The sequence below is a fragment of the Pan troglodytes genome, chromosome 13 (assembly GCF_028858775.2).
Source record: "Pan troglodytes isolate AG18354 chromosome 13, NHGRI_mPanTro3-v2.0_pri, whole genome shotgun sequence".
Lineage (NCBI taxonomy): Eukaryota > Metazoa > Chordata > Mammalia > Primates > Hominidae > Pan > Pan troglodytes.
The window spans coordinates 105,920,509-105,992,597 of NC_072411.2; the positions used below are offsets into that span (position 1 = coordinate 105,920,509).

Here is a 72,089-nt window from a genome sequence, read left to right on the forward strand (position 1 = left end):
AGGCCCTCTCTTCGCCATGCTGATCTGGCCAGTTTTCGTTATCCTCCAACTCAGCACCTCTGGCCAGAGAAGCCTCTTCAGGCAAATTAGGGCCTTCTTACTGCCTTAGTCTCTCCTGGCATCATGGTGTACAGCAACACCTGCTGTGTCATAGTCACCGAACACAGGTTTTTAGGTAAGCAAGTGCAGTTTCAAGGCCATTAAAGGCCTTCCTACTCTCATTTTTTTCTGCCTAGAGGCCAGTTACACAATTCCAATTTTCCAGAAGAGTTCTATAACAATCTGACATAGCAAAGCTGGGTGAATTTCATACAATGAACAACAGTGCGAGAGGTCAACCTAGATTAGATTCGTGAAAGGGATGAGATTTCCTTGTGCTTCCACTATTGACTCTGGCCCCTCAATGAAGATAATGATGAGCCAAGTACCAGTCATTCCAAATCTGAGCCATCTGTAATATAATGGAAGCTAAATTCTGTAAGAACAAGTTTAGCCTGGAATTTTCCTCAAGACAATGTATACATGACATCATATGCACTGCGGTGTTAATGGGTGTTTCTGGATGGATTCTTAGACAAATATTAGATTTGTTTGGACCTTGTCTTGGGCTGTAGCCTCTTTACTTTTGCTCTTTACCTTACTATTGGATATCTTGCAACATCTCAGATTCAGGTATTTTTTTCTCCCCAAGTTCCTTTATTTTTCCTCCAATATTTCTAGGAGAAAGCACACAGTCTTCAGTTTTATCGCCTGTACCTATGAGAGGTTAATAAAGGCTTTGTGTGTATGTATATATTAAGATGTGGAAGTATAGTCACTTAGGGAGAAAGAAAATTACTGCTTTTTCTAAAACTTAAAGGAAAAATTAAGGCTTAGAAACTTGGGATGCTTTTAGCTTTGTGCTATATCTAGCATCTAACAAATGCTTGATAAAGTTTGGCCATAATTGTTATTATAATTATTAATATTATTAATAGTAATGATAGGATTTGGTACATGAAAACAGGTTGTATTTATGCCAATGCCAAAAAGCAAGTGTGGGGAGTATACTCTGCTGGCCCTAAGTTCCCCATAGGAAGTAGAGATTGCATATATTAGCTGGAACTCGCCCAAGCTACTTTTGGGACAAACAGGATAATGTGTTCGGAACAGAGGTCAACAGCTGTTACTCTTCTGTGACATTCCAGAGATGTGGACAGATGTATTCAGATTGACCTTCCTTATTTAGTGAGTGTGGGAACTGGTGGGAAGGGGTAGGGGGAAGGGAGATACAGTGAGGGGGAGGATGAGAAGGTTCCCATGGGGGCCTGGTAACATGAGAGACCACTGAGAGCAATGTTGAAGTTAACAGTTCTATTTCCTGGAGGTGCTGTACTAAACAACATGTTAGGGGAGGAAGGCCCTTAAAATTGTTCCGAAAGGAGGAAACCCAAGCATGACAGTTTTCTCAAGGCTAGGACAAGATTGCAGTTCCTGAAGGGGTCAGAGGTTGCTTCCTTACCATTCCACTGATTGCACAGTAGGGAATCAGAGAGGGTCAAATCAGGTTCAATACAAGATGTGGAGTGAAATACATTCCTTACCTTGCCCTCTCAACCCTGGTCATATTTAATGAACATTCCTGTTTCCAGAAAATATCCAAGTGTCCTAGTGGCTTCAAAAAAATAAAAAAAAATCAGCCAAACACAGAACTGTTGATACCTTTGTGGAATGTCAGCAACAAGGCAGGTAGCTGGTCTTCAGTGAACCCAAAAAAAGCATGGCTCAGTGAGACCATTAGATCTTCAGAATCACAGGATTTTTGGGAAGTGTAGATTTCCCTAATACCAATCTCTTTGGGTCCTGAGACTTATAAGTTTAACCTGTCATGATAATTTAGATGGAATATGATTGGTGATAGTTTCCCCCTGCCTTTAATGATGGCAATTGACTTTTTTTTTTTTTTTTTTTTTTTGAGACGGAGTCTCGCTCTGTCGCCCAGGCTGGAATGCAGTGGCGCGATCTTGGCTCACTGCAAGCTCTGCCTCCCGGGTTCACACCATTCTCCTGCCTCAGCCTCCGAAGTAGCTGGGACTACAGGCGCCCGCCACCATGCCTGGCTAATTTTATGTATTTTTTAGTAGAGACGGCGTTTCACCACGTTAGCCAGGATGTTCTCGATCTCTTGACCTCGTGATCCTCCCGCCTCGGTCTCCCAAAGTGCTGGGATTACAGGAGTGAGCCGCTGCGCTGGCCGCAGTTGACTTTTTTTATATCTGTCATTCCCTCTCTGCTTTTTTTCAGATGATCAAGTGAGTGGGCCTTTTGTCATGGAGCTGTCCTGAAGCTCAGACAGCAGTGCCTGGGTTCATGATGTATCTCTCTTGCTGACAGTACACAAATTCATGGTCTGGTCAGGATTAATTTCTCCAGATGATGTCACAACTACACAAGTTTTGCATCTTCTATTGTCTGGATCTACGTGAATATAAAGTCAGCAGGGAAGTAATAAGAACCGCATCATATCCTGGAGTAAAGGAAGACTTTGCAAGTCACACATAGACTTCTAGCTGAATCTTTATAAAGTTGGTGGCTGAAGGTCGGATTTGTTTATTCAGAAGGTACATTTCTCTGTAAAAACCTTGCTCTTAACCTCTATACTATCTATCAATCACTTGATCAAGCTGCTAGTTCGTCAGGACCGTGTCTATCTTTCACATGATGCTCAAATCTAGAGTTCCATTTTTTGAGTCAAAGTTGAGTTCAAATCTCTTCTTTTCTACTTGCTGTATCATTGTGGACAAATTACTTAAGTTTTATAGGATTAGATTTGCTTATCTGTAAAATGGAGATAATAGTAGTAACAACTCCCTAGGTTGTTATCAGGATTAAATGAGATAATGCATGCATAATGCTTAGCACAGTACTTGGGGGCAGGATGCCTCTAATAAATGATAGCTGTTGCTTTTATAACTTGTAGTAATAGGCCTGTCTGTCTAAGTGATCAAAAGGTTTTTAAGTAATTGTTTTAAGCTACTTTTAACCACATTTTTCATGTAACACCTTATTTTTCATGTAATCCTTGATAAAGCCTCATGGATTTTTCCTGCAAATATGTCTTTTTGCAATATTTGTTTATTCAGTGGGATTAGTCAATCAATATGGCCATTATTTCTGATTTTTCTTTCTCTTAGGCTTAGCATAGTGTTTTTTTTTTTTTTTTCAGGCTTCGGTCCTGCTGATTTGTGATAATATGCATGACTTTCTTAACTTCATCTTTGTCTATTTTTTTTTGACAAAGTTTTTCATAGCAACAGCTGGAATAATACCACACAGCTCAAACAGAAAGTCTCAGGCTTCATTATTTCCCCACAATCACCACGTGACAATTCGAATCTCTGTAAGGCAGAGCTTTGGGGGAAGATTAGAAACTGAAATGAAAGGCAAATTTCTAGCTGGAATTTAGATCAAAGAAGATATTATCCTGGTAGGCTTGCTGTGTACAAGAGAGAGCCATGGGGCTTCTCATTGACCAGCTTGACCACAATAATTCTTAAAGACTCTTCAATGATACTTTGCAGTTTATACTGGTATATGTTATTAAAGGATTGTACATCAGGGAGGAATACTATGCTAATTTAAAAATCGGGTTCTGGTGGCATTCATGCTGTAGAGTAAAATCAATCCACATAAATATATTGAACCTATATTCAAGGATCCATTCTGGCTGTTCCAACAAAGATTTATTGAGCCCCTACAGTAAGTGTGAAATGGAGATTCATCAAACTTTCTTTGTGTCTTAAAACCAAGGGGAGATTTACACTTTGTGTGAGATATGGACAATATATTGAGTGAGGTATTGTCATCCCTATTTTACACATGAGGAATTGAGGTTGTGACTTTATGAGATTATTATATAACTAGAAAGTGGTCCAACTACATTTGATCCCTAAATCTGTGGGACTTCAAATCTGTGTGTTAGCTACTGGAATTCCCAAGTCAGATACCTTTCCTGTTCTGCATTCTAGATGGTAAACTGAGTATGGGTATGCATTCTGTGCAGGAAGCTCCTCATCTCTCAAGGTCCAGATGGGAACCACAGGGGCCCCAGGGGAAAGAGGAGGGAGATGCTGAGTGGCTAGGCATGACTCTGGCCTTGGCTGTAGGAGAAATGAGTTGTGAAGGTGTTAGGTCTTTGAGTCTTCTGTATCATTGAGCACAGCTCAGACAGGAATATAGGGTAGAGAACAGACAGGAATATATATGTCCTAGCTAGTGGCAAAATGCTATTTTCAGCAACACTATATCTAGTATTATATCCTTGGGAAACCAGGGATGGGAAGATTACCATGGCCAGAGTACCAGAGAGAAAAAGGTTCACAATTGCAGGCATATTGATTGGAGGTCAGAGAGCAATGGTGGAGTGTTTCATTCCTTCAGTAAATGCCTTATTGAGCCCTTACTATGAGCTAGACACAGGGGATACAGCTGGAAATGAGAGAGACATGGATTCACCCTCATCATGTTTATAGTCTACTGGAGGACATAGACATTAAACATTTAATGGCACGAACACATCTGTAGTTACTTTTTCTTCTTGGCATTCCCAGTGCGCTGTATAAAGAGTGCAATGGAGATTATAGCAGGGAGACCTGGTTTAGATGGGTCAGAAGTGGGGAGTGTGTGTGTGTGTGTGTAGCCAATGGTGGCTGGAGACAGTATCTTTGAAGAGGTTCTGTTTACTTTGATCCTGGAAGAATGAGGGCAATTTACTCGGATTGGAGATAAAAATCCTGACCAGAGAGCAATAAGTGGTGAAGGCCCTGAGATTCATTCCTCACTCAACTCCCTCACAGCATCTTATTTTCAGCCTTAGTTCCTGTTACGTTTCAAACAGCCTATAGAATTTGGTCACCTGTATTATATTTTTCTCTAACAAGCAATGTGGTCGGGACTTCAATCTGCTCATTGATTGATTAAAGTTGTTTGTTTCATCGTGATGCATATGTCCTTGAATATCAAGGGCTTGTGTGGATTTAACAAATCTGGAATTTCTCCAGAAAAATACAGGTGCACTTTTATGAAGCACAGTTAATTATGACTTCCCAGAGCCGTTTGGGCCACTCCACGGTTTCCTAAGTGACTCCATTTAAGCTCTAAAGAGATACACCATGTTAGATGTCTTGCAACTGAAAGGTAATGAATACCCTTATGTTTTTGTCCTGATAACTCTTAAAATTAAAAAAAATATATACTTAGGAGGAACAAATACAGGTTTCTTTTTTTTTCTGAGACGGAGTTTCACTCTTGTTGCCCAGGCTGGAATGCAATGGCGCAATCTCGGCTCACCGCAACCTCCGCCTCCCAGGTTCAAGTGATTCTCCTGCCTCAGCCTCCCTAGTAGCTGGGATTACAGGCATGTGCCACCACGCCTGGCTAATTTTGTATTTTTAGTAGAGATGGTGTTTCTCCATGTTGGTCAGGCTGGTCTAGAACTCCCGACCTCAGGTGATCCGCCTGCCTCAGCCTCCCAAAGTGCTGGGATTACAGGCATGAGCCACTGTGCCCGGCCACATGCAGGTTTCTTACATGCATATATTGCATGGTGGTGAAGTCTGGGCTTTTAGTGTACCCACCACCCAAATAGTGAGCATTGTACCCCATAGGTAACTTTTCAACCCTCACCTGCCTCCCACCTCCCACCTTTTGGTGTCTCTAATGTCTGTTATTTCACTCTGTATGTCCACGTGTACATTGTTTAGCTTCCTCTTTTAAGTGAGAACATGTGTGTTTGACTTTCTGTTTATGAGTTATTTCACTGAGGATAATGACCTCCAGTTCCATCCATGTTGCTGCAAATGATTTCATTATTTTTTTTGGCTCTGTATTATTCCATGGTATGTGTGTATGCGTTGCTGCAAATGATTTCATTATTTTTTTGGCTCTGTATTATTCCATGGTATGTGTGTATGCGTATGTGTATGTGTGTGTGTGTATACATTATACACCTTTTGTACGTGTGTGTGTGTGTATATATATATATATATACCTCCAATGTATAGCTATAGCCCATATTCTTTATTCAATCCTCTGTTGATGGACTCTTGTGTTGATTCCATATCTTTGCCACTGTGAATAGTGCTGTGCTAAACATACGAGGGCAGGTATCTTTTTGACGTAATGATTTCTTTCCCTTTGGGTATATACCCAGTTGTGGGAGTGCTGGATTGAATGCTAGTTCTATTTTTAGTTCTTTGAGAAATCTCCATACTGTTTTCCATAAAGGCTGTACTAATTTACATTCCCACCAGTGGTATACAGGCATTCTCTTTTTTCCTCATGATTATTGGCTGTTTTTAGACTGTTTATTAATAGCCATTCTGACTGGTGTAAGATGGTATCTCACTGTGGTTTTAATTTGCATTTCTCTGATGATCAGCAATATTGAGCATTTTTTCATATGTTTGTTAGCCACTTGTATGTCTTGTTTTGAAAAATGCCTGTTTAACAAGCAAATGCTGAGGGATTTTGTCACTACCAGGCCTGCCTTACAAGAGCTCCTGAAAGAAGCACTAAATATGGAAAGGAAAAACTGGTACCAGCCACTGCAAAAACACACCAAAATATAAAGTCACCATGAAGAAACTGCATTAACTAATATGCAAAATAACCAGCTAGCATCATGATGACAGGATCAAATTCACACATAACAGTATTAACCTTAAACGTAAATGGGCTAATGCCCCACTTAAAAGACACAGACTGGAAAACTGGATAAAGAGTCAAGATCCATCGGTGTGCTGTATTCAGGAGACCCATCTCACATGCAAAGACACATAGGCTCAAAATAAAGGGATGGAGGAGTATTTACCAAGCAAATGGAAAGCAAAAAAAAAGCAGGAATTGCAATCCTAGTCTGTGATAAAACAGACTTTAAACCAACAAAATCAAAAAAGACAAATAAGGGCATTACATAATGGTAAAGTGATTGATGCAACAAGAAGAGCTAACTATCCTAAATATATGTGCCCTGAAAACAGGAGCACCCAGATTCATAAAACAAGCTCTTAGAGACCTACAAAGAGACTTATATTCCCACACAGTAATAGTGGGAGTCTTTAACACCCCACTGTCAATATTAGACAGATCAACAAGACAGAAAATTAACAAGGATATTCAGGAGTTGAACTCAGCTCTGAACCAAGTGGACCTAATAGACATCTACAGAACTCTCCATCCCAAATCGATAGAATATACATTCTTTTTAGCACCGCATAGCACTTATTCTAAAATCGACCACATAATTGGAAGTAAAACACTCCTTGGCAAATGAAAAAGGACGGAAATCATAACAAACAGTCTCTCAGACCACAGTGCAATCAAATTAGAACTCAGGATTAAGAAACGCTCAAAACTGTGCAACTGCGTGGAAACTGAACAACCTCCTCCTGAATGACTACTGGGTGATAACGAAATTAAGGCAGAAATAAAGAAGTTCTTTGAAATCAATGAGAACAAAGACACAACGTACCAGAATCTCCAGGACACAGTTAAGCAGAGTTAAGAGGGAAGTTTATAGCACTAAATACCCATATCAGAAAGCAGGAAAGATCCGAAATTGACACCCTAACATCAAAAGTAAAGTAACTAGAGAAGCAAGAGCAAACAAATTCAAAAGCTAGCAGAAGACAATAAATAACTAAGATCAGAGCAGAACTGAAGGAGATAGAGACATGAAAAGCCCTTCAGAAATTCAGTGAATCCAGGAGCTGGTGTTTTGAAAAGATTAACAAAATATATAGACCACTAGCCAGACTAATAAAGAAGAAAAGAGAGAAGAATCAAATAGACACAATAAAAAATGATGAAGGGGCTATCACCACTGATCCCACAGAAATACAAACTACCATCAGAAAATACTATAAACACCTCTATGCGGCCGGGTGCAGTGGCTCACGCCTGTAATCTCAGCACTTTAGGAGGCCAAGGCAGGCGGATCATGAGGTCAGGAGATTGAGACCATCCTGGCTAACATGGTGAAACTCCATCTCTATTAAAAACACAAAAAATTAGCCGGGCATGGTGGCAGGCGCCTGTAGTCCCAGCTGCTCGGGAGGCTGAGGCAGGAGAATGGTGTGAACCCGGGAGGCGGAGTTTGCAGTGAGCCGAGATTGCGCCACTGCACTCCAGCCTGGGCGACAGAGCGAGACTCTGTCTAAAAAAGAAAAAAAAAAAACAAAACACCTCTATGCAAATAAACTAGAAAATCTAGAAGTAATGGATAAATTCCTGGACACATACACCCTCCCAAGACTAAACCATGGAGAAGTCAAATCCCTGAATAGACCAATAACAAGTTCTGAAATGGAGGCAGTAATTAATAGCCTATCAACCAAAAAAAGCCCAGGACCAGACAGAGTCACAGCTGAATTCTACCAGAGGTACAAAGAGGAGCTGGTACCATTTCTTCTGAAATATTCCAAAAATTAGAAAAAGAGGGATTCCTCCCTAACTCATTTTATGAGGCCAGCATCATCCTGATACCAAAATCTGGCAGAGACACAACAAAAAAAGGAAATTTCAGGCGAATATCCTTGATGAACATTGATGCCAAAATCCTCAATAAAATACTGGCAAACCGAATCCAGCAGCACATCAAAAAGCTTATCCACCATGATCAAGTCGACTTCATCCTTGGGATGCAAGGCTGGTTCAACATACACAAATCAATAAATGTAATCCATCACATAAACAGAACCAATGACAAAAACCACATGATTATCTCAAAAGATGCAGAAAAAGCCTTTGATAAAATTCAACACCCCTTCATGCTAAAAACTCTCAGTAAACTAGGTGTTGATGAAACATATCTCAAAATAATAAGAGCTATTTATGACAAACCCATAGCCAATATCATACTGAATGGGCAAAAGCTGGAAGCATTCCCTTTAAAAACCAGCACAAGACAAGGATGCCCTCTTTCACACTCCTATTCAACATAGTACTGGAACTTCTGGCCAGGGCAATCAGGCAAGAGAAAGAAAGAAAGCGTATTCAAATAGGAAGAGAGGAAGTCAAATTGTCTTTGTTTGCAGTTGACATGACTGTATATTTAGAAAACCTATCTGTATTTTTAGAAAACTGTGTATTTAGACTGTATATTTAGAAAACCATCTCACGCCAGTTAGAATGGCGATTATTGAAAAGTCAGGAAACAACAGATGCTGGCAAGGCTGTGGAGAAATAGGAACTCTTTTACACCGTTGGTGGGAATGTAAATTAGTTCAACCATTGTAGAAGACAGTGTGTCAATTCCTCAAGGATCTAGAACCAGAAATACCATTTGACCCAGCAATCCCATTACTGGGTATATACCCAAACGATTATAAATCATTCTACTATAAAGACATGCACACGTATGTTTATTGCAGCACTATTTACAACAGCAAAGAATTGGAACCAACCCAAATGCCCATCAATGATAGACTGGATAAAAAAAATATGGCACATATATGGGCTGGGTGTAGTGGCTTACACCTGTAATCCCAGCACTTTGGGAGGCCAAGGCAGGTGGATCACCTGATGTCGGGAGTTCGAGACCAGCCAGACCAACATGGAGAAACCCCATCTCTACTAAAAATACAAAAATTAGCTGGGCATGGTGGTGCATGCCTGTAATCCCAGCTACCTGGGAGGCTGAGGCAGGAGAATTGCTTGAACCCGGGAGGCAGAAGTTGCAGTGAGCCAAGATCGTGCCATTGTACTCTAGCCTGGGCAACAAGAGCTAAACTCTGTCTCAAAAAATAAAAATAAAAAAAAATAAATAAAAGAAAAGAAAATATGGCACATATATACTATGGAATACTATGCAGCCATAAAAAGAATGAGTTCATATCCATTGTCTCAGCCCAAAAACTCCTTCTGATAAGCAACTTCAGCAAAGTCTCAGGATACAAAATCAATAGGCAAAAATCACAAGCATTCCTATACACCAATAATAGACAAGTAGAGAGCCAAATCATGAGTGAACTCCCATTCACAATTGCTACAAAGAAAATAAGATACTTAGGAATACAGCTTACAAAGGACGTGAAGGACCTCTTCAAGGAGAACTACAAACCACTGCTCAAGGAAATAAGAGAGGACACAAACAAATGGAAAAACATTCCATGCTCATGAATAGGAAGAATCAGTACCATGAGATTGGCCATATGGCCCAAAGTAACTTATAGATTCAATACTATTACCATCAAGCTACCATTGACTTTCTTTGCAGAATTAGAAAAAACTACTTTAAATTTCATATGGAACCAAAAAAGAGCCTATATAGCCAAGAGAATCCTAAGCAAAAACAACAAAGCTGGAGGCATCCTGCTACCTGACTTCAAACTGTACTATAAGGCTACAGTAACCAAAACAGCATGGTACTGGTACCAAAACAGATATATAGACCAATGGAATGAAACAGAGACCTCAGAAATAACACCACACGTCTACAATCATCTGATCTTTGACAAACCTGACAAAAACAAGCAATGGGGAAGGGATTCCCTATTTAATAAATGGTGCTGGGAAAACTGGCTAGCCATATGCAGAAAACTTAAACTGGTCCCCTTCCTTATAGCTTATACAAAAATTAACTTAAGATGGATTAAAGATTTAAATGTAAAACCTAAAACCATAAAAACCCTAGAAGCAAACCAAGGCAATACCATTCAGGACATAGGCATGGGCAAAGACTTCATGACTAAAACACCAAAAGCAATCACAACAAAAGCCAAAATTGACAAATGAGATCTAATTAAAACTAAAGAGCTTCTGCACAGCAAAAGAAACTACCATGAGTGAACAAGCAAACTACAGAATGGGAGAAATTTTTGCAATCTATCCATCTGACAAACGTCTAATATCCAGAATCTGCAAGGAACTTAAACAAATTTACAAGAAAAAAACAACCCCATAAAAAGTGGGCAAAGGATATGAACAGACACTTCTCAAAAGAAGACATTTCTGCAGCCAACAAACATATGAAAAAAAGCTCATCATCACTGATCATTAGAGAAATGCAAATCAAAACCACAATGAGATACCGTCTCACGCTGGTTAGAATGGCAATTATTAAAAAGTCAGGAAACAACGGATGCTGGCGAGGCTGTGGAGAAATAGGAACTCTTTTATGCTGTTGGTGGGAGTGTAAATTAGTTCAACCATTGTGGAAGACAGTGTGTCGATTCCTCAAGGATCTAGAACCAGAAATACCATTTGACCCAGCAATCCCATTACTGGGTATATACCCAAAGGATTATAAATCATTCTACTGTAAAGACATGCACACGTATGCTTATTGCAGCATTATTTACAACAGCAAAGACTTGGAACCAACCCAAATGCCCATCAATGATAGACTAGATAAAGAAAATATGGCACGTATATACTATGGAACACTATGCAGCCATAAAAAAGTATGAGTTCATGTCCTTTGCAGGGACATGGATGAAGCTGGAAGCCATCATTCTCAGCAAACTAACACAGGAGCAGAAAACCAAACACCACATGTTCTCACTCATAAGTGGGAGTTGAACAATGAGAACACATGGACACAGGGAGGGTAACATCACACACTGTGACCTGTCAGGGGGTGGGGATCAAGGGGAGGGAGAGCATTAGGACAAATACCTAATACATATGGGGCTTAAAACCTAGATGATGGGTTAATAGATGCAGCAAACCACCATGGCACACGTGTACCTTTGTAACAAACCTGCATGTTCTGCACATGTATCCCAGAACTTGAAGTAAATTTAAAAAAACAAAAAGAAAGAAAAATGTCTGTTCATGTCCTCTGCCTACTTTTTAATGGGATTGTTTTTTTCTTGTTGAGTTGTTTCAGTTCCATGTAGATTCTGGTTATTAGCCTTTTGTCAGATGTATAGTTTGCAAATATTTTTCCCATTCTATAGATTATCTACTTACTCTGTTGATTGTTTCTTTTGCTGTGCAGAAGCTTTTTAGTTTATTTAAGTCCCATGTGTCTATTTTGTTGCCTTTGCTTCTGAGGACTTGTTCATAAATTCTTTGCCTCGGCAGATGTAAAAAAGAGTTTTTTCTTGGTTTTCTTCTGGGATTTTTATAGTTTCAGGTCTTACATTTAGGGCTTTAATGCATATTATGTTAATTTTTGTATACGGTGAGAGGTATGGGCCCCGTTTCATTCCTCTGCATATAGCTAGCCAATTTTCCCAGCACCATTTATTGAATAGGGAGTCCTCTCCCCAGCATATATTTTTGTTAACTTTGTTGAAGATCAGTTGGTTGTAGATATGTGGCTTTATCTCTGGGTTCTCTATTCTGTTCCATTGTTCTATGTATCTATTTTTATACTAGTACCATGCTGTTTTGGTTACTATAGTTTTACCATGTAATTTGAAGTTAGGTAATGTGATACTTCAAAGCTTTGTTCTTTTTGCTTAGGATTGCTTTGACTATTCAGCTCTTTTTGGATTCCACACGATTTTTAGGATTGCTTTTTCAAATTCTGTGAAAAATGACATTCTTTTGTTCTGACAATTCTTATCCCCACTTCAGACCAGTTTTCTCATCTGTAAAATGGAGATAATAATAATCTTCCTCACAGGTTGTGTATTAAATGAGATCTGGAATGTAAAGTTCTTAGTATGGAAATGCTATTATTTTTACTGAAAATGTTGTAGGGTCTCAGTATCCTGTGTATTGCCGGATTTAAGGTCCTTATTTTATTTCTGTCATTTCTACCTCTTGGTATATGTGAATGCTATTGGATTTCAAAAGCAAATGTGAAAGGATTCTAATGAAATGGTTTGCTTCTTTAGTGTCATACATGTTAAAACATAGGAAGGCAAATGTCAAAGTTTGTGTTTCTTTTTATTCTATGGAATGAAAATTAAATATGGCTGGTCAAATAATAAGGCCAATAATATTTAATTATTGTTTTGTGAATTCGTATAAGTCAGCTGACCTCTCTGGGCTGCAGCTTCCTTCTCTGCAAGATAAGGGAATTAGACCAGATGAGTGAACTGTTTCTTTTTCAGCTAAGTTTGACCCGATTACTACTATTTACATAGTATTAACTAGATGCTACGTAGTCATCTTTAATATGCTTGAAGACAGTTATTAACTCACTCCTTAGCCTTTTGTTGTTGATCATGGAAAACTACTGGGTATCTTTGTTTCTACTGTGTATATTCTCAGTATGTATAATGAGTCTCAGAGCCTCTTGTTTTAAGATCTGGGTAGTCTGGTGGCTCTAGAATATGGATGACCTTTTAGGAAAGGTCACCTTGCCATCTGTAAATTTTCCCCCAGATAGACTTCAGGCCCTGGGGAAGGCATGGGTTCCCCTAACTGGATAGAGGATCAGAGCCAGGAAGGCTGAGTCAAATTCTAGAAGTGAATCTTCTCCAGGACTCAGGGCATAGCTTTGTCACTTACCTATAGTTCAGAAGTGTGAGTGAATCATTTCCAAGGACAAATTTCTCCAAAGGACCAAAAGATGTGTTAGTAAGAGGGGTTCACAAAGACTGTGTTTGTGGGAAAATTGAAGTGTGAACAAAGAAGGTCTACCAGGAGAGGAAATACTTTTGATCTGTCATTTATCAGATCAGGAGGGAGGGACATGAAGCCTGCCTCCTCTTACAGCTAGGTCATCAAAGAGTTTGACTATAGCATTTTAAAATAGCGAAGAAAAAAAGGTAACAACACTAGGGGTTTGTTAAACAATTTATGATATAATTAGAGAATGGAATATTATGCATCAATTACAAATAATGTTTATAAAGATACTTAAATGACATGGGAAAATGTTCAAGATATAACAAATAATAGTACATATCTGATGAAAACTATAAGTAAAACATGATATTAAACATGTAAAAATCTTAACAGACCAACAGGTGGAAGGCAGTGGACCAGAATATTAGCAGTGTTTATATTAGGGTGGTAAGAATATGGATGAATCTTGTTTTAATGCTTATAATTTTTCTAAACATTCTCAATGAAATATGCCTTACTCTTATAGTCAGAATAAAAAGCAATACAAGTTATCTTTTAAAACAACCCACATACACAAAACCCCCAACTAGAGTAATTGCACAAAGCTTAGATTATCAAAAAGAAGAAAAAAATTACTGGAAAAGTTTTGAAGAAGTCATTGAGTACAAGATACTGACGTAGGTGCCGGAAGAAGAGAGCAGTTGGCCGTGCTGGTGGAATAACCCTCTCTGCAAAGGGCCTGGGAGTTGAAGAAGGGTGCAGTCGGGTGGTGGTTATGAATCTCAGAAATCCTGCCACGGAGCCTCCTTTTGTGCCCTATTACTTAACCTTGAGGGACATAGAGAGCATGAGACACCAAGGGGCTTTTGGTTGCCTTACTGTCCCACTAAGAACATAGAATGTTGTTTTGACTTTCCCTTTGCTTAGGGAACCTCCCCCAGATACTCAGCTGGCTGGCTGCTTGCACGTAGAATGGGTTTTGCAAAGTTCCTAGAAGTGAGTTGGAGGAGGCTTGACATAAATCAAGCACTGTGTGCTAAATGCTCCAGAGGGCTACCTTATGTCCTACACAAATGTTACATTTCTAATATTTGTAACTCCTTTAAACATTTCTGCAGATGTTTCCCAATTCCTCAGTAGAATTCTTACCATTATCTTTTTGACACAACCTGTCCCCATCCTATGAAAATCTCTCCTCTGCTAGAGACTTTATTCTTTCTCTCTCTCCTTCCTTCCTTCCCTCCCTCCCTCTTTCTCTCTTTCTTTCTTTCTTTCTCTTTCTTTCTTTTCTTTCTCTTTCTCTCTCTTTCTCTCTCTCTCTTTCTTTCTTTTTTCTCTCTCCCCTTCCTTCCTTCTTTCCTTCTTTTCTTTTCTTTTCTTTTCTTTCTCTCTTTCTTTCTGTCTTTCTTTTCTTATTCTGTTGCCCTGGCTGGAGTGCAGTGGCATGATCTCAGCTCATAGCAGCCTCCACCTCCTGGGTTCAAGCGATTCTCCTGCCTTAGCCTCCCTAGTAGCTGGGATTACAGGTACCCACCATGATGCCTGGCTAATTTTTTGTATTTTCAATGGAGACGGGGTTTCACCATGTTGGCCAGGCTCGTCTTGACCTCCTGGCCTCAAGTGATCCACCCACTTTGGCCTCCCAAATTGCTGGGATTACAGGCGTGAGCCACCGCACCCGGCCTGTTCCTTCTTAAGAACACTTTGTCTCCCCTTTAATCTCTGCTGGATTTCAAGCACCCCTTTTACACAACTCTTGATATCCATCAATAAAGAATAATTCCCATAAGCCCATCATGTAGTGACCGACTATTTTTCAGTGACAAAAAAAAGTCTTTAAAAATAGAAGTAAAAGTCTAAAGTCATCAAAACAACGTTATATCCTGTGTGAAATGCTGCAGTCAGGATGCCTTGTGGTTTGAGTGCCTTGATCATGTGCCCTAAGGGGATGGTGGCGGTGGTGGTGGCCGTGGATGACGGAGACTCTCAGGCCTTGGCAGGTGCGTCTTTCAGTTCCCCTCACACTTCGGGTTCCTCGGGGAGGAGGGGCTGGAACCCTAGCCCATCGTCAGGACAAAGATGCTCAGGCTGCTCTTGGCTCTCAACTTATTCCCTTCAATTCAAGTAACAGGTAAACAATGTTAATGTCTTTATTTCTGTAAATATTTTTTGAGGTCTTCCAATTGGCTTAGTTTATTTTAAATTTCTAACAATGTGTGAAATTTGAACATTTGAAGTGTAGTTTTGCTGTAATAGGGCAATGTGTTATTTTGAAAATCATTGATTCTCAGACTACAATATAGTATCTTAACAAAAGTCCCTTGGAAATAAATTTTCTAAGCTATTAGTTTCTCTAGCTATTAGTTGATAGTGTCCCAAGAATTTATTATTATTATTATTATTTTAAATTGAGATGGGGTTTCACTATGTTGCCCAGGCTGGTCTCAAACTTCTGAGCTCAAGCAATCCACCTGCCTCTGCCTCCCAAAGTGCTAGGGTTACAGGCATGAGCTACCATGCCCGGTCAAGAATTTTTAATTTATGTATCGTTTCTTTCTTCTTTTTTTTTTTTAATTTAAGAAAGCTGCTGTAAGTAGATTGGTTCTGGAAGCTCTGAATTTAGGTTGCCTATGTTCCTAACACAGGTCCAATTCTCACTAGCTAAGCTTAGGCTTAGCTATTATTTAAACTCTCCAAACCTCAGTTTCCTTATCTGTAAAGTGGGAATAATAACAAACCTCACCTCAAGGTCATTGTGAGGTAAAATGAAATAATCCATGTGAAGGGCTTAGCTCAGTCAGTGCTTGGCTTGCAAGATAAATGTGAACTGTAATTACTCTATCTACCTGAATTGAATGAGTTCCAACATGAATTCTGGAGTCACCACAGAAGCTGCTACAACACCAATATTAATAAATTAGTTTTCTTTTACAATCGGCCAAAATGTATTTTCTTAGATTAAAATTCTTTAAGTTCCCAATGACGATGATGAGGAGGATAATACATCTAGCACTTTGAGCAGCACACAGTTCTCATAACTAGAAGGTAGGTATTACAGTTAACTTCATTTCAGATGAAGAGACTGAGGGGTAGGCACATTAAGGGATTTGCCCAAGGATGTACAGGTGGCAGCTATAGGAGGCAGGGTCTGAACCACCTTAGTCTGACTCCAGAGCCGGTGTTGTTGATTATTATGCTATTCGATCTAACATGGTGTGATTTGTAATTTCATGGACTCAGGTAAATCCAGGGTTAAATTAGCTTCGGAAAATCACAAGCACAATTTCTAACAGAAAGAATTTGTTACTTGGGTGGGCTGGAGTAAGATGCTCATTCAACTTGTTCTCAGAGTTAGAAAAAGGCCCCCGCTTGGTTCAAAAACTGGACTGATAGGGGTCAACAGTCATGCTTAAATAAGGACAGTTATTTTTCCCTGAAAGATACATTGAAAAGCCAGTATCCTCAATTTTCTTTCTTATTTTGGCAGTACAGAGACTGCATTATTTGTTGTTATTCTTAAACATTAAGTGTACATAGCCCAAAGAGTATAATTTCCCAATCTGCAGAGGTACAGTAGTTGCATATATACCCGTTTATTTTATGGTCTGACGTACCAGTGAGCACAAATTGTGTGTATTTATGAAACGTGTTGATATAATGAAAGACATGAGTTGGCAATGAGATCTGGTACCAAGCGTTTACAGCTACCAAATACATTCTACAAGAATCTTTAACATTTATTTTAAAAAGGTCTAAACCTTATTTTTAAGAGATCTCTCGAACTTAAAGAATATTTAAAATTACTTAATTTGTTAGACAGTCAAGGGAAGCCTACCCTGACTGAAAACTATTTAAAATTGATAATTGTACACTAAATACTTTTCTGATGTGCTTTGTGGACACCTATCTGTCATCAACTTATTCACTCTCTTTTGAAGAGTTTTTGGTAAGACTCAAAACTTTGTACGTTTTCTTTAGAACATTTATTAAAAGGGGACTAGCTAGATAAGTGGTTGGAGAGTTCACACACCTAGGGCCTTTGTTTTCTACTTTGAGATATATTTACTTTTCAAATGCCAATTCACTTTTCTAATAACTTTTAGCATTTGATACTGAGTGGCTATCTAATGAAGAAGGAAAGAGATGGGAGTGAAGGGGACACTTTTACAGTCTTTTCCAGTAAGAAAACTTACGAGCAAGAAAAGAATGACCACATAAAAAATGTATGATTTGGCCTGGTGTGGTGGCTCACGCCTGTAATCGTGGGACGCTGAGGCGGGTGGATCACTTGAGGTCAGGAGTTGGAGACCAGTCGGGCTAACATGGTGAAATCCCATCTCTACTAAAAATACAAAAAAATTAGCAGGGTGTGGTGGCATGCGCCTGTAATCCCAGCTACTTGTGAGGCTTAGGCAGGAGAATTGCTTAAACCCGGGACGCGGAGGTTGCTGTGAGCTGAGATTGCACCCCTGCACTCCAGCCTGGGCAACAGTCTCAAAAAAAAAAAAAAAAAAAAAAAATTATGCTGCATTCTAATCAAATAGTGCAAAGCTTCTTGTGTGCTTTGCCTTTCTCTGTACACACCTTCCATTAAGAAATTATAGATAGGGAAATTCTCTGGTCAAAGTGTAATTGTCCTTCCTAGGTCTGAGAAACCACTGTTATGCCTGTGTTGAGATGTGTATCTGTGTGCGTGCATGTGTGCGTATGTATGTATATGAAGAATAGTTCTTTTTTCCATTAATTTAATAATGTGTGTGTATGTATGTATATGAAGAATAGTTCTTTTTTTCCATTAATTTAATAATGTAACTTATTTGTTTACAGCATAGCTTAAAACATTTATTCTATAAAGGTTAAGTCTAACCTGATTCCTTATGAGTTGGATGACAGTGTAGAGAGATATTTATGGCTAAGTTAAAGAAGTGTGATTTGGGAAGAGTGAGGAAACCTTAACTTAGATAAGCCCTTTGCATGTTTTCTACTAGACTTGGATAATTGTGCAACTGAGATCCACAGAGAGTATTTTGCTGGACTTTGGGATAGGAGTCCAGCCCAGAACTACAGAGCCTTAAGAGGGAAATGCTCTGGGATTGATGATAGAAGGATGGTATGCACAAAATACTTGACATTGGTCACATGTTTCAGGCCATATTTGCTATTTTTTAGCAAGCCTAATCATCCAGTATGAAGAGAAAAATCAGCATATTACCACTTATTTTTCCATGAGATCATTCCTTTTCACTTCTCCAAAACTTGGGCAAAAAACTGTCAAAATGGCCAGTTTGGACAAAGCTAATTTCTCCAGCGCCTTCCCTTAGCACTTATTTTTCTGAGAGAGGCATGGAAGGCAGGAAAATAACTGACATTTAATAAAAAGTCATCAGCAAAGCAATTAAAAATTTTATTTGTACTCTAGTCTTCAGCCAATGACTCCCCTGAGCTGGTTGTATACGGAAAGAAGTAATTTGTTTCTCACAGTTAAGTGTTGCTCTGAGACTGGGCTTGGGAAAGTAAGGTGAAAAGATGAATGTCAAAAAATCAACAGATTGCCGTATTTACATGACTTCCAATATGCTGTGGCCAGTTTTTCTGTTAAAAGAAATTGACTGGATGTTTTTGTCATTTCAAGTAAATTTGATGGATATTTCAAAAGTATAGGCATTGCTTAAGGATTTGTTTTACTCTACTACCATGCCCTAGTTAACACATTGTGTTTTTTAAGGCAACCATTCAGCAAGGACGTTTACAGCAAGGGCTGCAAAATTAATATCAATATATCAATACCAGGAAATGGAATGAGTCATTGCCACAGATAGATTAGAAATAGAAATGAATCTGTGATTGTAACTCCAAAGCTCTCACATTCAAACTTTTACTATGGGTGGGGAGAGGATCTCGCTGCCTCCCCTTCTTTAAGACATAGACCCTCCTCCTTTTTAACGTCTTATGCCTTTTTTCAAGGGTGGAGAAATGCCATATGATTACCATTTGGCTTTTATCTTGTGTGGATATCTTCCTCCAAGTATTTCCTGCAAGCAGTGTGCTGACATTTACAAAAGGAAAATTTTTATGCCACCAACATCCCAGAAGAAAATTTGTTGTGGTTTATCATCTCTAACACAAAAGCCCTTTATTAACCAGTGTAGGCATTGATGAGGATACGCAATTCATGTCAGACTTGGTTGTCTAAAAATCAGAGGACGGACACTCCTTCAAAGCACAATTGTTTCCCAGCAGGTCATGGCAAGGGATAGAATCTTCTTCTCTTTCTCATGTTGGTTAAATTTTTGTTTGCCTTTTTCTTCAAGAAATTTATTATTTATGGAACTTCACAGAGGCTGGAACTTTTCTTCTCAGTACATAGTTGAGCTGAGCATCTGGAAAAATTACATCTGGGTGGTTTTGTGGCTGACTGAATGGCTCTCTGGTTAAGCTGTGTGAAGATATCTGTGTCTCTTTTACGGTGATTTATTTGGCCGTTTTTGGCCAATGACAGGGTGTTAGCACCAAAAACCCAAAACCAAAAAAACCAAGACAATTCACTCAGAGCTTTGAGCCTGATAATTATAGCATGAGAATTGGTGCCTGAAGCTGGGGGGAAGGTAACCCAGGCCCCACAGAGAGGTGGTTGCATGCAAGTGTCTAACTTTTTCCTTGTTAATCTCATTTTGAGGACTCCAAACACTAGAAGAGAAGTGCACTGGATAGGATCAAGAACTACTCAGTCATTTGGTAGAGGCTTGGAAAAAAGAGTTTAGACTTCTCACTATTTCAATGTTAATTTCAAAGGCATGTTTATTTAGTCTCGTGTCACCATGCAGGTTATATGTGCTTCTGTTTTCATTGCTGGAAGAGAACCTGCAAGGTGGTGGAGAAGTTCTTACTTAACTTTGAGCTGCTCCCTTATCTCTGCATCACCATTACTGTCATCTTTTTCTTTGTCATCATCTTCATTATCTTGGGTATTGTGGCTGACAATATAACCAGGTTAATGGTTCCTGATGGTATCATTCAGAATTACTCACTCATAGTTCACTTTGGCCTCTGATCTAATTGTAAGCCCCTTTCTGCAATATCTGAATCACCTCATTGGCTCACAATCCACCATGTAATCTACTTGTCTTTCATGTTAGACTTTTCATGAAAGATCCACCTCCTCGAAGAAGCTTCTGGATACTTCAGCCTTTATTGTGGTCTTGGAAGAGGAGTTCTGATGGAAGTGTATCTCAACTTAACAAATATTTATTAAACCTCTTATATTTTAATCTCCATCAGAGTTTCAGAGAATATAAAAAGAAATATAGGCCGGATATGGTGCCTCCCACCTGTAATCCCAGCACTTTGGGAGACCAAGGCAGGCAGATCACCTGAGGTCAGAAGTTTGAGACCAGTCTGGCCAATATGGTGAAACCCCATCTCTACTAAAAATACAAAAATTAGCCAGGCGTGGTGATACACACCTTAGTCCCAGCTACTGGGGAGGCTGAGGTAGGAGAATTGCTTGAACCTAGGAGGCAGAGGTTGCAGTGAGCAGAGATTGTGTCAACGCACTCCAGCCTGGGTGACAGAGCGAGATTCCGTCTCAACAACAACAACAACAACAACAACAAAAAAAAAGAAATATAAAATCAGTACACAAGTATTGTGTAGTACAAGTAATTAGGTAGTTAACTGAGTTCTCTCTGCTTTTACAGCCCCTATGATTTAGTTGAGTAGGTTATATATAACAGGAGGATGTAACATCTGGAAACAGATAAATAACACTTGGCAGTCACTACCTCACCATGCTATTTGATGACTAAAGGACTTTGGTTTGCATACATTATTTTTATAATCTGAAATATCCTCTACACCTCTCACCTGAAGAAGCCTTCTCTGAGACCCCAAATGGCAAAGAGAGGGACTTCCTTCCCTCTCAAGTTTCTCCAAATTATTATTGTGTATTGACACATTTATTTTCTTTTCCACTAGACTATGAACTCCTTGAGGGCAGAATCATGTCTTATTCATCCTTCTAACCTCTGTATTAGGCACAATGCTGTAAGCATATAGTTACTCAATAAATATTTGTTGAAGAAAGAAATGAATGAATTAGTAACAAAATGAGGAAGCATAAAATAAATACTCTGGTAAGATTAATGTAGAAAGGTAAGCCTTTATGGAGAGTTGAGAATTAGACTGGATTTGAATGAACGTTATTATTAATAATAATTGCTAGCTAACATTTATTTTGCACTTATAATGTGCCAGGTAGTGTTCTGCCTGGCTTTCCCTGTATTAAGTCATCTAATCTTCCCCCAAGTCCTATGAGGTAGTTACTATGATTGCTATGATTATACTATTTCATAGATGGGGAAACTGAAGCACAGAGTGGGTAGAGCATCTTGCTTATGGTCACAAAGCTACTAAGTATGTAAATCCAGATGGTCTTGCTCTGGGGTTCATGTTCTTACCAATGCTGTGTTGTCTCAGGCAGGAAAAGGTGGATTAATAAAGAAATTAAACCAGGAATACTGTTACATGTTCTCAGAACAGATGGCAACTCTGAATGTGTGAGGTTATGGAGAAGCAGCGGAGAATCCAGTTAAGCAAAGGATAGAATACTGATAACAGAAATTCAAACTTTATTTTCAAGTCATTTTGAAGTAATGGCCTGGGTAAGAAGAAAATATTTCAGAATCCTTATCTTTGGAATGAAGCTGGAGTTATGGGAATGGATGGCTAGTCGAAAGGAGAGGGCATAACTGTAGAAAAACAGAGAGTGGAGCTGAATCTGGAAACTGGCTCTGATGGGAGTCAGCTGAAAAGGTTGGTTAGCTAGTGAAGGAGACAGAGAAAGTGGTGAGAGAGGCAGGGGGACACAGTGAGGCTAGTGGAATGCCACTAAGCCAATGAGGGAAAGAGTTTCAAAAAGATAGTGGTTAATAGCATTAAACATAAGAGGGAAAGGAGTGAATAATGGCTTGGGATTTGGCTGAAACACCAGCTGGGACTTTTGAGTTTAGGCAGAGACATGGAGAAGGAAGATAAGACTTCACAGGATTAAGAAAAAGTGGAGGGGGACGAAACAGAGACAGTGAAAAGGAGAGGAAATAGATAAGGTAAAGACAATTAGGAACTTATATCACCTAAAATGTCTACCATGGTATTTTGTGCATGTAGTAATAAATGTTTGCAAATGGCTGAGTGACTTAAGTATGTTTGATATGTGGAAGGAGCCAAGTGCTGGACCTGAGAGACAGAGAGAGAGAGAGGGAGAGAGAGAGAGAGAGAGAGAGTGTGTGTGTGTGTGTGTGTGTAGCATTGCAGGGCTTGAGGATAGAGAAGGCTATTATTAGGAAAGAAAGGAGGAGGAGGGAGAGGAAAAAAAGAGGGTGGGGGTAGTTTTCTCAAGGAGATAGGGAGGGAGATTTGTTGCATAGGAGATGAGTGTATTAGAGAGAGGAGGACAAATCTCTAAGAAGATGGGGAGGAAGAGAAGAGACTTATAGGGGTAGAGATAAGTTAGAATGAAGCTATGGCAGATGAGTGATTCTATACTGGTGAACCTGAGGTTAAAAACAAACAAATCTCTCAGAGTAGGTCATGATGTTAAACCTATATCAACAAGGGCTACTGGGTAATACACGCCTTCTCTCTGAAGACTTTGCCCATGTGTACTTTAAATTCTTGCTTGAGTCCTCAACAATGCACACTATGGCTAGGCTTGACCTCAGCTCACGGCTGAGATCACAGGGTCACAGGGTTCAAACCAACCCTGCCCAACATTATGGGCGGGGCTCCAGTTTCCAGTCAGGGATGTTAATCTTAGCATTTCCCTGTGTGTTTTGGAACAAAGATATGGTTGCTTGACCTTGGCTTGGGGAGGCCAGTCCGCTATTCTTTTGCCCTCTCTTTTTTCAAACTCAAAAGCTAATCCCAAGGATTTCTCAAGGTGGGGGATGTGATTAGGAGTATTAGTCTCTCATACTGTGACAGAACTTTTCTAGGCCTCGGTTTCTTCATCTGATACATGAAGAGTTTGGGCTGGAGGATATCTCAGGTCTACTTTCTGGCTTAAAAGTGCTTCTGAAGTGAAATTTTTTAAAAAGCTAACTTTTGTCGGGTCTAACAAGGCAGCTCAACTACCCCATCCCCTTGTGGATGCTCTTATGACCTGATAGAGCAAATACAAGAAATTACAAACCAGCCATCTCTGAAATCCCTTGCAGGGATTGCTAACCAGGATCCTAGATGCTGCGAATGTGCTTAGAAATGACTGCTGGACTTCGAGGGGGCAATGCTGCCTTTGCTGTCTCCTGTTTTACTATGCAATGTTAAGGTCCAACACAGTAATTATTTAAACTTCTGGGCCATGACATTTACCTGGAGGTTCTGTATATGACAAGGTGATCCTGAGCAGATTCTTCAGAGGTATGTGATTTAGGCAGAATGGAACAGACAGGAAAAATGTACTGTTGTCTTCATTACAGAGTTGTTTTGAGTGAGGGATCAGGATAATTGTGGCTCAGGAGGAAAATATGGCTCTCAAATTTGGTTACTAGATTAAAACATATATTTAGAAAATAAATAATAAATTAATAGAGGAGGTCTCTTTATACCTGTGGGTTTTCTTTTGATCCGTTAACTGAATTACTATAATAATATATATGTACAGAAAGCTATAATTCCCTGGTTACCTCCTATTTAGACTACAGGCAACCTTTTAGAATAGTAAGATTTGATTTTGGGGAGTTGTTTGGTGGCTCTTGGTATGGGTTCCACTTTCATGTAAGTTAAGGTGCTCTTGCTATGTTGTCCCCTTAGATTGTCTTTCTAACATTAGAAGATCAGAGGAAAATTGCAGACCTGACCTGTGAACGGTAGGGATTGGGTCACACTGCATCTGAGTTTATGTTGCTTTGGGTTTAGGAAGTTTTGGTCCCAGAGCACTCACATCCTGCATTGCTGGGTGGCGTCTCTGAGTGGTAGGGATGGGTTACAGCACAGGTGATGGTTTTTAGCAATTTTAATATTAACTGTCATCCTAATACATATGAACTTCCTAATGTACATTTCTATCCCCAACTGGCTTCCTCGAACTCTAGTCCTATACTTCTAACTCCTTCTGGATCTTTCCTCCAGGATGAACAAATTTCCTCTTAACTTACCTCATTTTGTCAATGGTGCCTCCACTCATACCCTTACCCAGTGCGTGAACTCTGGGTCGGTTTCCATTCCTGTTCACCATCAGTCTGTAAAACTGAGCACCAATGCCTTGTTTGACCCTTTCATACCAGCTGCCACCTCCGCAGCTCAGGCCTTATGAACTCACATCAGTGCTATTGCATCAGCCTCCTGATTGGTCTCTGCCTCAGCTCTTCTCTTGCTCCAAGCCAAGGGCAGTCAAGATTGCTTGCTGCACTCCTCAAGGCTGTGCTAACCTTCCCAAAGCAGCATGTACCACAACGTTCTCAACTCAGACATCTTCAGCATCTCCCGTGGCCTTTCTGGTAAAATCTATGTGCCTTTTCTTGGCTCCCCATGACTGGTATCGGCCATCTTCATCTGTTTCCATCCTACATAAATGGAATACTCTGCCACTTCCCAATAAACTCTCACACTAAGGTCATTTCCATGATCTTAGCCTGTCTAAATTTGCCCCAGACCTTATGGTCCAGCTAAATGTGAACTCTCTACAAAAGCCTCCAGAATCATCCTGTCTGGAAACAAGGCCTCTTTCGCGTGCCTGTCAATGACCCTTTAAAGGGTTCATGTACCACGGATGGCTTCGGAGAGTAGCTGATTGTGTACCTGCCTTCGGATTTCTCCTAGAATGAAACAGCTCTGTCTTTTACATCTTCCCATCTCCTAAGAATCAAGTACATTAGGTCCCTTATTTATTTGATGAATAAATGAATGACGCTGTCACAGCAGAAGTCAGAATACCAAAGGACGATTCTGTGACACATCAAAATTTCTTCTCAGAAAGTACTCATTGATTGTTTTTGATAACTTTTCCGTCTCAAAAATGAATGCCTTAGGTCTTGGTGCTCATATGGGACTTTTTGCTACTGAACTATCTGATCTTTGACTTACTTTCTGACAGTTAAATGTAGCACAATAATTTTTTTAAGAGGACAAGAACAAGTGTCCTCTACATTATAGTGTCTGCCTGTGTAGGAACAAAAATAAAGGTTAAAGGTGGGGCTTAGATTAGTGCTGACCAAAAGCAACTTCTTTAGTAAATTATTTATTTATTTGAGATGGGGGTCTCACTTTGTTGCTCAGGCTGGAGTGCAGTGGTACAATCACCACTCACTGCAGCCTTGACCTCCTGGGCTCAAGTGATCCTCCCACCTCAGCCTCCCAAGGAGCTGGGACTACAGGCACATGCCACCATAGCCAGGTACCCCCACACCCAGCTAATTTTTGTATTTTTTGTAGAAATGGGGTCTCGCCATGTTGCCCAGCTGGTTTCCATCTCCTGGGTTCAAGCGATCCACCTGTGTCAGCCTCCCAAAGTGCTAGGATTACAGGTGTAATCCACTGTGCCAGGCCTTTAGTAAATTTATTAATCAGGATTCTATTTCTATTTATATTGTTACCTATAATCATTTGTCCTTGTTCAAACTAAAACCTCTTTAGATTTTGTTTTAAAACCATACTTTCTGTCAAGAACAGTTAATGTGCTTGGTATAACTGATAGTTGTGATATACACAATCTTGGCCAAAGCTGGTTGCTTGGTCTGCTTCTCTTGATGGAAGTCATTGCTTCTGTCATGGTGGCCTCCACTACACAACTCTCTTGCCTTCTGGTTCTGGTAACTTCGCTGTCCCCTGGTCTCTTTCGACCTAAGGGTGGTCATAATTCTGCTGCTGCAAGTCACAGGCTCTGGCACTACCCCTCGTGGTTCTGCTATTGCCACACCTTTGCCAACAGTCCTTTCATAAATAACCTTCCTACTCTTGCCCAATTTTGTGTGTGCCATCTGTTTTCATTTGGGATCTGGAATGAGACAACATATAGTTGGCCCACTGTATCCATGGGTTATGCATCTGTGGATTCAATCAACCATGGATCAAAAACAGTATTTGTGGGATGCAGAATCTATGGATACAGAGGACCAACAATTGCATGACTTGAGCTTCCATGTATTTTGGTATCTGCGGGGGTCCTGGAACCAACACCCCATGGATCCAGAGGACCACTGTATATGCATGTTTATCAAGCTTATTCAAAGCCCCCTTTTTTTGTGTGAAGAGATTTTCCTTAAATCTTCATTTCTTGTGAAAATGGGAAGACTTTCAAGATAACAGTCAACAGAAAACTAGATGAAATGACCACAGAATTATTTTTAAACCATAACCTGCATTATTATCATTATTATTACCATTTTTTCATTTTAACATGAATTTCTGGGAGAGAAAGGCTGGGTCCATTCGAAGCATGGTAGATCATGAATAGCTTTGTTTTTATCTTCATTGCAGCTCAGAGAGGATGGTAAAAGGTGCTACAGTCTGGTGAATGTTTTGTACTTCTCTTTTTCTTATCAGAAGGAAGCCAGGCCACCAGCTAAGGTTATCAGAGCCATAGACTGTTGAGTCCCCCTTTCTTCTCAGGGAGCACAGTTTGTCTCACAGTTTCCTGAGCAACCACCGGGTTGTCTTGTGGGGGAGCCTACCCCTTACAGAGCCTGAAAAGGAGCCAGTGGTCAGATGGTCACGTGTTGAAGGGCATCCTGGGCCTGAACAGGAAATATACTCAGAGGAAAGTTACAGTAACTTAACCAGCTCTGTGGTCAGGAGGGAGGTGCTCTTCTATGCCAGGGAAATCAGCATCACCTTCACAGTATGCTCACAAATATCACAGGGCAAGATGGCTGAAAGTAGAAGCTTTCATTGTTGTTGGTTCCTACCTAACATGTGAAATTCTGTTCAGTCCGAATTTTTAAAAGGAAACAAGATAATTAGAATCTTACAACCTGATTTTTCAACGGCAAAAGAAAGTCAGACTATGATGTGCATAAATGGAACCTGATAAAGTTCTTAAAGATTCTGGAGGAAAATCACATTTTGCTAATTAATCATGTATTCCAGCTCTCTAACTGCTTCTTTAGCTTCCCAGTACGTTTTATTTCTCTATGGTGCTACGATAAAGAAAAGGAAAAACTATGACAAACAAATGTAATTCACAAAAGCCCTGAAGTTAAGGATTTTCCTAGTGAAGTTCAGACTGAAATGTGACTTTATGTGTTGACTCATGTCTATGTTCAATCCCTTTTGTACACTTGGGTAAGCTAGAATGGAAGATCTCAATGGTATAATTATTACTTGTGCATCAGAAATAATTTATAAGATCATTTGATGTGATCATACTGTCTGTAAGCCTTATCTGGGATCCATCTATGACCTTCAGGAAATCTTCAAAATTGTAAGCAAAATGTTTTGTATATGTGCATTAGAGGCAAAAAATTTGGAAATGTATTTTTTTCTAGATATGAGCATGAAATAAATTCAGTCTTGCTGAATGAACAAAGTTGTTTTTCTGTCCATTTATGATTTAAAACATTACTCCTTAGATGTCTAAATAAATAAATTACATCTTAGCTCTTCCATTATTTGTGTGACCTTGTTTGAAAAGTCATTTACTTCTTCTCTTTTTTTCCCCCCAATAGCCTCTTCTTTAAAATAAGGAATTGGCATAGATCATCTCCAAGTTCCCTTCCAGTTGAGTGTGTTTTTTTGCAGGATAAGACTCTAATAAAATAGTGGGGAAAATGAAATGTATTCTGTTCTGGTCCTCTTCCCATTCCATTCACTCCCCTACTTAATGGTAATCTCCTCCCTAACCCTCACTCCAGACATCTAGTACCATCCTCCCTATCAAGTCCAACTTTGAGAGGATCTAGAACCAATCACTGCAATTGTGTTGAAATTTTGATGCAACATGGCAGAAGGAAATGAACAATAGATTAGAAGTCATAAGTTATGAGCTTAAATTTCAAGGATCACTTATGTTTCCTGTAACCTTGGACAACTCATCTACCTCTTTGACCTCAGTTTCCCCATCTGTAAGATGGGCATAAAGATGACTGTCCTGCCTATTTACTTCACAGTTGAATATAGAGTTCAGATGAGATAAGAGACAGCATTTTATAGCCCTGTGAATGTAAGCCATAGATACTAAATTAAGCCAATGTGTTTCCCATATTGCATTTTGGGCTTCATTTTCTTTGGAAATCTAAGCATTAACTGAGCTAGTGGGAGGGTCCTTTTAAGGTCAGGGTTCTTTGATGCTGGGAGCCACACCTTAGAGGTGGTTACCACCCCACCTATGCAGAGGGTTGACCTCATTACTAAATATGGTAATTGACCCGTTTATAATAGGTGTAAACGGCAAGAGTTGTTTTTTTTTGTAACCAAGCTTCCCCACCACCCACTGCCATTCTCATGGAAGTTCAAGCAACTTTCAATTTTCCTGAAGTCGGCTGTTTCACAAGATTCACAGATTATCTGTGGGAAATCTTTTAGCTCTCAGTACCTTGCTCACAAGCAGCAGATAAGTACCTTCTCACCTCCAATCTCACTCTTCATGTTGCCTGTTGTTAAGCAGGAGCTGTGAGGGAAAGAGGTTTGAGGTTAGTGCTTCCTGTCTCCACACCTTTAGCTGGTTTAGCTGCTAGGAAAGGCTTTGAAAAGCAAAGCACTAAATTCACCTTCAAAACAACTTGTCAATTCAGTTAGAGAAATGTCAGTCAGACCAATCTTTTGATAATGTAAGCAAAGAAAATGGACGGGTTGACAATGTTTCTTTTAACCTAGTAGGTTTGACCTAGGTAGACCTTACCTGAACACTCACAAGAAGTAAAATCAAATATTCACAGGGAAAGGGCTGGGTCTCCTGATACCCAAGTAGCCTAAGAAGAATGCCTTCCACTCCTAGCATGAACTGGAAAGCAAAAAGAAATCAAACACAAGTTAGGACGAGGGAGCTACATATTTGGGTTTCTTCTGAGTCTAGATATGTCCTTACATTTGTAGTATGTCCTTACATTATTTGAAGTACTGTGGATTTTCAGAAACTCAGAGACCGAAAATACATGTCAAAGCCAAATGTCATCTGATATTCTGATTATCAGCTACTTTGATTTCTCCATGTTTTTACTTCATAGAGCAAGGGGTGTGCATTTTTACACATGCCCCATTTTAAAAGAAAATAAGAGAAATCAGAATTATTGTGTTTACTCAAAGTCACAATGATCACACATATTCAGTATCACTTAGAGTCACTGGTTATCTTTTTCTAGCACCAAAAGTAAATTTCTCTCATTTACTGTCTTGCAAAGCATATAGAGATTTTGAGGTCCTGTGAGATAGTTTCCCATTTAGGCTTCTCTGAATTATTGACATGAACCAAGGTGGGACCAAATGCTATGAGGATATAAATATTGAGAAATGAGATTTTATCAGCCAACCTTGAACTCAGCTTGAACTCTAAACTAGGAGGCTGTTAGCTACGTGTTAACACATAGTAAGCAAACGATTTCAAGCACAGTATCTGTGTTTGAGAGCCAGCTAATTTAAAAATGATCTATGTTGACAAAGAAGAGGGAGGAAAGTAAACATGAACAATAAATTGGATGGCTTTTCCTCAAATGGCCTTATCGAAAACAAATAGTTTTCAAGCTCTTTTCCAGCAAAATCTTAGCACTTTTCTGCATAAAAGCCTTCAGTAGATCTTCATCACCTTCAGAAGAGAGCCAAAGCTCTCTAATGGAGTGAACTATGCTTGCTCTGACAATCTTGTCTTTCGTAACTCATGGCCCAGCAAAAAGAAGGTAGCTGTAATTCCCCAAGTCGGCCACACTCTTACCCTCCTCATCTCCCTTGCCCAGACTACTCTTTTTCTCTCTTTGTCTTATCCTCCCCACAGTCCCCTAACTCACCCCAGCCCAAACACACACTCTCCCACCTCACCCCAGTCCCCAACACAAAGACACATCTTAGCCAGGCTAACTTTTACTTAGTAAAAGTTGGTCAAATCCATGTATGCGTACTCCTTCAGGACTCAGGTCAGCCATCATCTCCTGAGATCCTTAGCTGGTTTCCCTGTTGCCCCCGGAAGTTTTGTGCAGATCACTGTGTCACTATGTTTAAAGTAGGGTCTATTTATATCTTTCTTCCCCATCAGATCATGAGCTGCCGTAGGACAGGAATTGAGTGGCATTCATTTTTGGGAAATCAATTCTTCTCTCCCACGTGCATCTTAGGAACATGTCACACCCTGAGTTAGACAGGACATATTCAGCAAACCACTGGACTCTAGATGCCACAGCTTTTCTTCCTTCCTCTCTCTCCCTTCCCTCTCTCCACCTCACTGTGTGTGCTGGGAGAGGGAGTCAAACTGGAGAGCCATCTGGGGTTTCTCTCCAGCCCACCCACACTCCCTTTTTTGTCTCCACAAAGAAGTCCTATTCTCATTCTCATCTTTTTCTTTAAATCAGCTCACAAAGGCAGATCAGGAAGAATTTGAATGTGCATTAAAACAGAATCCAAATAATTAGCAATAGAAACACAATTCCCAGGGGGGTGAGCAAGCAGAATACAAATGCCTAACCTGCACTCACTCTCTGAAAAGGAGGAGAGATGCAGGCATTGCTTGCTGGAGTTGGTTGCTCTTCCGATTAGAACTGACCTAATGACTCCTTCTAAGTAAAAAAAGGAAACAAACAAAATAAATCAAAAACAAAAAAACAAATTGGATGTTTGTATTAAGACAGGTCGAACTTTTTGATTCTTTGCATGTTTATTTTTCAGTGCTTTTGCAAAATATTTGTGGAACAAATAATAAGTGAAGTTAAAGTTGTTGACACAGGTTTCCAAAAAGGATTTAATGAGATGGTAGTCAAACCTAGCTGCTGATAACAACAATACAGCCGAATCACCATCTTTCACTCAACAATTATTTAATGAGAGTCTATTAGTCATACTGTGTTATGTAAAGAAGCATAACATGTGGTCCTTTCTGTCAAGAGACTTGGAAACCAGGGGCCTAAGGGAAATGCACATGAATCCAAAGCTAAGCAAATTGAAGCATGTGAAACAAGAGTTGTTTAAAAGGTATAACTCGACCAAATGTCAAGTGAGCGATACAGATAGTAATCATTTTGAGACCTGAGAAGGGAGTGGTGCTCTGTGCCAAGGAGTTAGTAGACAAAGCATGGAGGTAGGAATGCTCACAGTCTGTTCTTGGGATGTTGGCTTAAATGGTCTAATTAGGAGGGCTTCAGTTTGAGGAAATGAGGTTGGAAAAACCTGTGGAGGCCGATTTGAGGATAAGAAGTTAGTTTTCCTCTGTTAGGCCACTGGTTCTCAAATTTGACTGCCATCTAGAATTACTAGAGAAACTTAAAAAATATGAATGGATGCCTGGGTCCTATACCTAGAGATTCTGATTTAATTGGCCTTGGAAAACCAAAGGCTTTTAGATTTTTCCAGGTGATTCTAAATATGTTGTCAGGTGAATTCCACTAGGACATAGTGGCTTTCAACCCAATTGAATATTAGAATCAAGTGGGGGAACTTTTAAGATAATATGAAAGACAATCCACAGAATGAGAGAAAACATTTACAAATCACATATCTGATAAGAAACTTGTATCAAGGCTGAGGCAGGCAGATCGCCTGAGGTCAGGAGTTTGAGACCAGCCTGGCCCACATGGAGAAACCCCATCTCTACTAAAAATATAAAAATTAGCTGGGGGTGGTGGTGGTCACCTCCAATTCCAGCTACTCGGGAGGCTGAGGCAGGAGGATTGCTTGATCCTGGGTGGCAGAGGCTGCAGTGAGCCAAGATCATGCCACTGCACTCCAGCCTGGGTGACAGAGTGAGACTCTGTAAAAATAAAAAAATAAAAAGTATAAAAAATGTATACAGAACTCTAATAATTCAATAATAAAAAGATAAATAGCCTAACCAGTTAATAAATGGGCAAATGATCTGAATAGAGAGTTCTCTAAAAAGAATAGACCAATGGCTAATAAGAACATGAAAAGATGCTTAGCATCATTAGTTATTAGAGAAATAGCAAATCAAACCATGATGAGATATCACTTCATGTCCACCAGGATGGCTATAATAGAAAAGATGAACAATAACAAGTGTTGGCAAGGGTGAGGATAAATTGGAGCCCTCATTCACTGCTGGTGAGAATGTACAATGGTGCAGTTGCTTTGGCAACAGTTTGACGATTCCTCAAAAAGTTAAACATAGAGTTACCATATGACCCAGCAATTTTACTGCTGGCAAATACCTAAGAGAGTTGAAAACATACGTCCACACAAAAATCCGTATGCAAATGCTCATAGTAGCATTATTCGTAATAGCCAAAAAGTGATGAATAGAAAAACAAAATGTAGTATAGCCATACGATGGAATATTATTTGGCCATGAAGAGTGAAGTTCTGGTGCATGCAACAACATGGATGAAACTTGAAAACATTATGCTAAGTGAAAGAAGCGAGACACAAAAAGCCACATATTTTATGATTCTACTTATTAAAAAAGTCCAGAATAGGCAAATTCATAGGGCCAAAGTAGATTAGTGGTTTCCAGGGATTTAAGGGAGGGAGGAAGCAGGGTGATGGTAAATGGGTATGGTATTTCTTTATGGAGTAATGAAAATGTTCTGGAATCAGATAGTGGTGATTCATTCATAACTTTGTGAATATACTAAAAAATCTCTGAATTTTACACTTTAAAACAGCAAACTTTATAGTACCTGAATTATATCTCAATAAAGTTATTATCTAAAATAAAGAAAAAAAACTTAGTATCAATCCTTCCCCCCAGCCTAGACCAATTAAATCAGAATTTCCAGAAGTGGGAGGACTTGGGCACAGATATTTTTTCATTTTAAAGTTCTTGATATAAAGCCAGCAATGATTTTTTAAAAAGAATTTTGTAGAGATGGGGTCTTTCTATGTTGCCCAGGCTGGTCTTGAACTCCTGGGCTCAAGCATTCATCCCGCCTTGGCCTCCCAAAGTGCTAGGATCACAAAGGTGTGAGTCATCATCCCCAGCCAGCATTATTGATTATATAGGAGACAAAAAGCTACTATTAATTTAGTTCTATGCCATTTCCTTCTTACCAAAACCAAAACAAAACACCTGTGTATATGAATTCAAATTCAGTTAAATTGTAAATTTCATTTAAAAATGAATCTGATTTTATTTGGCTCTTCAGTGTGGGTATACGGGATGTTGCTTCAAATAAACTTAAAAGAAATGCAAGTAGGTAAATAATTATTAACATACCCCAAAACAAGAGCAAAAAAATGCTTTTGTTTGCATTGAAATTTGAATCAAAGACACAAAGTGGTTTGTTGTTTTAGAAAAATTCTTGAGGGCCAGGCGCAGTGGCTCACACCTGTAATCCCAGCACTTTGGGAGGCCGAGGCGGTGGATCACCTGAGGTCGGGAGTTCGAGACGAGCCTGACCAACATGGAGAAACCCCGTCTCTACTAAAAATAGAAAATTAGCCGGGCATGGTGGTGCATGCCTGTAATCCCAGCTACTCGGGAGGCTGAGGCAGGAGAATCACCTGAACCCAGAGGGCGGAGGTTGCAGTCAGCTGAGATCGCACCATTGCACTCCAGCCTGGGCAACAAGAGTGAAACTCCGTCTCCAGAAAAAAAAAAAAAAAAGAAAAATTTTGGAAGGTGTCTTGGTTGCAAAGTTGATTCTCAGTTTCTCAGTGCTTCAGTGGTCTATTTCTCAGGTGGTCACAGCCAACTTGGGTTTTAGTTCTGGCTTTGCTCACCATTTGTTTGGTGACTTCAGACAAACCAGCTAATGTTTCTAGGCCTTATACAGTCATTAGAAAAGAAAAAAAAAAAGAAATAATATTGTCATGTGCCAACAATGAGGATACCATGGGAAATGAGATCAATGTGTTCTCTTCACTTATGGAGTTGATAAACTAGTTTCAGGTTCTTTGCTTTTAAAGATTGAACTAAATGGTCTCCAGATTCTTTGATCTTTTATTGGGATAGCAGTAAAGGTAGATGATGGACCAGAGAGATAACTCCCCTCTGGAGTCTTTCACCTTTCATGATTTAAGGGAATAGATCTATGAATTTCTTGGGGAGGCTATTCTCTGAATTTGGTGTGGAAAACACATTAAAGCAAACTCTTGGGTTATATTTTTTCTTATCTCTTCATCCCACTCTTGCAATGGGCAATAAACAAAGTAAAAATGTTTCAAAATATTTTAATTCCTTTACAAAAACCTGTATCACAACTTAAAAACAAATCTATTTGTAGGTTGGGCGTGGTGGCTCATGCTTGTAATCCCAGCACTTTGGGAGGCCAAGGTGGTCAGATCACTTGAGGCCAGGAGTTCGAGACCAGCCTAGCCAACATGGTGAAACCCCGTCTATACTAAAAAAATAGAAAAATTAGCTGGGCGTGGTGGTGCATACCTGTAATCCCAGCTACTTAAGAGACTGAGGCAGGAGAATTGTTTGAACTCGGTGGGTAGAGGTTGCAGTGAGCTGAGATTGCACCACTGCACTTCAGCCTGGGCAACAGAGCAAGACTCTGTCTCAAAAACAAACAAACAAAGAAACAGATCTATTTGTGTGTCTGTGTCAGGCAGTAAAGCCACCTCCAAATATATCACTCAGTCAGGAAATTGGCCCAATGCATTCTCAGGAATATAGATTTAAAAATTGTGAGTGCCTAGCTGTGGTGCTCAATGCTAACAGAAAGCCATGTACTGCCTTCCGGGTGAAAACATGCTCCATTGTTCCATTCAAAAGAGGATGAAAATAATATTGAAATGTTAACTTTTGAACTCTCAGTATAATTATCCCCTGAAGAGGTCCTACATCTTCTGCCAAGAGAAAACCTTTGCTGGAGATCTGTTCATTTAGTTAATTAATATATTTTGCTTTCAGGAAGAAAAATTATCCTTATATTCTTGTTCTAAGCAAATGATTTTTTTTTTCCCCCAGGAAACAAGATTTTGGTGAAGCAGTCGCCCATGCTTGTAGCATACGACAATGCGGTCAACCTTAGCTGCAAGTATTCCTACAATCTCTTCTCAAGGGAGTTCCGGGCATCCCTTCACAAAGGACTGGATAGTGCTGTGGAAGTCTGTGTTGTATATGGGAATTACTCCCAGCAGCTTCAGGTTTACTCAAAAACGGGGTTCAACTGTGATGGGAAATTGGGAAATGAATCAGTGACATTCTACCTCCAGAATTTGTATGTTAACCAAACAGATATTTACTTCTGCAAAATTGAAGTTATGTATCCTCCTCCTTACCTAGACAATGAGAAGAGCAATGGAACCATTATCCATGTGAAAGGTAAGATACAACTTTACCAGTGTACCACCCTAAAGTAATGGTTTTCAAATGCAGTCCTGAAAACTGGGTCGTGGTCAGTGGTGGGGTTGAATAAGGCCTAAGTGATTTGATACTAACAAAGACAAATAATGTTTTCAGAAAATTTTTTCCCTTTACTGTAGAGGAGATTCAAGGTTATATTTTGAATATCTTTATTTTCCTTTGCTGACATTGAGCGGGAGAGTAAGTGATGAAGTTACCGCATGTGGGAACAGATCATTTTTCTCCATTCGAGTGGATCATGGCAGAAAAGAGGTTACCATTAAAATGTAAGCCCAGGTGCCCTCAAGTAACAGCTGGGTCTAATGGGTTAAGACTCAGGAAGACTCAGTTCTATTTCTAATTAATTCTTTTTTTGTGCTCCATAATCTTCCTCTGTAAAAGTACCTTTCCATTTTCTTTTTCCTTCCTTCCTTCCTTCCTTCCTTCCTTCCTTTTCTTTTCTTTTCTTTTCTTTTTCTTTTTCTTTTTTTTTTGAGACGGACTCTCGCTCTGTCGCCCAGGCTGGAGTGCAGTGGCGGGATCTCAGTTCACTGCAAGCTCTGCCTCCCGGGTTCACGTCATTCTCCTGCCTCAGCCTCCCGATCAGCTGGGACTACAGGTGCCCGCCACCACGCCTGGCTTATTTTTTGTATATTTATTTATTTATTTTAATTAATTAATTAATTTTTTTGAGAGGGAGTCTTGCTCTGTCGCCCAGGCTGGAATGCGGTGAGGCGATCTCGGCTCACTGCAAGCTCCGCCTCCCAGGTTCACGCCATTCTCCTGCCTCAGCCTCCTGAGTAGCTGGGACTACAGGTACCTGCCACCATGCCCGGCTAATTTTTTATATTTTTAGTAGAGACAGGGTTTCACCTTGTTAGCCAGGATGGTCTCGATTTCCTGACCTCGTGACCCGCCCGTGTTGGCCTCCCAAAGTGCTGGGATTACAGGCGTGATCCACCGCGCCCAGCCATTTTTTGTACTTTTAGTAGAGACGGGGTTTCACCGTGTTAGCAAGGATGGTCTCAATCTCCTGACCTCGTGATCTGCCCACCTGGGCCTCCCAAAGTGCTGTGATTACAGGCGTAAGCCACCGCGCCCAGCCCGTACCTTTCCATTTTCTGAAATATACAAAGAATGCTGGACTAGAAACCGGGGGACATAAAATTTGCTATTAATCAACTGTGTGATCTTGGATAAGTCACCTAACTTTTTCATAGTCAAAAACTCAGTACAACTGTTAAGCAGTATTTGTGAATTAGTGAAAATAAGTCTACTGAGCTTTTGTTGACGTTATGTTCTGCCTAAATGTTAGGGAGAAAAATCATGATTCCCCAACTCAGAAGAATACAGTATTGGTAGCAACAAGTAAAGTTTGATTTTTTGGTATACTTTGTGGATATATCATAGCTTTTCATTTTTGTGGAATGATAATAAGAAACACATATGTTCAGTTTTGTACTGAATCCTAGCATAATGCCAATAAATGGTTTTTCTTCAATGCTGGAACAGAGCCATGCTGATGAAAAATAGGATACTAAATAAGGAAAGAACTGTTAATGTGGCAGATAAGCTTTTGTGTTCTGGCAAAATAGAGACAATTAATGTGTGAATATTTTGTTTGCTGAGTCCTATTTAGATTTCTAATATCTGTAATATCCAAACAGAATATTTTAATTGTATCAAGTCAAAGGTTAAAAAATTATGCTATTTTGCTTGTAGCTAAGAGTGAAATATTTTTTCCTATATGAAAGACATGCTACTTTAGGATAGTATTTTATATATATGTATACACACATATACACATATCATTTATGTTAGAACTGAGAAGGACACCAATGATCCTGTACTTAGTAATTTTCAATCCTATCTGTATATTATAAATCTGAGTAGGTTTTAAAAGAAATACCAATGCCTAGTTCCAGCCCTGAGATTCTGATGTAATTGATATGGGTTGAGGAAGGGGTGCTGGACATCATTATATTTTCAAACTTTCTCAGATAATTTATTGTGCAGCTAGGATGGAAAATCAATGGACTAGAGGATTTTTGGTATGCTTTCTAGTTCTAATTTTCTCCAATTTTGAATAGAATTCTATAGGTTCCTTCTCATCCCCTTTTGATTCCTAAGGATATAAAGTGATTTGTTTGTCATTATATAATCTATGAGACAGGGTTGGAACTAGAAATTTATCCTCTGATTAGCAGTCCAGTGTTCTGACTGCCATAGTAGGCTGATGATTTTCTTAAGGCTTGAAAACATGTATATTATTTAACTTATTCCAAGAATGCAGTTTAGGGTCTAGATTAACTATCTTCTGATGGGAGAAAGGGATAAAGTTAGGTTAAGGCCATTGGAAGTCACCATTTTGAATCACACAGTAGAATCCACAAAGTCAAGTGAATACAAGTCTACCAGTGTACCATCCTAACGTAATGGCTTTCAACTGTGGTCGTGAAAACTGACCAGATCATGGTCAATGGTGGGGTTGGGTAAGTCTCAAAGAGGAAATCTATTCACTCTAAGCTGGTGATATGTTTAATATTTTTATTTCTTTCACATTTTTCTCTGATGTTCACAAGGAAGGAAATGCACTCAATTGCTATTCCTGTATCATTTAATCCACTCTATTTTGTTTTTCAGGGAAACACCTTTGTCCAAGTCCCCTATTTCCCGGACCTTCTAAGCCCTTTTGGGTGCTGGTGGTGGTTGGTGGAGTCCTGGCTTGCTATAGCTTGCTAGTAACAGTGGCCTTTATTATTTTCTGGGTAAGAGAAGCAGCACTGCTTTTATGTAACTTTTCCACTGCACATGAAATCTGAACACATTCAAGAATTTTGCCTATGTGGTTTATTTTCTGTTTAATATAGGATGATGATTTTCTTTTCCCCATGCTTGAGTAGGTTCTCTTTTAGCTTGTTCAACTCTATCTGAGATAAAAATCTGATATGAGTTAGATTTCCCAGAAGGCATTGAGTAGGTGGTGAGGCAAAATAAGAAGCTAAATGGGTAAATTAGGGTGGAGGGATTAGGAGCAGTTGCCTTTCTTCTCCCCATTTTGCAATATAATTATGACACATAGAACAGTTTTAATGCGTATATATGTATAAAACACCTAGGCAACTTGGGAAGCTGGGCAACTGAAGCCAATGGACAATGTTGGCTTGATCAAAAATCATGAGAAACTTGGCTACTGAAATTGTGTATTCAAACCTAGCAAAGAAACTAGATCTGTTTATCTGAGTCATATTTTTTTTTCTCCTCTGAAGCAGTTGAATTGTGTGAGGCCAAGTATGGTGCTGTCATTATGAAACTATAATGGGAGTTAGAATTTTCTGAGCTCTCACCACTGAATTGAAGTACTAACTTTTGCAAATGTTTATGTAATAAATGTGGTGTATTTTTCTTTACCTTCCTCAACATTGAATTTTTGGCCTGGGTTTGAACACATTTTGATGAACGCACCTACAGTTAAGAACGTACCCCTGAGTGACCCTTGTTCTTACTCAGAAACTTCTTAGGTACATAGTATGGTACAGAATGTATTGACTCCATGTTGTCTTTGAATTTTTTTCTAGAAGTTACATGCATGGATGAGTCATTTCTTCAATGAGAAATGTATTCTCAAGCATAAAAGACTATTTCTCTTGATAGTCTCCAAAAGACTATTTCTCTTGATATTCTCCATTTGATATTAAGTACATTTGGTGCTTAATGAATGCTTATTGGATTGATGAATTGATAACCTCCAGAGAGGTCAAATTAAGGATTTAAATGAGTCTGCCTGAAGTATGATACTCATCTTTAAGGCATAATCCATATATGTACCTAATTCATAGATGGGTCAGTGATTTCTGAAAGCCATATCATGTGAAGTCATTCTGTTTACTATCAGCTTGGTGACTGCGGGTACAGACCTGGATCCACAGTCATGCCTTCCTATTACCCAGTCTTAGATTCTTTTAGACTCTTCTTGGCCTATTGCCAAAGCTTACCTTTCAGTTGTTCCCCACATGCTCCTTGCAGTTCAGAAGACTCTAGAGCTCAGATGGACATTTGTCAGGCTGCCTGTTGCTTACTCTGTACTTGCCGCAGGGTAGGAAACAAAGTGGTTGCTTGTTCCTGGAAATTCTTTATACTAGGTATCATCTTAAGAATTTGCCTGGCTTGCCTTCTGCAAGTTGCCCAACCCTGAAGGTGGGGCTTTGGTATTATAAAATGTTGCCTGAATTCTGCCTCTGATGTTAGTTGACTACTTTCATCTTTCCAGATCTTGGTATCTTCATCCAACTTACCTTCTAGCTTTGATCCTCTGGTGTTTGCTGATAATTTTTGAGTTTTTAGAATTCTTAGTTCTTGTTTCTTCTTAATCTCTGGCCATTGGCTTTTAGGCCTACCATATGGCTTTTCAATCCTCTCATTGGGAGTCTCAACTTTCTAACTTAAAGGCCAGGTGCAGTGGCCCTTTGGATACCCCTCCAGGAAAGGCATTCCCCTGTGATATGCTGACCTAGGTCAAAGTAATTTACTAGCTCTGCAGAAAGTAGTTTTGGGAACTACTTTAACCTTCAATGGCCAGAGGACACTGCTCATTATTGAAGACTTATTATAAATATTCATTAGAATGTCAGTTACTATAATGAGACATCAATTTGTTGAGTGACTTGAGTCACAAAAGCAGCTTCTCACTTTCAATGAATTTAAACCGTTCACTTTCAACTCAGACACATCGTAGACACACTGGGTTTTTCCTTGGCAGTACTACTAATTCCTAGTGAGATTCATCTTGCTTTGTTTTAAAAAATTTTATTTTTGTTTTACTTTGTCTTACAGACCCCCTGTGAATTGGGCAGTCCTGTCATTTGCGGACTCTTGTAGTCAATTTGGTTACCCAATAAAAACTACCACTTATCTGCATCTCAAACCTGGGTCTTTGTACTCTCTTACCAAAAGAGTATAAATACAAGTTTGTCTATATTTCGTAGAATAACATAGTATTTTCACTCTGGGCTCATCTTTTCCTGCTGTTGCTATTTAAGCAACAAGTACCTTGCTGAGTTGGGCATCTAGGCCATTATGGATCCCTGGAGTTTAGCTATTTCCTGGGTAATTTTCTGAGATCCTATTTTTGGCTGGTCTGCAGCGTGCCTTGATGTAAGTTGCTGTTTTCCGGAACTTCCTGAGGGCCTATGATATGCTACTGTAGGCAGTTCTGGGTTGAGTGGGTTTCTAGGCTGAGCGGGTTTCTGGGAGCAGCTGCAGATTCTATCTCAGTTCTTGACCTGATGTTGACATTTGAGTAAATAAAGAGCTCCCTTTGGTCAAGCTGTCACAGGCCAGCACCTGTCACTGTCTTTCAATTCTCCGTTCATGCAGCTGTGCTGGTAAAGCTGCCCGTTTTCCTAAAGAAATCTTTTTAAAAAACATTATGTTCCCCACTGCAGATCACAATGTGAGGAATGTAGATAGTGTGTGTACAGGTAGCGTCTGCTTTTTATAATAATCCAGTAGATTCTTGAAGACCACGTACTTAAGTAGATTACCTTGCATATGCCCTGTGTATTGCTGCTGTTCCCAGGAAACAAGTGGGTAAGGCTGGCATGGGGAGAAGGGCAAAGGAGGAATGGTCCAGAAATCACATATCATTAGCTGATATTCACTGTTGAAGGGGTGGAGATGACACAGACACATAGGGTAGGTACTTCCTGCACACATATGCACACATACTCAATGCACATGGGTGCTGTAGGTTCTGCGTGGTGTTTGTTCCCAGCCATGCATCTGTCATTTTCATCCCACTGCTGTGTTTAGAGTTAGGGTGATAATAAGTAAGTCTGCCATCTGACAATCACTTGAGGATAAGCATGGGAGCTGACTGCAACAGACCTTTCATTATTTTATGTGCAATGTAAAGAACCTGAGAATCAAGACACCTTTATTGCTGTGGCCTCTCTACCAGCTATGATTTGGTTTGGGTGTCCGGAGGCAGAGGCTGACACTTGGAGGTTTGGCAAAGGGAGTCCTCAGGGTTGGAGTAAGTACTAAAAATGCTTCCCAGGTTATCAGCTGTTTTCTACACTCATCTGGGGACAGACATTTCCTCGGCCTCACCCCTGCCCTGCTGTGATCTTGTGCTCAAGACAGCTCTAGTCTTTCATTTACAGAAAGGATGTAGAACCAAAACAATTCTTCATTGCATTGTAGGATGTTTAGCAGCATCTCTGACCTCTACCCAGTAGATGCCAGTAGCATCCCTCCCCGTTGTGATGATCCAAAATGTTTTTAGACTTCACTAAATGTCTCCTGGGACAGGGATTAAGGGAGCTTGAGGTGTCAAGGATGAGGTTAGGAGGTCTGTCTTGGGCAACTGTATATATGGTAGTGTCATTCACTCAGATGAGAAACACTGGTAAAAAAAAAACAGCATTTGGGGGAAATCTTGAGTTTTATTTTAGGCATGTTGAGTTTAGAGTGGCTTTGAGGTTTAGTCCAGAGATATAAATTTGGGTGAGTAGGTGGTAATTGAAGCTGTGAATGTGGATAAGATTGCCTAGGGAAAGAGGATAGAGAAGAAGGCCTAGGACCAAGCAGTGAGAAATTCTAACGGCTGGTTAGAGAAGGATGAGCTTGCAAAGGAGGCAGGGAAGGAGTGACAAGACAGGTAGGATAAAAACTGGGATGTCATAGATGGCAAAGAGAAATAGTATCACAAAAAGAAGAGAGTTATCAATAGTATAGAATACTGCTGAGAGTTGAAGAAGATGAGGACTTAAAACATGTTAGCTGTGTTTAGTAACATGGAGGTCAGTGTTTTTCAAACCTTTCTTTAGCACTTACTCATGCCCCTTTGACAAGGAAGGTGTGAAGTGCTCAGGCAGGAGTGTATGGAAACAAAACCAGGGCTGAAATCATTCACTTATTTATTCATTCAGGTATCATGTCATTCAGGTACAGCATTATCTACTTAGGTATCGGCCTGTGTGCCAGGAACTAGGCACTTTTTTCATAATAGAGAATGCTGAATCCAGAAATCTGATGGCTTTCTGTTTTTAGATGTTTTCTGGGTCATTTGTTAAGAAATGTAGAATTTTACTATCACATTGATTCAGAAATGATGTTCCTAACCCTTAGTCAAAAATTTTGCTAAGATTCATGGTGGGTGAAACTATTGCCCTTACTTCCCTCACTTCTGGTGGAAATTCATCCTGATGGAGCCAAGCCTATGAAAGAGAGATGAGTGTAGAAATACATACCCATAAAGACATAGGAATGTACTAGTTGTCTAGAACTGTAAATTGCCATTAGTTTGGACTCCATCTTTACAAATTTGTGATTATTACAGACTCTGGAGGAGTTGAAAGTCCTCTTCGGTTAATTATGGAAAAACAGCTTGTTAAGCAAATGCTAATGTAAGAAGATCACAATGTGGGTAGGCTTAACCTAGTCAAAGGAGGAAGGGTCTTCAAGTGTATTTACATATCAACAGTGGATATGTTAATTAGTGTGCATTTTTAATTCAGGTCAAATGACAGCACTGAGAGTAACAGGGATGCATTTCTCTAAAATACTTTCTTTGAGATTTTTCAAGTTCAATGTGAAGAGTCAGTAGTTGGGTGTGATTAGTCATTACCCAAGTCCAAGGTGCTCAAAAAAGGTTAGTGTTTTAGTGTCTCTGTCATTTGACAGTTAATATTATGAATAGTTGTGTCCACAGTCTTAGAACTCCTTCCATGACATTGTCCCTCCATACTGACACTTCTCTTTCCTGCAGGTGAGGAGTAAGAGGAGCAGGCTCCTGCACAGTGACTACATGAACATGACTCCCCGCCGCCCCGGGCCCACCCGCAAGCATTACCAGCCCTATGCCCCACCACGCGACTTCGCAGCCTATCGCTCCTGACACGGACGCCTATCCAGAAGCCAGCCGGCTGGCAGCCCCCATCTGCTCAATATCACTGCTCTGGATAGGAAATGACCGCCATCTCCAGCCGGCCACCTCAGGCCCCTGTTGGGCCACCAATGCCAATTTTTCTCGAGTGACTGGACCAAATATCAAGATCATTTTGAGACTCTGAAATGAAGTAAAAGAGATTTCCTGTGACAGGCCAAGTCTTACAGTGCCATGGCCCACATTCCAACTTACCATGTACTTAGTGACTTGACTGAGAAGTTAGGGTAGAAAACAAAAAGGGAGTGGATTCTGGGAGCCTCTTTCCTTTCTCACTCACCTGCACATCTCAGTCAAGCAAAGTGTGGTATCCACAGACATTTTAGTTGCAGAAGAAAGGCTAGGAAATCATTCCTTTTGGTTAAATGGGTGTTTAATCTTTTGGTTAGTGGGTTAAACGGGGTAAGTTAGACTAGGGGGAGGGATAGGAAGACATATTTAAAAACCATTAAAACACTGTCTCCCACTCATGAAATGAGCCACGTAGTTCCTATTTAATGCTGTTTTCCTTTAGTTTAGAAATACGTAGACATTGTCTTTTATGAATTCTGATCATATTTAGTCATTTTGACCAAATGAGGGATTTGGTCAAATGAGGGATTCCCTCAAAGCAATATCAGGTAAACCAAGTTGCTTTCCTCACTCCCTGTCATGAGACTTCAGTGTTAATGTTCACAATATACTTTCGAAAGAATAAAATAGTTCTCCTACATGAAGAAAGAATATGTCAGGAAATAAGGTCACTTTATGTCAAAATTATTTGAGTACTATGGGACCTGGCGCAGTGGCTCATGCTTGTAATCCCAGCACTTTGGGAGGCCGAGGTGGGCAGATCACTTGAGGTCAGGACCAGCCTGGTCAAGATGGTGAAACTCCGTCTGTACTAAAAATACAAAATTTAGCTTGGCCTGGTGGCAGGCACCTGTAATCCCAGCTGCCCAGGAGGCTGAGGCATGAGAATCACTTGAACCTGGCAGGCGGAGGTTGCAGTGAGCCGAGATAGTGCCACAGCTCTCCAGCCTGGGCGACAGAGTGAGACTCCATCTCAAACAACAACAACAACAACAACAACAACAACAACAACAACAACAACAAACCACAAAATTATTTGAGTACTATGAAGGATTATTTGTCTAACAGTTCATTCCAATCAGACCAGGTAGGAGGAGCTTTCCTGTTTCATAAGTTTCAGGGTTGCACAGTTGGTCTCTTTAATGTCGGTGTGGAGATCCAAAGTGGGTTGTGGAAAGAGCGTCCATAGGAGAAGTGAGAATACTGTGAAAAAGGGATGTTAGCATTCATTAGAGTATGAGGATGAGTCCCAAGAAGGTTCTTTGGAAGGAGGACGAATAGAATGGAGTAATGAAATTCTTGCCATGTGCTGAGGAGATAGCCAGCATTAGGTGACAATCTTCCAGAAGGTGTCAGGCAGAAGGTGCCCTGGTGAGAGCTCCTTTACAGGGACTTTATGTGGTTTAGGGCTCAGAGCTCCAAAACTCTGGGCTCAGCTGCTCCTATACCTTGGAGGTCCATTCACATGGGAAAGTATTTTGGAATGTGTCTTTTGAAGAGAGCATCAGAGTTCTTAAGGGGCTGGGTAAGGCCTGACCCTGAAATGACCATGGATATTTTTCTACCTACAGTTTGAGTCAACTAGAATATGCCTGGGGACCTTGAAGAATGGCCCTTCAGTGGCCCTCACCATTTGTTCATGCTTCAGTTAATTCAGGTGTTGAAGGAGCTTAGGTTTTTTTTTGTTTGTTTTGTTTTGTTTTTTTTTTTTTGAGACGGAGTCTCGCTCTGTCGCCCAGGCTGGAGTGCAGTGGCGCGATCTCGGCTCACTGCAAGCTCCGCCTCCCGGGTTCACGCCATTCTCCTGCCTCAGCCTCCCGAGTAGCTGGGACTACAGGCGCCCGCTACCACGCCCGGCTAATTTTTTGTATTTTTAGTAGAGACGGGGTTTCACCGTGTTAGCCAGGATGGTCTCGATCTCCTGACCTCGTGATCCGCCCGCCTCGGCCTCCCAAAGTGCTGGGATTACAGGCGTGAGCCACCGCGCCCGGCCAGGAGCTTAGGTTTTAGAGGCACGTAGACTTGGTTCAAGTCTCGTTAGTAGTTGAATAGCCTCAGGCAAGTCACTGCCCACCTAAGATGATGGTTCTTCAACTATAAAATGGAGATAATGGTTACAAATGTCTCTTCCTATAGTATAATCTCCATAAGGGCATGGCCCAAGTCTGTCTTTGTCTCTGCCTATCCCTGACATTTAGTAGCATGCCCGACATACAATGTTAGCTATTGGTATTGTTGCCATATAGATAAATTATGTATAAAAATTAAACTGGGCAATAGCCTAAGAAGGGGGGAATATTGTAACACAAATTTAAACCCACTACGCAGGGATGAGGTGCTATAATATGAGGACCTTTTAACTTCCATCATTTTCCTGTTTCTTGAAATAGTTTATCTTGTAATGAAATATAGGGCACCTCCCACTTTTATGTATAGAAAGAGGTCTTTTAATTTTTTTTAATGTGAGAAGGAAGGGAGGAGTAGGAATCTTGAGATTCCAGATCGAAAATACTGTACTTTGGTTGATTTTTAAGTGGGCTTCCATTCCATGAATTTAATCAGTCCCAAGAAGATCAAACTCAGCAATACTTGGGTGCTGAAGAACTGTTGGATTTACCCTGGCACGTGTGCCACTTGCCAGCTTCTTGGGCACACAGAGTTCTTCAATCCAAGTTATCAGATTGTATTTGAAAATGACAGAGCTGGAGAGTTTTTTGAAATGGTAGTGGCAAATAAATAAATACTTTTTTTTTAAATGGAAAGACTTGATCTATGGTAATAAATGATTTTGTTTTCTGACTGGAAAAATAGGCCTACTAAAGATGAATCACACTTGAGATGTTTCTTACTCACTCTGCACAGAAACAAAGAAGAAATGTTATATAGGGAAGTCCGTTTTCACTATTAGTATGAACCAAGAAATGGTTCAAAAACAGTGGTAGGAACAATGCTTTCATAGTTTCAGATATGGTAGTTATGAAGAAAACAATGTCATTTGCTGCTATTATTGTAAGAGTCTTATAATTAATGGTACTCCTATAATTTTTGATTGTGAGCTCACCTATTTGGGTTAAGCATGCCAATTTAAAGAGACCAAGTGTACATTATGTTCTATATATTCAGTGATAAAATTACTAAACTACTATATGTCTGCTTTAAATTTGTACTTTAATATTGTCTTTTGGTATTAAGAAAGATATGCTTTCAGAATAGATATGCTTCGCTTTGGCAATGAATTTGGATAGAACTTGCTATTTAAAAGAGGTGTGGGGTAAATCCTTGTATAAATCTCCAGTTTAGCCTTTTTTGAAAAAGCTAGACTTTCAAATACTAATTTCACTTCAAGCAGGGTACATTTCTGGTTTGTTTGCTTGACTTCAGTCACAATTTCTTATCAGACCAATGGCTGACCTCTTTGAGATGTCAGGCTAGGCTTACCTATGTGTTCTGTGTCATGTGAGTGCTGAGAAGTTTGACAGAGATCCAACTTCAGCCTTGACCCCATCAGTCCCTCAGGTTAACTAACTGAGCCACCGGTCCTCACGGCTATTTTAATGAGGGTATTGATGGTTAAACGGATGTCTCATCCCTTATCCCAGCCATTTGCACTGCCAGCTGGGAACTATACCAGACCTGGATACTGATCCCAAAGTGTTAAATTCAACTACATGCTGGAGATTAGAGATGGTGCCAATAAAGGACCCAGAACCAGGATCTTGATTGCTATAGACTTATTAATAATCCAGGTCAAAGAGAGTGACATACACTCTCTCAAGACCTGGGGTGAGGGAGTCTGTGTTATCTGCAAGGCCATTTGAGGCTCAGAAAGTCTCTCTTTCCTATAGACATATGCATACTTTCTGACATATAGGAATGTGTCAGGAATACTCAACCATCACAGGCATGTTCCTACCTCAGGGCCTTTACATGTCCTGTTTACTCTGTCTAGAATGTCCTTCTGTAGATGACCTGGCTTGCCTCGTCACCCTTCAGGTCCTTGCTCAAGTGTCATCTTCTCCCCTAAACTACCCCACACCCTGTCTGCTTTCCTTGCTTATTTTTCTCCATAGCATTTTACCATCTCTTACATTAGACATTTTTCTTATTTATTTGTGGTTTATAAGCTTAATGAGGCAAGTAACTTTGCTTTGTTTCTTGCTGTATCTCCAGTGCCCAGAGCAGTGCCTGGTATATAATAAATATTTATTGACTGAGTGAATGAGTTTTACATGGCCTTATGAATTAACGGTGAGTCTAAATGTTATAATCATACTTTGAGAGGGAGAAAGCCAGTTCTATTTTCTACTTTCCTCTTAAGAAGTTCAAAAATTCATTTTATTAAAAAAAAGGAGGTAAAATATATACACAGCCAAATCTAGTGAAAGAAAATCTGATGAATATAAGTTCATTTACGTTTCAGAAATTTTTGTGCAGTGAGGAAAACCAATACTGTCAGAAAAGTCATGCCAACTCAGCCACTGTCAGGAGTAAGTTGATTTTCCATTGAAGTCCCCAAATTCCCTCTTAATGGAGTATTGGCTATATCTTAAACATATCTTTAGTTTAAGACTTCTGAAAATGTTGTCTTTGTCTAAAATGTTAAAATCCCATCCTACTACTGACCTGCTACTCTTTTTTCTGGGGTGATTTTACCCCCAACAAATTCTATAAATGCCTTCTCTGGCTCTGATTCAAAAAGTGCTCACAAATGGAAATGCTGGGGACAGAAAATTTCAACTTCTTCACCTGTCATACTCATATCATAGCTGAACACTCTAATAGCACACACACACACACACACACACACACACACACCCCTATCATCTTCTGGGTAGGGGAAGGGAAAGGCGCTTGAACAACAGACACAAGAGCTGGTCTAATAATTCATGTAGCACCTTCTGTTTCCTTCGCTGAAATTTTACTCTGAAGGTGACTCAGAGTCAATTAAATCGGTGTGCAATGAGTTCATCTCTAAACTGATTCTTTTCTTTGGTGAAATGAAGCTTATTAAACTTAATAAAGGTAATTAAACTTGAAAAAGATGAGCTTATATGTCTCTTACTACTCCAAGAAAGACTGAACTCAGCTGGTTACTCATGGATAGTTCAATAAGACAAATCAAATCAATTGGAAAGGAACGAGATGGGTAAAAAAAAAAAAGTCAGCCATTAAATGAATCTGCTCAATAAGCACTCCTTTACCATGCTAATAAAAATAATGTAACCCAGTTCTGTAAGAAGGTTCTAGTACCTTGAAACTCAAGTTCAAAACAAAATAAAATGCAAACTTTGCTTCACCTAACACCTCCCACAACATTCTAGCTACCCAACTGGGTGAATATTGTAATTGCCCACAACCCCGAATTCACTTTTTCCCTCCAGTATGATAAAACAGATTGATTCCTTTTTAAAGCAATACCCTTTCTTCTCTCCCATCTTGTCGGGATCAGAGATAATGGATAGGTGAGAAAAAATTAAAGAAGCTTCTGGATCCATTGTAATGGGGACCTAACCATCACACTATGCAGCAGCAAATGGGATGGTCTGGAAAGCAGACCAGAACCTTGTCTGGTAACTTTGCTTCTAATGTCTGTTTGTGTTTCCTAAACTGAGGCCTAACTCTTGACTTTTTGACAGTGGTGCTCATAAGAAAGTTTGGGGCTGGGCACGGTCACTCATGCCTGTAATGTCAGCACTTTGGGAGGCTAATGCAGGAGGATCACTTGAGTCTAGGAGTTCAAGACCAGCTTGAACAACATAGGGAGACCTTGTCTGTATTAAAAAAAAAAAATTAGCCAGACGTGGTGGTGCAGGCCTGTAGTCCCAGCTACTTAGGAGGCTGAGGCTGCAGTGAACTGGGATCATACCCCTTCAGGAACACATGTGAATGGTGGGGCCTCTCAGCTTTCCCTGATTTGGCAACCCAGAAGAAATACGTGCTTTCTCTTTGAAGATTCACAGGATCCTAGCACTTAGAAACCTAGGCCACTGTCCAGAGCAGAAGGTCACACAATTTCTCAGAGTGACTTTTGTTCATTTCAGGGTGTTGACACTGGGCCCAACACTTGAAAATTGCTTGAGATGATAAATTGCTTGAGGTGATCAAAGAATATATCAGCTCTTCAAAGCTGACCTCATTCTTGGTGCAACTCTCAGGGCCAGAATGTGTGCTTCCCGAAGCTCATTTTCCTGTCTGATTTGCCTGTTGAAACTCTGTGAAAGACCCTTGAATGCTAGGAATTTGAAGGGACAAAAAGTTGAAGAAAGATGAATGGATTTCAGGGTGGAAGTGGACTGGATTTTACTCTCACTTCATCAGGCAGAGCTATCTCAATGATAAATTGAAACTCTCCTCTGGCTCCAAAGAACAAATCATGAGCTGGGTGGAAATGTCAGTTGAGAAGAAGAGCAGCAAACAGCTTTGTTTTCCTATAGTTGTGGTTTTACATGGTGATGATGACACACGAAGATGAAAATGTGCAGCATGAACTCCAGTTGTTATCTGAGTGAGCATCTCTGCCAACACTGAAGGATATGTGTGGGTGTCACCTGAAAACAAAGAGAAAGACAGAGAGAGAAAAAGAAGAAAAGGAGGCCCTGTTTCGGAAAGAAGAGCCAGTTAATCAAAGATCAACAGTGACAAGTGGCGCTGTTTATTTCATGAGCTTTATATGTGATTTCCTTCCCCTTGCTAATCTCGTCTGAATTTATTCTCTGGACTAAATATATTTGCATCTGGTGACTGAGGAAGGAGTGGAAAAGGTGACCTTGAATGGGCGTCGGGGTAGTTACCATAGTTATTTAGTCATTTCTTCAGTCTCTTGGGCACACACTTAGCTTCCCAAATGGAGGTTTCTGCTAACTTTTGAGAACCTGTGACATATTACACAGGGAAGACAAACTTCAGGTGGTTGTTGGGGACCCTCTTTTATCCCCAACCCTATGCAATGCTTGTTTCATTTGCTTTATGTTTCTCCTTCCTCTCTTCTACTTCATTCATTCTAGAACTAGTTAATGGGCATCTGCCCAGCACTAAGATGTGGGCTAGGTACAGGGATGTGGCAGTGTGCAGCACAGATATTACCTCCACACTTCCGAAGTGTAGAGTGTCTGCTTTGTATATTACTTCAGTTTTTTTTTCTTTTCCTGCCCCCTATATCCTGCTTCTAGGGGTAACCACTTAGTCTTGATTTTGGGACTTAGATCTTAATGTGGCTACTTGATAGCCTTTGTTGGTTTGCCTGAAATTGATTTCTTTGACATGTTCCTATTTAACATCTCTAACTCTTTCAATGTCGTAGATCAGGAATCAGCAAATTTTTTTCTGTTAAGGGCCAGATAGTAAATATTTTAGGCTTTGTGACTATACTGTCTCTTATAGATAATAAGTTTTGCCACTGTAGTGTGAAAGCAGCCATAAACAATATATAAACAAATAAGCATGGCTGCATTCCAATAAACCTTTATTTATGGATATTGATATGTGAAGTTCGTGTGATTTTCATGTCATGCAATATTACTTTTCCTTTGTTTTTTTCCCCCAACCATTTATAGATGGAAAATCCATTTTTAGTTCATGGGCTGTACAAAGGCAGGTAGTGGGCGGGACATGGCTTATGGGCTACGGTTTGCTGATCCTTGACTTAGATCTAAGCTGCAACCTCAGCTATAGGCTTATTTTTGAGTTCCAGCCACCTTCTACATTTTTAGGGCCAGAAGGAATTGGTTTGAATGTGTGTAAAGGCTTCTTGGGAGTGCTGAGAGTCAAGCATCTCTTTTGAAAGAAGGACATGGATCAATAAAGAAGAAGGAAGAGCTTCCATCTAAGGAAAGCCATTTGAGGTAGAAGAAATGGGAAGTTATAAGCAAAGGGAATGAGAAGCTGTTTCAGGAAGACAGAGTCTTCTGTATATTATTATTATTAATTTTGACAGAGTCTTGCTCTGTCACCCAGGCTGGAGTACAGTAGCATGATCTCAGCTCACTACATCCTCTGCCTCTCGGGTTCAAGCGATTCTCATGCCTCAGTCTCCTCAGTAGCTGGGATGATAGGCACACGCCACCACTCCCGGCTAATTTTTTTATATTTTATTTTTATTTTTATTTTTAGTAGAGATGGGGTTTCACCATGTTGGCCAGGCTGGTCTCGAACTCCTGGCCTCAAGTGATCCACCCACCACGGCCTCCCAAAGTGTTGGGATTACAGGCGTGAGCCACTGTGCCTGGCCTATATTATTGACGAAAGCCTAAACATCTTGGGAGCTCTTGTTACTCTTTTCTCAAGTCCTTTCTACTCTTTTCCCTCTTTTCTAGGCATCACATCCTTGTAATCTCCAAGGAAACAAATTTCTTTCTTTCTTTCTTTTTTTTTTTTTGAGACGGAGCCTCGATCTATCGCCCAGGCTGGAGTGCAGTGGCACTGTCTCCGCTCACTGCAAGCTCTGCCTCCTGGTTCACGCCATTCTCCTGCCTCAGCCTCCCGAGTAGATGGGACTACAGGCGTCTGCCACCCACCACCACGCCTGGCTAATTTTTTGTATTTTTAGTAGAGACAGGGTTTCACCGTGTTAGCCAGGATGGTCTCGATCTCCTGACCTCGTGATCCGCCCACCTTGGCCTCCCAAAGTGCTGGGATTATAGGCATGAGCCACCGCGCCCGGCCAGGAAACAAATGCACAGAAGGAAGGGGACAGAAAATGGTCTGTGTCCGATGTGATGAACAGGCTTGACTTCCCTGCTAATTCTTCCCTATGTAGTACATCCAAATCCAACTCTGGGTGGGTAGAGATCAGAAGCAGCTGTCTCAGAATTGGCCTCCTACTTTCTACCTTTCTCATGTTTCCAGTCTGCATTTGGCTGCCATTTATGAGTGGCCAAGAGTAACCCCTCATGAATCTACATTAAGGCTCAGCATTTCACAAGTAGCTGATGAAATCAGTATTACTCAGATCAGAAAGGCACCGACCTAACCCTTACCATCCCTTGCCCCCATTCCTCACTCCAGTCTTGTTATACCCAAGGTACAAATCGTTCCTGGAAGCAGCCCAGCATATGGGGGCACCCTAAGCCACACACCCAGTCACACCATCTGGGCAATTTAAAAATAGGGCCAAATGGAGCATTTAGACTGGTCTGTCCAGCCAAGATCAGGAAATTGCCTCTAAAAGGTCAGATGATTAAGATTATTGTACCAACAGTCTAGGATGTCAGTAATGAAAAAAAGCTTCTGGCAGAATGAATTCTCCTGACTTTACACATGGTGTTCCAGTTCTGAGTTGGGGTGAACAGCTTCGGGAAATCCCAAGATTTTTCTACTCCAGAAAATAGTGCTACTGTGTACATTTATGCACTGTGTGCCTTGCACAAAGGCCCCTAGTGAAGGGAATGAAGAGGGCTGAAATCTATTCAAGCTCCCCTTATCAAGCTCTGCACCTGCTTAATGAAGGAGAGGGCGCCTTCTCTAATGCCCGCATGTATGGGCTATTGAGGCCCTGATAGAATGCTAGCCTTTCTGCCATTTGGTTACTGAGCTTTATAGAAATTATATCCCCATTCTCAAAGCAGGAATTTTCTAGGATGAGTAATAGTTAAAACAAAATAAAACTACCCCTCCCCCACAAAATGGAATGGTTCTAAATATCACAAAAATTTATCTCCTCGGTCCCTTCTTTAGTCTTCCCTTCACCTTAGCTCTGCATGTTTTAATTTAGTTGGTTGGTTTTTCTTGACTTACACTGGGTGGGTATGTCTTTGGAGAGTAATGAGAGAAGAAACTTCCTAGTTCGTGTCCTAGTTTGGCTCTTAGAAGAAAAACAAAAAAAGGTTTTTGTGACCTGAGGAATACTAGGTGATATAGCTTGGATATTTGTCCTCTCCAAATCTCATTTTGAAATTTGATCCCCAGTGTTGGAGATGGGGTCTAGTGGGAGGTGTTTGGGTCTTGGGGGTGGATCCCTCATGAATGGCTTGGTGCCATTCGTATGGGATTGAGTGAGTTCTTGCTCTTAGTTTTGGGGAGATCTGGTTGTCAAAAAGAGTCTGGCATCCTATTCAGTGCCTCCCTTCTCCCCTGCCTATTTCTCTCTCTTTCTCACTCTCTCTTTCTCTCTCTCTATCTCTCACTTCCTGCCATGTGATCTTTACATACCAGCTCCCCTTCCCCCTTCTGCCATGACTGGAAGCTTCCTGAAGTCCCTGCTAGAAGCAGAATAGAGTGCTATACTTCTTGTACAGCCTGCAGAACTATGTTCCAAATAAACCTCTTTTTGTTATAAATTACCTAGCCTCAGGTATTCCTTTATAGCAATGCAAATGGACTAAGACACTGGGTTTGGGGTTAGTTTTGGGGATGTACCTAGAACCCTTCAGTTAAGGTAGTCTACTCTTATTTCTTAGTTATCAGTACATGAGGGGACCAGACTAAATAACCTCAGAGCTCATTCCTATAATTGTTTTCATACTCCATATTATAACTCTCCTAGAATTATCTTCCCATCATGAATACCATTGTTTTGGGTTTCTCCACTATCACATTTCTAAGTCTTACAGATATAAATATTTTATGTTTGAGATTTGTCAACCAGGATTATTTGAATAAATGTATAATTCTCTACAACTGTTAAGTTTACTAATTTATCAAAATTGTTTCCATCACTTTTTCTGGAGAAAATAATGAATTCTAAAGTTTAGTTTAAAGTTAAAATAATGAATTTTAAAGTTTAATGAAGTTTAAGGTTTAAAAAATGATGTAATTGTTTACTATGTAAACCATGTTCGCCAGGCTGGTCCCGAACTCCTGACCTCAAGTGATCTACTTGCCTCGGCCTCCAAAGTCCTGGGATTACAGGTGTGAGCCACCGTGCTCAGCCTCTCCTTGCTCTTTAAAAAGAGATGTTTGGAAACAAAGTTTCCTTTCTGCTATAGAATGTTATGTCTGCAAGCAGCATCTGATATAGCCTCTTTGCGACCAGGGGAGGAATTGGCCTGAGAACATGCTGAGGCAGGAAGAGCAGAAAGAGGGGAGGAACCTGGATCTTGGTGACATTATTGAGCTGCAGATTGAGCCGACTTGAATTCTCCTTGCTTCCTTCCTTCCTTCCTTCCTTCCTTCCTTCCTTCTTTCCTTCCTCCCTTCCTTCCTTCCAGTTCTTGTCATGTGAGACAGTAAATAACTTTATTGTTTAAGCCCTTTTGGGTTAGATTTTCTATTGCATGAAGTTTAAAGCATTCTGATAACTTCATGTTTATTGATGTGTATAAATACTAATATATTCTATTATTTGGGGGATACAAAGAATTTGACTCAATAGTATCTTGTTCTATTGACATGTTCAATTATTAATCGCTGATAACCCTGAATAACTAAATGTTATTACCACATTTAGGACAATATCCACGTCCACTGACATATGAAATTTGGGCAATTTGCTTCTTTGGGAAGCATTATAAATCACAGAACAGCAGAGGATACAAAGACCCCCACAAGAGATCATCAAGATTTTCTTCTTCCCTTCTTTTTGTCATACACATTGCTGAGAAGGAGCACCTCCAGGAAGGAACCAAATTATTTGTATTTTTCTTTTTGTTATTTTTAGTTTTGAGACCCGGTCTCACTCTGTCACCGAGGCCGGAGTGCAGTGGTACAGTGGCTCACTGCAACCTCTGCCTCCCAGGTTCAAGCAATTCTCCTGCATCAGCCTCCCAAGTAGCTGGGATTACAGGTGCCCACCAGCACGCCCAGCTAATTTTTGTATGTTTTCAGTAGAGATGGGGTTTCATCATGTGGCCGGGCTGGTCTCGAACTCCTGACCTCAAGTGATCTGCCCGCCTCAGCCTTCCAAAGTGCTGAGTTTACAGGCATGAGCCACCAAGTCCAGCCAATATTTGTATTTTGAATTAAAGTATGTATGTGAAAAATGAGAACACTGGCTCACTTCCTGGTAATATAAAATACAACATATCAGTAAAATCTTCCATGATTCTCCTAGTTCAGTGATCTCTTTCTTCCCCTGTGTTACCTAATGCTGGCCTAAACTCCAGCGGCCTGTAGAGGAGATTGGTTTTTGTAGTTGTAAAATAATATTTTAGGCTCGGTGTGGTACCTCATGCCTGTAATCCCAGTACTTTGGGAGGCCGAGGCGGGCAGATCACGAGGTCAGGAGATGGAGGCCAACATGGTGAAACCCTGTCTCTACTAAAAATACAAAAATTAGCTGGGCGTGATGGTGCATGCCTGTAATCCCAGCTACTTGGGAGGCTGAGGCAGGAGAATCGCTTGAACCTGGGAGGCAGAGGTTGCAGTGAGCCGAGATGGTGCCACTGCACTCCAGCCTGGGCAACAGAGCGAGACTCTGTCTCAAAAAAAAAAGTCACGTTTAAAAATTCAAAGTATACTTATATTTAACATTTTCTTCTAATGAAATATTATCATAAGACCAAAGTAGATGTACTGGGCCTGGATCTTCATCCTTTCAGTCTTTCTTTGATTCTGACAGTGGCACCTCCAGCAACATTGATCTTCTCCGGGGGCCCTGGGATAACGCATTAGCTTCTAGAATGGCTTGGGGATTTCCTGCTTGTGTCCTATGAAAAGGACACAAACTGGCCACACATGTGTTCAGTCTAGTGATGGGGACTGAGAAGGACAGAAAGAGATTTGACAGAGTTTTGACCTTAGCAATTTACTACTTGGTTGGGGAAATAACTCGTCATAAAGGTAGTATATACTAAGCTCTAATTAAATGATATACAATTCAAGTTCAGAGGTGAAAGACTATTGTGGACTGGAATTCCAATCTGGCCCTGAAAAGCAATACACAGCTTTTCAAACTTGTGGAAAATAGAATAGCTTTGAGAAGGAGTACTTGCATTTTTAATTTTTAGAAATATTGCCAATTTGCTTTGCACAGAGGTTATATTGATATACACTCCCATCAGTCACATATGAGAGAGCCTTTTACCCTATTTATTCTCATTAGCACAGTGTTAACATGTTTGATCTTTGCCAGTTTGATAGTTTGAAATGATATTTTATCATTGAGTTGATTTGTGTTTCATTTTTATGAATCAGATTCATCATCTTTTCATTTCTCATAAGAGTCATTTTTATTTTTTTTCTGTAAACTGTCTACTCATATCCTCTGCCCATTTTTTTTTCAGTTGTATTGTCAGCTTTTTAATGTAGAATCACTTCAAAGAAACTATTCCTTTGCTTGTAACTCCTTCATTTTAGAGATGAATAGATGTAAGAGGTAAGCTTATTGTTTCTTTGTTTATTCATCAGCTTTTATTAAGTATCCATTCCATGCCAGGCACTGCACTTGTCACAGGAATTAGATATAGATCCTGTCCTCAAGAAGCTCCCAGGCTATGGGAGACACAAAGCTTTTCACATGGTTTTCAGGTCTATAATAGAGCTATACATAGGGAGTTATTGTGGCTCAAAGGTGGGGCATCACCTAACCATGCAAGGAGTTGGGGAGGCTCAGGAAAGTATTTGTAGATGACAGCAGCTGAATCTTAAAGAACAAGGGAGGCTTAGGCAAGTGACGAAGCGGGGAATTACATTTCAGGTAGAGAGACTAACTTGTGCAAAAGCACAAGCACGGTGCCTTTGAGGAGTTCAGTGTGTGAATTCAGGGTGGCTGGAGAATAGGTTAAGTCCAAGAGAGTATAAGAGATGAGACCACCTCTATTAAGACAAACTCTTTATTCCTAGGAATTTGGGGCTTATCCCAAGGGCAAGGGAAAGCTAATAAAATATATAATTTAAAAAATTTGCTTAAAATTATTATTTATAATATATAACCTATAATCTTACATTGCAGAAAGCTATAAAATGAAAACTAAATGTCTTCCTCCTCCTTGTCCCCTGTCCCACAGTTCTATTTTTCAGAGGTTACCATTTTTTTTTAACAGTTTCCATTTACCTCCATAACTCTCAATATGTTTATCTCCCTGTTTCTTGATTTGTCAAACCGAACAGTATTTACAGACTCTCCACTATGAAGATGAAGAATTCAGCTCACTTCTACTAACTCCCACCCTTCCAATTTTTTGGAAGGTTTTAAGCACAAGAGGGACCTGATTAAATTTGCATTTTGGAAAGATTATTTTGCTAGCAATGTGAGGAGTGGTTCAACAGCTGTTGCAGTAAATCAAAGAACATAAGTTGGAGGGATGCATTAGTGGAAGGTACCTAGAGGACAGAAAGGTGAGGACTATTGGAAGACTAGAAGATAGAGGGAAGGAGAAGGTCACTCCTTGGTTTTATTTATTTATTTATTTTTGGAGATGGAGTCTTGCTCTGTCGCCCAGGCTGGAGTGCAGTGGCACGATCTCAGCTCACTGCAACCTCCGCCTCCTGGGTTAAAGCAATTCTCCTGCCTCAGCCTCCCAAGTAGCTGGGACTACAGGTGCCCGCCACCAGGTCCGGCTAATTTTTTTTGTATTTTTAGTAGAGACGGGGTTTCACCATGTTAGCCAGGATGGTCTCGATCTCCTGACCTCATGATCCACCTGCCTCAGCCTTCCAAAGTGGTGGGATAACAGGCGTGAGCCACCGTACCTGGCCACTCCCTGGTTTTAGACTGGTGCAGGTGGTACTTACACTCTCTGAGCTAGAGATGCAGGAGGAGAAATTAATTTTAGTAGGGGGCATGATGTTGAATTTCACTTTGGACATGTTGAATTTGGCGTGTTTGTGAGAATCCAGGTGGAGATGCCTTATGATGCAGCTGGACAACTAATAGAGTTGTGGCGGTCAGGAGTGAGCAGAGGCTAGGGAGATAGATCTATGAGCCAGCCGTCAATGTATAGTTTATTCATTTTCTCATTCATTTAATAAATAGTTATTGAATACCATCTAAGAGCTAAATGCTGGGTATAAAATAATGAGAGAAGAGACAAATTTCCTCACCTCATGGAGCTTTTAAGCTGGCGGAGGAGACAAACATTAACACAGAAACTCACAAATACATATGCAATTATGGACTGTGGTAGGTGCTACAAAAAAGAATACAGGCTTATGTGATAGAATAACAGCATGCACCAAATTTAGACTGGGGCCTGGGAGGGAAACAGATGGGCAGGCAAAGCTTCTTTATACCTAGATCTGCCAGGTGCAGAAGAGTTAAAGAAGCCATGTGCAGAGGACATTTTGAAGTGGAAGTCATGGTCAGGACCAGCCATAATCTTTGTGGAGCTTAGGATAAAGTCCAATCAACGGAGACCCACTAAATATCTAGACATCATCAATCAAGAGAGCTAAGTGTTATTACATATGTTCTATCCCCCTCTCTTGACAAATATATCTTTATGATGACAAATAGAAAAATACACGTAAAGTAAAACTGAAAGTTGGCAAAATATCAATGACAACCAAATTTAGTTATTATCGCACACGTCCGGGTCTTCTGTTATGGGTTGAGATGATTGTATGAGCAATAAAATTAAGACAGATACAATATTCAGTTTCTTGAACTGGGTGCTAATTACTATTCACTCTGCAAATTTTCTGAGCTATATATGTATGACTTGTGTACTTTTCTGTATTTACTATTCCATAGCAGAAAATTTAAAGGATTTATCAAATACTTACATCATAACATTTATTTATTTATTTATTTATTTTATTTTATTATTTTTTTTGAGACAGAGTCTTGCTCTGTTGCCCAGGCACAATCCCGGCTCACTGCAAGCTCTGCCTCCCAGGTTCACGCCATTCTCCTACCTCAGCCTCCCGAGTAGCTGGGACTACAGGCGCACGCCACCACGCCCAGCTAATTTTTTGTATTTTTAGTAGAGACGGGTTTTCACCATATTAGCCAGGATGATCTCGATCTCCTGACCTTGTGATCTGCCCGCTTCGGCCTCCCAAAGTGCTGGCATTACAGGCATGAGCCACCACGCCTGGCCTATTTTTCAGTTTTTTTGAGACAGAGTTTCATTCTTGTTGACCAGGCTGGAGTGCAGTGGCATGATCTCGGGTCACTGCAACCTCTGCCTCTTAGGTTCTAGCAATTATCCTGCCTCAGCCTCCCAAGTAGCTAGGATTATAGGCACCTGCCACCATGCCTGTCTAGTTTTGTACTTTTTAGTAAAGACAGGGTTTTGCTGTGTTGGCCAGGATGGTCTTGAACTCCTGACCTCAGGGGATCCACTCACCCACCTCGCCTTAGTCAGTTTGGACTGCCATAACAAATTACCCAAAGTGCTGGGATTACAGGCATGAGCCACTGTGCCTGGCCCATAAAATTTATTTTTCTTCCCTTTATTTCAGTATAAATAATGTGGTCTAATCAAGATTTTTCAAATAATTTGTGTATTATTGACTTAATACTATTATAAATTAAACAAGTTTTCTTTGTTCATTGTAGTTGTTAGTCTCAATTGAGATTGTGCCTTTATCTCAAACAACCAGAAAATAGTCTCTAGAGAAATTAGTTTCAGGATTATTTATAGGTGAATGTTTTCTTTCATATCCATGCCAATGGTTTTGTGTTTTGTTCTAATTTCTTTATGTTTTGTTGAAATGCTACTTTAGTTGCATTTTTTAACATGTATTTTTTTATTCAGAAAACTCATCCGCTCCAAAATAACAATTAAATTTCTTTTTAAAATAAAATATCCACATTTAGATTTGTTTCTTTTTGTAGTAATAAATAGTAAGTAACAATTCATATCAAATAACTGGAGCTAGAACTAACACAGAAGTAATTTCATTTTCTGACAAAGACTGCAATTTGTTGAGGATCTTCTTCTGTTGTTTTACTTATCTTTGCTAATGTATTCTATAGCTTATCTAAGTTAAATCTAATTGCTTTAATAGTGTTTGTTGGCATTCCCATCTGTCTTAGTCAGTTTGGACTGCCATAACAAATTACCATATGCTAGTTGCTTAAACAACAGAGATTTATTTCTCATAGTTCTGGAGGCTGGGAAGTCCAAGATCCAGTGTCTGGTGAAGGCCTGCTTCCTGTTTTGCAGATGGTCATCTTCTTGTGGTACCTTTATAGGGTATGCAATAGAGAGAGGAAGCAAGCTCTTTTGAGTCTCTTCTTAGAAGAGCACTAATTGCATCATGAGAGCCTCACCCAAATGACCTACCGACTTCCTAAAGTCCTCACCTCCTAATAGCACTCCACTGGGGGTTAAGGTTTCAACATATGAATTCTGTGGGACACAAACATGTGGTCTGTAACAGTCATGTTTTCAAAAGCAGTTGTAAGGACAAATTTGATGTGTTTCATCAAGATTTCTATCTGTTGGCAGATTCATAAAATATTGTGTGTAATCTTTGAATTTTTCTAAAGAACATTGTCATTATCAGCACATTTGAAGTCATGTCTCCTAGTGCCAAATATAAATGATGAGTCATATGTGGCTTCTGTATTTTTGGCCAAAATTCTGACTTATGTGCATTTTTATGTGCATTCTTTCCAACTGTGGTAGTGCCATTCTCATAGGCTTTCCTTTGATAATTAAAAAACAAAACAAAACAAAACAAAAAAACATTAAAAGGCCAGGCGTGGTGGCTCATGCCTGTAATCCCAGCACTTTGGGAGGCCGAGGCAGGTGGCTCACCTGAGGTCAGGAGTTCAAGACCAGCCTGGCCAACATGGTGAAACCCTGTCTCTACTAAAAATACAAAAATTAGCCACGCTTGTTGGCAGGCGCCTGTATTCCCAGCTACTTGGGAGAGTGATCGAATAGAAAAAAGAGGATCATTTCTCTCAGCTTCAGCCTGAAAAGTCTCAGGGAACTGTTCTGACTTGTTCACCTTAGATCAAATGCCAATGGGGAGGACTCTTTTATGGAAGAAGGGGAGAAGCGTACAGACATGATTTCTGGAAAAATAACTGTCTGCTGAGCTGCTGCCCCATTTTTGTCTAAGATAGGTCTAAGACAGGTGTAGTTCTTCATAAGAAAATAAGAAAATGAAGGTTTTGGAGTGTCATACTGTTTCATTCACTGGCAAGGTTTCATGAATCCGGCTCCATGTTTTTTTCCTTATGGGTATATTCTGGGCTTGTTCCTATTATATATCTGAATTACCACTAGATTCAATTGGTCATAACCTTTTGATGGAACATGGACCCTTTTGGGAATATTTTAAAAGTTATGGAACTTCTTCCAGGGAAAAAAGCATATAAACATAATTTTTTTCTATTGTTTCATGGTATTTATTTATTTATTTATTCTTTTGAGATGCAGTTTTGGTCTTGTTGCCCAGGCTGAAGTGCGACGGTGCGACCTCGGCTCACTGAAACCTCTGCCTCCCTGGTTCAAGCAATTCTCCTGCCTCAGCCTCCTGAGTAGCTGGGATTACGGGCACCCGCCACCATGCCTGGCTAATTTTTGTATTTTCAGTAGAGACAGGGCTTCGCCATGTTAGCCAGGCTGGTCTTGAACTCCTGACCTCAGGTGATCCACCGACCTCGGCTTCCCAAAGTGCTGAGATTACAGGCGTGAGCCACTGCACCTGGCCTGTTTCATGGTATTTATTAAAATTCTTAAACTTGTGAAGTATTCCTGAACAAGCTCATGCAAAGGTCACTTTTTTTTTTTTTTTTTTTGAGATGGAATCTCACTCACTCTGTCACCCAGGCTGGAGTGCAGTGGTGCGATCTCAGCTCACTGCAACCTCCAACTGTGGGTTCAAGCTATTCTCCTGCCTCAGCCTCCTGAGTGGCTGGGATTACAGGCGTGAGCCACCATACCCAGGGAAGGTCATATTTTAAGAAGGAAATTGTGTGTCATTATGATGTTGTGAATTTGGACATCTTAAAAGATATCAAGAGATCTACCTTTGGTTGCTCTAGGAATGTGTATTTTTAAAAATAATTTTATTTATTTATTTTTATGGGTACATAGGTGTATGCATTTATGGAGTACATGAGATATTTTAATATAGGCATGCAATGTGTAATAATCACATCAGGGTAAATTGAGTATCTATCACCTTAAGCATTTATCCTTTCTCTGTGTTATAAACATTTCAATTATACTCTTTCAGTTACTATAAAATGTACAATAAGTTATTGTTGACTGTAGTCATCTTGTGCTATTGAATACTTGTTCTTATTCATTCTAACTATATTTTTATTTCCATTAACCATCTCCAATTCATCCCCCTACCCCATACCCTTCCCAGCATCATTCTATTCTCTACCTCCATGAGTTCAACTGTTTTAATTTTTAGCTTCTACAAATCAGTGAGAAGGTGTGAGGTTTGTCTTTCTGTGCCTGGCTTATTTCACTTAACATGATGTCATCCCGTTCCATCCATGTTGTCGCAAATGACTGGATCTTATTCTTTTGTATGGTTGAATAGTACTCCATTGTGTATATGTATCACATTTTCTTTATGTATTCATCTGTTGATGGACACTTAGGTTGCTTCCAAATCTTGGCTATTGTGAACAGTGCTATAATAAACACGGGAGTGCAGAGATCTCTTTGATATATTAATTTCCTTTCTTTTAGGTATATAATTAACAGTGGGATTGCTGAATCATATGGTAATTCAATTTTTAGTTTTTTGAGGAACCTCCAAACTGTTCTACACAATGGTTGTACCAATTTATATTCCCACCAACAGCATATGAGAGTTCCCTTTTCTCCATATTTTCACCAGCATTTGTTATTGCCTGTCTTTTGGATAAAAGCATTTTAACTAGGGTGAGATGATATCTTACTGTATTTTGATTTGCTTTTCTCTGATGATAAGTTATGTTGACCACCCTTTCCTATACCTGTTTGCCATTTGTAGGTCTTCTTCTTCTTTTTTTTTTTTTTTTTGAGATGGAGTCTTGCTCTGTCACCCAGGCTGAAGTGCAGTGGTATGATCTCAGCTCACTGCAACCTCCGCCTCCCGGATTCAAGTGATTCTCCTGCCTCAGCCTCCTGAGTAGGTGGGATTACAGGTGCGTGCCACCACACCAGGCTAATTTTTGTATTTTTAGTAGAGATGGGGTTTCACTGTGTTGGTCAGGCTGGTCTTGAACTCTTGACCTCGTGATCCACCCACCTTGGCCTCCCAAAGTGTAGGTCTTCTTTTGAGAAATGTCTATTCAGATCTTTGTCCATGTTTAAATTGGATTATTGTATTTTTTCCTATTGAGTTTTTTGAGCTCCTTATATAGTCTTGTTATTAATCTCTTGTCTGATGGATAGTATGCACATATTTTCTCCCATTCTGTGGGGTGTCGCTTTGCTTTGTTGATTGTTCTCTTTGCTGTGCAGAGCTTATTATCTTGATGTGATCCCATTTGTTCATTTTTGCTTTGGTTGTCTGTACTTTTGGGGTATCATTCAATAAATCTTTGCCCAGACCAACGTCCTGGAGATTTTCCCCAGTGTTTTCTTTTAGTAGTTTCATAGTTTGAGTTTTAGATTTAAGTCTTTAATCCATTTTGATTTGATTTTTGTATATGGTGAGAGACAGGAGTCTAGTTACGTTCTTCTGCATATGGTATCCTGTTTTCCCAGCACCATTTATTGAAAAGACTGTCTTTTCCCCCATGTATATTCTTGGCATCTTTGTTGAAAATAAGTTCACTGTAGATATATGGATCTATTTCTGGGTTCCCTATTCTGTTCCATTGGTCTATGTGTCTTTTTTTATGCTAGTACCATGCTATTTGGATACTATGACTCTGTAGTATAATTTGAAGTCAAGTAATGTGATTCCTCCAGGTTTGTTCTTTTTGCTCAGGATGGCTTTGGCTAATCTGGGTCTTCTGTGGTCCCAAATAGATTTTAGAATTTTTTTTCTATTTCTGTGAAGAACGCAATTGGTATTTCAATAGGGTTTGCATTTAGTCTGTAGATTGCTTGGGTAGTATGGACATTTTAACAAGATTGGTTCTTCCAATTCATCAACATGGAATATCTGTTCATTTTTTCCTGTCCTCTTCAATTTCTTGCATCAATGTTTTATAGTTTTAATTGTAGAGATTTTTCACTGTAAGTTAAGTTTATTCCTAGGTATCTTATTTTATGAATATTTGTAGCTATTATAAATGGATTTTTAAAAAATGTCTTTTACAGATTGCTTGCTCTTGGTATATAGAAATGCTGAGTTTTGTATGTTGATTTTGTATCCTGCAACTTTACTGAATTTTGTTTATCAATTCAAATAGTTTTTTTGGTAGAGTCTTTAGGTTTTTCTAAATATAAAATCATATCATCTGCAAACAAGAATAACTGGACTTTTTCCCTCTTTAATTTGGATCCCCTTTCTTTCTTTTTTTTTGGTCTGTTTGCTCTAGCTAGAAGTTCCAGTATTGCGCTGAATAACAGTGGCGAAAGTGGGCATCCTTGTCGTGTTCCAGGTCTTAGAGGAAAAGCTTTCAGTTTTTCCCCATTCAGTATGCTAGTTGTATGCCACGTATGGCTTTTATTGTGTTGAGATACATTCCTACTATCCTTAGTTTTTTATTTAAAGGGATGTTGAATTTTATCAAATGCTTTTTTCAGCATCAAGTGAAATTATCTGGTTTTTGTTCTTCATTCTGTTGATACAATGTATCACATAGATTGATTTGCATATGCTGAACCATCCTTGCATTCCTGGGAGAAATCCCACTTGGTCGTGATGAATGATTTCTTTAATGTGTTGTTGAATTTGGTTTGCTGGTATTTTGTTGAGGATTTTTACATTAAGGTTTATCAGGGATATTGGCCTGTAGTTTTCTTTTCTTGATGTATCTTTGTCTGGTTTTGGTATCATGGTAATACTGGCCTCATAGAATGGGTATGGAAGTGTTTCCTCTTCTTCTATTTTTTGGAATAGTTTAAGTAGGATTGGTATTAGTTCTTGTTTAAATGTTTGATAAAATTCAGCAATGAAGCCATTGGGTCCTGGGCTTTTCTTTGCTGGGAGATTTTTTATTATGACTTCAATCTCATTACTTCTTATTGGTCTATTCAGGTTCTGGATTTCTTCATGGTTCAATCTTGGTAGGTTGTATGTATCTAGGAATTTATTCATTTATTCTAGTTTTCCCAATTTATTGGCCTATAGTTGCTCATAGTAGTCTCTAATGATCCTTTGAATTTCTGCAGTATCAGTTGTAATGTCTCCTTTTTCATCTCTGATTATATTTATTTGGGTCTTCTCTCTTTTCTTCTTAGTATCACTAAAGATTTGTCAATTTTGTTTATCTTTTCAAAAAACCAACTATTCATTTCAGTTATCTTTTGTATTTTATTTTTGTTTTAATTACATTTGTGTCTGCTCTGATCTTTATTATTTCTTTTTTTCAGCTAATTTTGGGTTTGGTGTGCTCTTACTTTTCTAGTTCTTTAACATGTATTATTAGGTTGTTTATTTGAAGTGTTTCCTTTTCTTTTTTTTTTTTTTTTTTAGACAGAGTCTTGCTCTGTCGCCCAGGCTGGAGTGCAGTGGCCGATCTCGGCTCACTGCAAGCTCTGCCTCCTGGGTTCATGCCATTCTCCTGCCTCAGCCTCTCGAGTAGCTAGGACTACAGCCACCACGCCCAGCTAATTTTTTTTGTTTTTTGTATTTTTAGTAGAGACAGGGTTTCACTGTGTTAGCCAGGATGGTCTCGATCTCCTGACCTTGTGATCTGCCCGCCTTGGCCTCCCAGAGTGCCAGGATTACAGGCATGAGCCACCGTGCCTGGCCACAATGTTGTAATATTCTGTGTACTTACTATTACCAGTGAGTTTTGTACCTTCAGATGATTTTTTATTGCACATTAATGTTCTTTTCTTTCAGATTAAAAACTCCCTTTAGCATTTCTTATAGGACAGTTCTGATGTTGATGAAGTCCCTCAGCTTTTGTTTGTCTGGAAAAGTCTTTATTTCTCCACCATGTTTGAAGGATATTTCCACCAGATATACTATTCTAGGATAAAAGTTTTTTTCTTTCAGCATTTTAAATATGTCATGCCACTCTATCCTGGCCTGTATGTTTTACACTGAAAAGTCTGCTGCCAGACATATTGAAGCTCCATTATATGCAATTTATTTCTTGCTGCTTTTAGGATACTTTCTTTATCCTTGACCTTTGGGAGTTTGATTATTAAATGTCTTGAAATAGTCTCATTTGGGTTAAATCTGCTTGGTGTTCTATAATCCTCTTGTACTTGAATATTGATATATTTCTCTAGGTTTGGAAAGTTCTCTCTTTTTTTTATCCCTTTGAATAAATTTTCTACTCCAATCTCTATCTCTATCTCTTCTTTAAGGCCAATAACTCTTAGATTTGCCCTTCCAAAGCTGTTTTCTAGATCTTGTAGGTGTGCTTCATTCTGTTTTCTCCTCTCACTGTGTATTTTCAAGTAGCCTATCTTCAAGCTCATATTCTTTCTTCTGTTTGATCAATTCTGCTGTTGAAAGACTGATGCATTCCTTAATATGTCAACTGTATTTTTCAGCTCCAGAATTTCTACTGGATTTTTTTTTTTTTTTTTTGAGACGGAGTCTTGCTCTGTGGCCCCAGGCTGGAGTGCAGTGGCGCAATCTCGGCTCACTGCAAGCTTCGCCTCCCGGGTTCATGCCATTCTCCTGTCTCAGCCTCCTCAGTAGCTGGGATTACATGTGCCTGCCACCACGCCCAGCTAATTTTTTTGTATTTTTTAGTAGAGACGGGGTTTCACCATGTTAGCCAGGATGGTCTCGATCTCCTGACCTCGTGATCCACCCGCCTTGACCTCCCAAAGTGCTGGGATTACAGGCGTGAGCCACCACGCCTGGCCTGGATTTTTAAAAATTATTTCAATCTCCTTGTCAAATTTATCTGATAGGATTTTGAATTCCTTCTTTATGTTTTCATGAATTTCACTGAGCTTCCCCAAAACACATATTTTGAATTATCTATCTGAAAGGTCACATATTTCTGTCACTCTGGGATTGGTCCACTAGTGCCTGATTTAGTTGATTTGGAGTGGTCATATTTTCTTGGATGGTCTTGATGCTTGTGGAAATTTATCATTGTTTGGGCATTGAGGAGTTCGGTATTTATTGTAGTTTTCACAGTCTGGGCTTGTTTGTACCTGTCCTTTTTGGGAAGGCTTTCCAAGTATTCAAAGAAAATTGAGTGTTGTGATTTAAATCTTTGATCACTATAACCATACCTGCATTAGCAGGCACCCTAAGCCCAGTAATGCCGTGACTCTTGCAGATTCATACAGGTACCATCTTGGTGGCCTTAGATAAGATCCAGGAGAATCCCTAGATTACCAGGCAGAGATTCTTGTTCTCTTCCCTTACTTTCCCCTAAACAAATGAAGTCCCATTGTCCATGCTGAGCTTCCTGGAATTGGGGGAGGGGTGGCACAAGCACTGTTGTGGCCATCAGCACTGGGCTACACTGAGTCAGACTCAAAGTGTAGCACAGCACACTGAGTCTTACGCAAGGCCTGCAGTGACTACTGCCTGGCTACTGCAAATGTTCACTCAAGGCCAAGGGCTCTTCAGTCAGCAGGTGGTGAATCCATCCAGGCTTGTGTCTTTTTCTTCAGGGAGGTGAGCTTCCCCTGGCCCAGGGCAGGTCCAGAAATGCCATCGGGCGGCCAGGGCCTAGAGTCAGGAACCTGAGGAATGTACTTGGTGCTCTATCCTCCTGCAGCTGAGCTGACACCCAAGCCACAAGATAAAGTCTTTCCCACTCTTCCTTTTCCTTTCCTTATGCAGAAGGAGTTTCTCTCCCTGTCCACCACTGCCCCAGGCCCATGACAAATACTGTCAGGCTATGGCTGAAGTTCACACAAAGCCCGAGGGCTTTTCAGTCAGCTTGTGGTGAGTGCTGCCATGCTTGGGTCTCTCCTTTCAGGGCAGTGGGCTCCCCTCTAGCCTGGGGCACGTCTAGAAATGCCTTCCAGGAACCAAGGCCTGGAATCTGGGACCCCAAGAGCCTGCTCAGTGCTCTACCCTACTGTAGCTGAGCTGGTCCCCAAGCTGCAAAACAAAGTCCCCTTTAATTTTCCCTCTCCTTTCCTCAAGCAGAAGGAGTCTCTCCCTGAGGCCACCACAGCTTGGAATGCACTGAGTCACAGCAGAAGCCAGCATGGCTCTGAGTCTCACCCAAGGCCTGTGGCTAGTACTGCCTGGCTACCACTGATATTTATTCAAGGCCAAAGGGCTCTTTAGTCAGCAGGTGATTAATCCTGCCAGGACTGGGTCCTTTCCTTCAAGGCAGCAGGTTCCCTTCTGGACCTAAATGTGTCTAGATATGTTTTTCAGGAGCTAGTGCCTGGAATGGGGGCCTCAGGACTCTGCCTGGTGCCCTAACCTACTGTGGGTGAGTTGGTATCCAAGTTGCAAGAAAAGGTCCTCTTCACTCTCCCCACTCCTCTCCTCAAACAGAAGGAAGGAGCCTCTCCTGGAGCTGCGAGCTGTGGTGCCTTGGGCTGGGAAGGGGTGATGCAAACACTCTCTTGGCTGCTCTGGCTGGTGTCTCACTATGTCGCATGCCCCCCAAGTCCACTGGTTTCAAGCCACATGGCATCAGTACTTGCTTAGGAATTACAGTCCTTGTGGCCTAGACTACCTTTCAAGTTTATTTAGGACCCCAGAGTACTTTAGCCTGAAGTGGTGGGGCTTGCTGGAACTCAGGTTCTGACCACTGGGATGGGCAATTCTCCTCTGGCTAGGGTTGGTCTAGATGCTCCCTCTGTGGGTTCTGGCTGAATTCTGCCCTGTGTTGCTTTCTGCTGTGGCAGGACAGTACTGAGTTCCAACGTAAAGTCCCGCAATCACTGCACTCTTTCTCCTCCAAGCACACACATTTTCTCTCTGCTGCTGCGAGGCTATGGGGGAGGGGTGATGTCAGTGATTCAAGACAGTCTTTATTACCTTCTTCAGTGTCCCTTTCCTTGATATGATGTTAAAACCATGCACTGTGAAGGAATGTGTATTTTTGAATCCATTCTCATGTTGAATCAATCCACAGAAAGATACACAAATCTAACGTCATTTCTGTTCAAACAAACAAAAAAATTCAGTTAGTTGTTGTGCATCTGTGATGTCAAACATCAACGAGACACTTGGATATAATGTTTGTGAATTTGTTTTCACTCTTGAAAGCCTTCTGTGTAGAAGAGAGATAAGTGAGTTTCATTTTATGAGGCCCAGAGGTATAGAATAAAGACCAATGACTTGATTTCTCAGGAGAACCAAATTAAAATAGTTGAAGCTCCTCTCTGTTTCATTCCAAAATGGCAAGAGATGTATCTTGAAAGCAAGAATAAAGGGCTTTGGTTGGGCTCAAGAGGTGTCATCTGTTTAAAATATGGCAATAGTGCGTATTGTCCTCAAATTCCTTACCCCAGGTCAAAGTGTTAGGGAGAGAGGCCTGGTCTACTAATGGGTACATGGTTCCCAAAGGTATTCCCCTATCTAACATCAGGGCCTTGGTTAACAACTCATTTCTTATAAAAGGGACAGAAACAACTTCTTAACTCCACTTCCAAACTTCCTAAGAGAGCAGTGTGGGGAAATGATGATTCCTTGCTTTAATTTATACTGCCTATTTCCCTTCCACCTACACAGGAAAGGCAGGAGAGTGAACTTCCAGTAGAACTGGCACTTCCTTCTTACATAGTAGGATGAAGTAATTGAAGTAAGATGAAGTAGGATGAAGAGTTGACTATATGCCTTGGACATCTCTTACGTATCACTGCAAATCTCAACCTTGCCTGTCTCTTTTTTCTCCTTCTATTGAGGCAAGCAGCTTCATGCAGTTTCAACCTGACAGTACCTCATCTGAGACGCCCTCTGAATGCTGCTCACCTGCTCTGGAGCTTCTGAGCTGATACCTTTGTGTAGATTCCTTAGAAACACAGTTGGTGCCCACATATGCTTGGCAGATTAGATTATGACTTTCAATCTTCATTCCCTCCCTGTAATAGAATTATACATTGAAACTCATTGTCAAGTGTTTTTATTTTTAGTACCTCCCAGTGGAAGAGATGGAGATTTTATCTCTGCCTCCTTGACTTTGGGTTTGGCTATATGACTTTGGCCAATGGAATATGGAGTGCATGGGATGCAGGCAGAAGCTGTAAATGTCTGTGTTGTTTGACTTGGTCTCATGTTTCTGCCATTCACCATGAGAAAGCATGGACCAGGAAGTTTCTGGTCCAAAGAGAAGATACATATGGAGTAGAATTGAACCCAACCCACTCACAGACTGGAGTGGAGCATGGCCAGCTGACCTACAGACCCAGGAGTGAAAAATTGACATTTGTTTTGTAAGCTTATAAAATTTGGGGTTATTTGTTATGTAGTATTGTTGCATTAATAGGTGGTGATACGGTTTGGATCTGTGTCCCTGCCCAAATCTCATGTCAAATTGTAATCCCCAGTGTTGGAGGAGAGGCTTTGTGGAAGGTGATTGGGTCACGGGGGCGGATTTCTCCCTTGCTGTTCTTGTGATAGTGAGTTCTCACAAGATCTGGCTGTGTAAAAGTGTGTAGCACCTCCCCCTTCATTCTCTTCCTTCTACTCTGGCCACCTAAGATGTGCCTGCTTCATCTTCACCTTTTGCCATTATTGAAAGTTTCCTGAGGCCTCCCCAGCCATGTTACCTGTATATCTTGCATGAGTCAATGAAACCTCTTTTCTTTATAAATTACCCAGTCTCAGGTATTTCTGTATAGCAGTGTGAGAATAGACGAATACAGTTGGGTAACATATATGTGCAACCTAGAAATGTGGGGTGTCAATGTCCTGTGGGTAAACTCTGAACCAATGAGAATTGGGAGACAATGGTTAAATGCTTCCCCCTCTCTACTCCCAGATTTCATAGGGTCCCATATAGTCCTGTAGGGTTGAACAACCAGTCACATATAGTGGTGACTAATTGAATAACTCACCCTTGACTTGGCTTTCCCTTCGTCCAGGTTTTGTGTCACCTTGCTATGACTACTGCCTCCTGGATTCACTCCCCAATAAAGTATTCATATAGACATCTTTGTTTCCCACTTTGCTTTCTGAGGAACCCAAGCTAAGACACTGTATGTTTACTTCTAATTTTCATTAATTACAAGTTTATATACATTGTTCAGATATTGGAGGTTCCAAAGTGTTCACCACCCCAACCTCCCACACTTTTGCCAGCAATTAGACAGTCACATTCTTTAGATCTTCCTTGAACAAGCCTAGGGGGCTTCAGGGAATGTGTAGGAGGGCTAATGAGAAGATGTTGACCTG

General features: G+C 40.2%; 1 protein-coding gene across 4 annotated transcripts; it reads left to right on the plus strand.

Annotated features, from left to right (window-relative positions):
- Positions 1-15,411: 15,411 nt before the first annotated feature.
- On the plus strand, positions 15,412-47,050 carry CD28 (CD28 molecule). Of its 4 annotated transcripts, none has more exons than XR_010149831.1 (5): positions 15,436-15,637; positions 35,510-35,866; positions 38,531-38,655; positions 43,659-44,746; positions 45,721-47,050. XR_010149831.1 is itself a non-coding variant. In XM_016950357.3 (4 exons), the coding sequence occupies exons 1-4, from the start codon at positions 15,413-15,415 to the stop codon at positions 43,785-43,787; spliced, it is 705 nt and encodes a 234-aa protein (XP_016805846.1). In that variant the 5' UTR covers position 15,412; the 3' UTR covers positions 43,788-44,578. The 4 variants fall into 4 exon arrangements, 2 of the variants coding, with proteins under 2 accessions (XP_016805846.1, XP_009442331.1); XR_010149832.1 differs by having other exon boundaries at positions 43,659-44,677; positions 45,684-47,050; XM_016950357.3 differs by lacking the exon at positions 45,721-47,050 and having other exon boundaries at positions 15,412-15,506; positions 43,659-44,578.
- The last annotated feature ends 25,039 nt before the right edge of the window (positions 47,051-72,089 follow it).

Excerpts from the sequence above, each read along its gene's own strand:
- CD28 (XM_016950357.3), top strand. The coding sequence starts at position 15,413 with ATGCCTTGTGGTTTGAGTGCCTTGATCATGTGCCCTAAGGGGATGGTG. Across the intron at positions 35,867-38,530 it reads AACCATTATCCATGTGAAAG|GGAAACACCTTTGTCCAAGT; the intron begins GTAAGATACAAC and ends TTTGTTTTTCAG. Across the intron at positions 38,656-43,658 it reads TGGCCTTTATTATTTTCTGG|GTGAGGAGTAAGAGGAGCAG; the intron begins GTAAGAGAAGCA and ends TCTTTCCTGCAG.